Source organism: Anastrepha ludens, chromosome 3 (assembly GCF_028408465.1).
Source record: "Anastrepha ludens isolate Willacy chromosome 3, idAnaLude1.1, whole genome shotgun sequence".
Classification (NCBI taxonomy): Eukaryota; Metazoa; Arthropoda; class Insecta; order Diptera; family Tephritidae; genus Anastrepha; species Anastrepha ludens.
Window position 1 is genome coordinate 97514224 of NC_071499.1, and position 72089 is coordinate 97586312.

Below are 72089 nucleotides of genomic sequence, written 5' to 3' on the forward strand. Positions count from 1 at the left end.
GAACGTTTCGCATGAATTTCAAACCTCCTATCGAAAATTGCACTATTTTATTTTGCACAGAAAGGCTTGTTTGTTTGTATTTAGCTCCATTTTAAATTCACCAAAAAAAAAATAGTGGTTTTCGGAATGCGGCACCTTCTAAATTATATATTGTACATCGTGAGTATTTTCGCAGCATTCGTGCAGTGAACATCGAGTTGAATGTAGTTATTTACGTATTTTTTCTACCTTGACCTATAAGAACTTTTCTACCTTTTTCCTATGACGTCTGAAAACGTGGACACCGCTAACTTGAAGTCCTACCCGCTGCTACTATTGTCTATTTGCCACTTTTACGACAATGCTAATAACAAAAACACAAAAACGCAACTTGAGTTCTTTGCATTAATGATCTAACTAAATTCATTTGTATATGTATATGTATTGTATATAATACATATTTTTATATATAATTGGCGCGTACACCCTTTTTGGGTGTTTGGCCGAGCTCCTCCTCCTATTTGTGGTGTGCGTCTTGATGTTGTTCCACAAATGGAGCCGACTCCAAACGGCAGATATTTTTATGAGGAGCTTTTTTTATGGCAGAAATACACTCGGAGGTTTGCCATTGCCTTAAGCTCGCTCAGAGTTCATTGAGATACGATGCAAATATCTGTGCAACGTACTCATTTTGACAACGCACTAATTTTTACTACGTTACTTATTATGGTAATATAATTTTTTTGCAAAATGGATAGAGATTCCGGCACATGTTTGAATTGTTCTGATGTTGAAATTTAAGAGGTTTTTAGAGTTTAGCATCATCGATACTGGGTTGTTGGAATCCAGCTTCTAGATTTGATAAAGCTAAAAATTATGAAAGAACACGGCATTTTATGAAGATTTTTGGTAGTTGGTTATATGAAAAAAATTTACTTAATCCGTTAAGAAACTAAATTTTTCGCATACTACAATTGAGGTGTAAGATTAAGGATTTGATTTGTTTTAGTTCTTGTGTTTAAGGTTCAAAATATCTTTACTTTCAAGAACAAATTTTTCCAATATTTATAAGTTTTGCTTTATTTGTGGTTACTATGAATGGTTCCATATGTAGAAGTCCACGCAAGTGGGGAAAGTTACTGATCGCCTTCACTTGGGAGTGGCCACAACGATTCTTCTACATATGGTTCAAGCAGCTCTCAACTTCCGAGATTAGCCCAAGTATCCTCTAGGTAACTTCCGAACACCCGTTCGAGAGCAAGCCAACGTGGTTGTGCGCTGGGTTTGGAGCCCGCAAATTAAAAATCCCCCCCAATGGAAAGATATACAAAGCATCGAATGAAAACTACCTTACTGATGACGACCCCTGCAAACGAAATAAGGAATATGATTTGAGGGCATGTACCTGGAATGTCCGGTCCATTAATGGGAAAGGTGCCTCTGTACGACTGGTTGATGTCTTCGAGAGAGTAAAGGCTGACATCACTGCCATTCAAGAGATGGGATGGACGGGAAAAGGTAGGAAAACTTAGGACCTTGCGACGTTTACCACTGCTGCTATGTAAAGGAGCGCAAATTCGGTAATGGGATTGTTGTGGGAGAGAGACTTCGTCACCAAGTACTGTGGTTCACTCCTGGGGACGAGCGTCGCACAATAAACCGGATCAAAGTCCGATGTTTTTAACATCTCGCTCATTTACGCCCACCCCCGATGGAAGAGAAGGACGATGCGACCAAAGATTCCTTCTATGAGCGCCTGGAACGTTCCTATGAGCGCTGCCCCCGCCACGACACAAAAATCGTGTTTAGCGATTTCAACGCCAGGGCGGGCAAGGAGTGAGTTTTTGGTCCCACAGTCGGAAAATTCAGCCTGCACAACGAAACATCCGGTAAGGCACAGAGGCTGATCGACCTCTCCGGGGCCCGAAAGTTAGTAGTAGTAGCACCAGATTCCAGCATAAGAAGATACACCAAGCTACCTGGCTGTCTCCTGATCGAAAATCGCGAAATCAAATCGATCATTCTGTGATAGATGGAATACACACTTCTAGTGTATTAGATGTACGTACGATCCGAAGACCCAACATCGACTCGGATCATTACCTCGTTGCAGCCAAACTGCGCACACGCCTCTATGCAGCAAAAAACGTACATCTACCTACGCAAAGATGTTCAACTTCGAAAAGCTGCACACGACTCTCACTCCTGCTCTCAGAGAGTACTGCCCAACAAACCGGCATGCATGAACAATGGAACAACATTTCTCGTTCTCTACGTACCGCCGCCGAAGAAGAAATCGGATTCCGGCGACCCCGAAAAAACAATTGGTACGACGAGGAATGTCATGCTGCCGCAGAAAGAAAGGATGCCGCCTATAGAGCCACACTGCGATCGGGCGCAACGCCAGCCATATGGGATTGCTACCGAGAGCTAAGAAAGGAAGAGACACATATTATCAGAAAGAAGAAACGAGAGGCCGAAATACCTGAGTGCGAGAATCTCGAGATGCTGGCCAATAGGAACAACGCTCGAAAACTCTACCAGAAAGTTCGGCAGCTTACAGAAGGTTTTAAGACTGGTGCGTTTTCTTGTAAGAACAAAGACGGCGATCTGGTGAATGACATCCAGAGCATACTTAAATTATGGAGGGAATACTTCTTGCACCTACTAAATAGTGATAGCTGTGCATGTCACAGAGAATGTGAAGATCCCGATACCCCATTTATTTGACGACGGAATTGTCGTTCCGCTACCCGACCATGACGAGGTGACCTTTAGACCTGGAAAGTCCACCATCGACCAGATATTCACAATGCGCCAAGTCTTGGAAAAGACCGATGAAAGGAGAATCGGCATGCACTATCTTTTCGTCGACTTCAAAGTTGCATTCGAGTTTCCTATATGCCGCGATGTCTGAATTTGGTATCCCCACAAAACTAGTACGGTTTTGCATGATGACGTTGCTCAACACCAACAGCGCCGTCAGAATTGGGAAGGACCTCTCCGTGGCGTTTGATACCAAACGAGGTTTCAGACGGGGGACTCGCTGTCGCGTGACTTCTTTAACCTGATGTTGGAAAGGTTCGTACAAGCCGCAGAACTAATCGATCAGGCACAATATTTTATAAGAGCGTACAATTGTTGGCGTATGCCGACGGCCTTAACAACCGCTATGTTAGTTCTCCCTTCTCCAAACTGAATAAAGAGGCAAAGCGAATGGGTCTAGTGGTGAACGAAGACAAAACGAAGTACTTCCTGTCATGAAACAAATAGTCGGCGCACAGTCGTATCGGCACCCACATCACAGTTGACAGTTCTTAATGTCAGCGTGGACATCCAACGTAGCTTATGTCGCACGAAAGGATACAAACGCTCCGGCTCTAAAAGTATTCGATGCGGTGGTAGCAAAGGGAGAGGAAGATCTCCTCTGGGTTGCAAAGATCAGGTGGAATAGAACTTGACTTCACTTGGTGTATCCAACTGGCGCCGGTTAGCACGAGAAAAAAACGACCGGCACGCTTTGTTAAACTCGGCCAAAATCGCGTAAGTCGGCTAAATTCGCGTCAACGATGGTATTTACTTGGTGTTGGATCAAATATTCGAGCACAATTTGGGCTCGGTGCGATGGCGCGTCATGCAAAATCCAAGAATTGTTTGCCCACATTTTCGGCCGTTTGCGACGTACAGCATCTCTCAAACGCTTCAAAACGGATAAATAATCTCGCCTGGTAATCGAAGAAAACAGTCAACCCGGTATCTTTTGATCGTAGGATATTTAAAATGATTTACGGAAAAGATTCAGAGCAAAATAGAATGTTTTAGATTAAAACAATTAAATAAAAAAACATACACAAGCTGTGAATAAAATGAAATCTGAGATTAGGTAAAACGTGTTTTTGGAAAACGTGTTTTATTACTTTTCGGAAAAAAATCTCAATAATCGTTTTTCATTTATTTAATCTGTTTATACTCGTCAACATTAAAATGTGACTCTTACGTACAAGGTATATTAAAAAATCGTAATCAAATAATTCCGCATGTCAGTTATTCCAAAATACCAAAATGTCGCGAAAAACGGCTTCAAATTTTTCGATTTACTATACCTCCCTAGTAAAAGTAAAGAACATTTTCACGTAATGAGATACTCTGTTAATTGACATCGTCATGAATTTTTTGCTCAGAATTAAAAAAAAATGGTACTCTTTTCTGCATGCTTCTCCAACATTTTTTTCCATTATGTCACTTGCAGCAAATACAGGGTGCGCCATCTTTTATGTCGGTATGAAAATATTGAATAACTTTAAAAAAAGAGTCAACTCTGACAAAACCGAGTTGATGCTATTCACCAGGAAATACAAGCCTCTACCCTTTAAGCTTCCAAGACTAAACAACCAGTGCCTTACACTTGGATCGGAAGTCAGATATCTTGGTGTAATACTTGACCCCAAGCTCCACTAGAAGCTGTACCTAGAAAATCGAGTTAAGAAGGCCAGTAAAGCCTCCTACGCCTGTAAATCTATGTTCGGCAAAAAATGGGGTCTCAAGCCACGTGTCGTACTTTGGATGTACAACTTAGTGGGTTTGGTGGGTAACTCTTCAGAAGCGCTACAACACCACTAAACTAGAGAGAGTGCAAGGAACTGCATGTGTGGGCATCACTGGTGCTTGTAGAACATGTCCCTCTGCTGCGCTCAACGTTGTTATGCACTTACTTCCTGTGGCTCTGCAAGTTAAATCCATTGCTGCTTAGAGCGCTATTAGGTTGAAGGAGATTGCCCCTGGAGACAATTTCCTGTAGAACATGGTAGCATCCTGAAGCAGATTTCCCCTTCCTTCTCTGTTCTTCGCACTGATCTCTCCATCCGCAAACTGGGATTTGAGGGTTGTGCTAGGGCTATCTTTCCGAGTAGGCAAGACTGGATGCAAGGGAGAGTCGGTACGGATATAGGTACCTCTGTTTTCACTGACGGGTCCAAGAAGGAATTTGGAGTGGGAGTGGGGGTTTTCTCTAAATCAGCCAGTATCTCGGTCTCCTCTAATCTGCACGAAACGAGCAGCGTTTTTCAAGCAGAGGTCTTCGCGATCCTGCAGGCATGCAAAATGCTTCGGGATCGCTGTTGGGAGGGAGACATTAATATTTTTTCCGATAGCCAAGCTACGATCGGCCCTGTCGACGCCGCTCTCTTCTGGTGAACTCCTGTAAGGAGGAACTCAAACATCTCGATCGCGCAGGAAACATCTCTTTTATCTGGGTTCCTGGGTACAGGAATATAGAGGGAAATGAAATTGCCAAGCTCGTCGGCAGGGGTCGACAGAACCGGGTTCAGCTGTCCCCCTCTCAGACATCGGTGTCCCTTTGTCCGTTTTTAAAGGGAGACTACACAATTTCTTTCTAAAAAAAAACGCAAGGCAGATGGAGGTCTGTCTCATCGTGTGCTATGGCCCCAATACGATAGAAAGAGAACGCTTAAGGTGATGGCAATCCCCCGCCATTCAATTTCCAAACTCATTGCGGTGTTCACTGGTCACTGGGCGATCGGTATTCATGCGGAGAAGCTTGGAATTCCGTACAACCCCTATTGCAGAAGCTGTGGAGATCCTGCAGAGAAAGAGACTGTTGAACACTTTCTCTGCAAATCTACGGCTCTGGCGGCTAGGCGCTAGAGATTCCTTAGCGTACCCTTTGAGGATGACTTGAAGAAATTCTCCAGCCTATATCCCTTTTCTCTCCTCCACTACATCAACAGCACTGTATGACTGTAGAAGCTTTTCTCCTCCCAAAAATGTTTCTTTGCACAGGTAGTGGTCCACATTATGGTACCAAAACGGCACGTAAGTGCTACTTGAAGTGTGCCTGTGGTACTCTTGCCATTTTACCTACCTACCTACCTTGAAAAAAAATCAACTCATTTGTATAAGTTAAATATTTTTATTTCGTTTGGTTATTTACAATTTATTAAAACTATTTTTTTAATACAATATCAATCAAGTGGCCACCTTATTAGCAATCACAAACTTCGATCTTTTTTCTGCGTTTGTCATCCATCACCTTGTCAAGCATTTCGGATTTTATAGCGTCGATTTCGGCACGAATGTTTGCCTTAAGCTGGTCAATAGTCTGTGGCTTGTTGGCGTAAACCTCGGGGGCATAAGTCAGGTGATCTGGAGGGCCAGTCAATGCCGCCTCTTTTTCACACTAGAAGTCTCGGGAATTTTCGTTGCAGAAATTCAATTGTTGCATTCGCAGTGCGGCATGGCGCACCGACTTGTTGAAGCCAATAACCGTCTAAACCTTTCTCACGCATTTTCGGGCAGACATGATGAGCCAACATCCATCAATATCGGTTTCCATCTTCCGTTTCGTTTTCTTGTTTCTTGGCGCAAATGCCGACCCAAACAGTTACTTTCCGGTCATGCAATGGCGTTTCATGGATCTCGTGTGGATTCTCAGTTCTCCAAATGCGGCAATTTTGTTTATTCACACTTCCAGAGAGGTTAAAATGTGAATCGTCAGTCATTAAAATTTCCAAAATTGGGTTCAGTGTCAATCATTCGAGCGACTGTTTGGCCGTATTCCAAGCGACGTGAATGGTCTCTCGGCAATATTCCTTGTGTCAATTGCACTTTATACCGAAACTAATTTAAATCATCCCTTAAAATGCGCCGCATTGTGGTTTCACTGACGCCAAAATGCTGAGCGCGACGACGATACGTCACTGTTGGCTCCTGGGCAACGCACTCCCTCACTGCTTCAACAGGTTCATTGGATCGTCTTGGTCGTTGATGAACGGCGTGTTGACGAACTACTACTGTCCCGTGCTCAAAAAAATTCGACACCAAACGACGAATAGTATTGTCAGACGGTACCTGTTTGCCGCGATACTTTTTGAGCGTTGAGTTAGAACAATAGAACAACTATTTTCGATGTACGAGTATAGCATAAAAAATGGCGCGCCCTGTATGTGCTTGTATATGTCAGAGTCACGCTACTGCACTACTCCAACGAACGTCCTAGAAACATTCATCATAAAATGGAAAAAGGTTGGAAACAGCAAAAAAGTGAACTGAATTTCAGACAGCCGTTGAATAACACACGCAACCTCACCTTAATAAGAAGGGAAAACATGTTACAAAGAAAATGGCTAAAGATTTTCCACTTGATCTGCACTTGAACTACTTTTTCAACGTCAGCTCATTCATGAGTTCATTTGCAAACTCTGCCGGGCTTGTGTTTTATTTACGATAGAAGATGAGGTTGCTTTGAAATGTTAGTAGCACCTGTGTCAACTTTTTTGCGACAATTTAGTTGGAAACATTTACTAACTGAGATTCTTTAGTTTTTTTCTTCTACTTTTCGTTTTCTGTATTTCTTCCATTTCTTTCTCGAGTTTCATTTCTTAGTCGCACTCACTTCCTAACACTTCTTCTCATATTTGTTCTTCGTAAACTGTATTCGGCTGACTATTGTTACGGTGGTAATTCTCATTCTTGTTGCTATTATTATTATAGTTGCTATTGTTGTCACTTCTCGTTCTTTGTATGTGCTTGCAGAATTCTCACAGTTTTTTTGATGCTTTCCATATTTGGGGCAAGTACTATGTCACCCCTACTTTCTTCTAGAAACAAAATGCTTGACAATTTGAGTTAAGATTTCACTTTAATGTAAGCGAAAAAGCGTACAAACAAACAACTAAAATAGAACAAAACTACTATAGCAGTTTTGAGCGTACTTAATTTTTGAAAAAAGTGAATAGAGAGTGGGAACAAAAGCAAAATATGTATGAAAAAATGTCACTGCATGATAAATGGAAAGTGAAACATGAGAAGAGCTCCCATATACTTCTAATAAATTAGCTTACATACATATGATAACTGAGAGTTTTGCCTTCCTCCTTGGCACATCACTTTCCTTCGCCACTCCGCAATTCGCAATTTTCCACCATACACCTGCGCTTTGAAAAAAGAAAAATAAGAAGGGATTGAAGTGATTCTGCATTTTTTAAATCTGAAAACTCCATTTTCCGGGCGTTTTTAGTTTTTAAGTAATTTTAAATTTTCATAAATTCACCAAATTTGTTCAAAGCAAATTGTTCGAAATGACCTCCAAACATAAACGTATTTATTAAAAGAGAAATGTTAATAACAAATATATACAAATGTAAAAGTCGCTATTTTCAGCCGGTACTAAAAAGCGTTGATAGAAAAAAAGGAAGCTTATAAGCCATCCAAGGTATTTTTGTGTATAAGTACTTTTTCACTTTTCACTAACTCTGTTGGCCGTTCCATAAGAGCTTAATCACATCGGACCGGCTGTGGCAATGCCATCCAAAGAATGTTTGGGTATAGCTCCACAACGCTGCACAACACTGCGCATACAGGAATGAACACTGAAATCCCATTACTTGCGCAGCGGTCTATTACAGTACCTGGTAGGCTTTTTTTTTTTTTTGTGTAAGTATTTTATTTGCAATCTATCTTAATATAATGATATTCAGCAAATTAGGTCTTATAATCTAATAGCAGCGGTAGTATTTGCACAAATGCAAAACTACTTATAAAATTACGATATTTGTTCTAATATTTGATCTTAAATGTATTAAATTTCAATTGTACTAATGAGTTGCTTATCTTCATATAGGAACTTATGTATTTTGTTTTTTATTTAGTGTTGAATAAATAATTTAATTCAGCAAAATTAGAGAAATGGCAAGTCTAAGATATGATTACGCTTCAGTCGTATTGTTTCATTACTTGAGTCTAATAAGCATATAGCATTCGTATTTACATGGTTTGACAGCCGTGCAAGATATCTGTTAGAAAAGTTTGGAATTTCACTCTTTACAAATGGGATATCTAAGTCCTTGTGTATTGCTTCATTTGTGACAAACCAAGGGGCGTTAACAAGTGCACGCAAAGTTTTTGATTGGTAGCGTAGCAAAATCTCCACATTGGACTTACTACCAGTTCCCCAAAGCTGTATACCGTAGGTCCATTTAGGCTTCAATATAGCTTTATGCAATCTAACCTTGTTTTCTAGACTAAATTGCCACCAAGTAGCCAGTACATTCTTTTGGTTTTATTTTTAAGCTGCTCTTGTTTGGCCTTAATATGGGATTTCCAAGTAAGGCGTCGATCTAAATGCATTCCTAAATATGTCACCTTGGTATTCATTGGTATTACAGCATTATTTAAAAATATTCTAGGGCAGTTATCTTTTCTTAACGTAAAGGTGACATGGGTAGACTTGTCGGAGTTAACTTTGATCCTCCATTTATCAAGCCAAATTTCTAATATATTTAATTGGTTTTGCAGCAAAGAGGATGCTGTTGCAGGTGAATCGCTAGAAGCTATGAAGGCTGTATCGTCAGCGTAAGTAGCCACTTCCACTTCTTCTGTTATTGGCATGTCGGAAGTAAATATTGTGAATAGGACGGGGCCCAACACACTACCCTGGGGCACACCAGCGCTAATATTATATATTTCTGAAGACGCATCTCGGTGTCTAACATAAAAGTGCCTTTCACTCAGATAGGATTTAAGGATCAAATAGAAATGTGCTGGCAGGAGTTTTTTAATTTTGTATAGAAGTCCCACATGCCATACTCTGTCGAATGCCTGTTGAACATCTAAAAAAGCTGCAGAACAGTATTGCTTCCTTTCTAGTGCATCCCTAATTACATTTACAACCCTGTGGCATTGTTCTGGTGTGCCATGTCTTGCCCTGAACCCAAACTGATGTTCGGGAATGATGTTGTGGTCCCCAACTACTGGTAACATTCTCTTCAAAAATATTCGTTCGAATATTTTCGAGAACGTTACAAGCAAACTAATGGGGCGGTAAGACTTAAGAAAGTTTTCGGGTTTATTTGGTTTTGGCACCATAACAACAACAGCACATTTCCATTGAGTTGGGTAGTGATTTACATTGAGAATGGCATTGTAGATTATTGTAAGGAATTCAATAGCTTTCTCAGGTAGAGCTTTAACTACTTTACTATCAATGCAGTCATATCCAGGAGCCTTGCAGTTATTTAGTCTAAGTATTTCTTCAGATACTTCACTATTTGATATTCGGCTGATCGGAAAATCCATTTGACATGGGGATTCAAGGAAATTTGTGAGCTCCGCATCGTCATTGGCGGCAATTGGAAGATTTGGCTGAAAAATTTGATAGAGATGTTTGGCAAAAGCCTCTGTTTTACTTTCATCGCTTCTGCACCATACCCCATTAGAATCCCTAATGCTGACATTACGCTTGATCGGCCGCTTTAAATATTTAGTAGCCCTCCAGATTTTGTGTTCATCGTTTTTTGTAGGTTCAAGTGTTTTGATGAAGAATTAAACGATTGATTTCTGAGATCAGATAGTTTTGTTTTGAGTTCTTTAGTAGCTTTATTCAGTGCTCTTTTATTGTTTTCCTGCCAGATTTTTCGTAATCTTCTTTTTTTATTAATTAGAAGTAGTATTTCAGGAGGGACTTGTACATGGTCATTAGAAAGGGAGTTTCTCTCTCAAGGGGCTGGACAGATACGCTGCCTCATGAATAACATTAGTGAATGCTTCTATTGCTGCATCGAGTTCGACTCCTGTTTCTATTGACATATTTAAATCTATATGTTTATCTATCCAATATTGAACAGATTTTAGGTCAGTTTTTGGGGTAAGGATCTTATACATCTTAGAAACATTGTGGACATTGTCATTGTACGTTACAATTAGAGGCGAGTGGTCGGAACTAAGCTCGTTACTATGCTGTATGCTCAGCCTTCGGCTGGGTATACCAGAGTATACGACAAAATCTAGGAGATCCGGAACTTTTCTTGGATCGCTTGGCCAATATGTCGGTGTGCCAGTTGACAAAATTGTATAGTTTTTTTGGGAGATGCACCTTTGCAGCTCTTTTCCTTTCGGGTTAATGAGCCTAGAGCCCCACCATGGGTGTTTTGCATTGTAGTCTCCGCCTACAAAAAATTTAGAACCGAAACGTTTAAAAATTTCAACGTATTGGTCAGTTTTTATACTAAAACGTGGAGGAAAATATACTGCGTAAATTCGTAGATATTGATCGTCACATTTTACTTTAACCCCAGCAGCTTGTAAATATTGCTCTCTGACTTCTTCTAAACCTTCGTACTTAAGACCGGACTTAATCAAAATTGCAGATCCCCCATGGGCTTTGTTGTCTGGATGGTTAGCACAAATGAGATCGTAACCGATAATTTTAAAATAAGTTTTGTTAGTAAAATGGGTTTCTGACACCAATAAAATATCAATTTGATTTAAATTAAGGAACATTTTTACTTCCTCGGTGTGGTTATTGAGTCCATTGGCGTTCCAAATAGCTATACGAAGATTTATTTGCATAATTTTTCTAATAAAGTGGACATTATATTAAACAAACTTTGAGTAAGCTCAAGTTGTTTGGCAAGTAATGTTTCAATTTTTTGAAGTACATTGTTTTCTTGGCCTGCATTACTATGAACGCGTTGTGCATAAGTAACATTTGGATTGACAAATTGGTTTTCAAAAACTGGAGTATTATTTAGTTGAGGAAAGTTTTGAGGAGTATAAGAGTATGTGGGAACTGTGTGTCTTTTGTTTGGCATATTTGGTTTTTTCACAAGGTTTTGGTACACTTTACATCCCTTATAGTTCGCTGGGTGATTTTGCAAACAATTAAAACATCTCGCAGGTGTGTCTTTGCTTTTTACGCATTCAGGCTAAGCATTTTTATTATAACTCCAACTCCGAACGGAAAAGGGGTTTTATGAGGAGCTTCTTCATGAGGAGCATTGCCTTCCGAGGGGGCGACCGAAAAACGTTTTCTATTAGTTGAAGAGCACCAACCATTCGGCTACGACGGCCGCCTAGTACCTTCCTTTTTTTGTCACTATTTGAGGATGTGATTGGTGAGTCGGGCAAGAATGGAAAATTGCTGAACCATAAAAAAATTAGCTGTTGAGATCAAACTAAAATTTTAACTTTACGACACAAAAACTTCGTAAAACTTCGCCTAAATTAGTGCTGAAAATTAATTTAGTAAGATTATAATTTTACCTCAAAATAAGTTCAACTTCCAGACTGCAAAAATATTTATAGACATTTTTTTTGATATCTTATATTAAATTAGTTAAGGCATATGCATATAAGTCCATTCTCACGGTTAATTTCGACATTTCCACACAAATTGTGTGCATTTTGAGTCTCCAGATTTCAGCATCCGCAGAAATACACTCATATAGTACACTGGGAGGTTTGTCATTGCCGAACAGTGCCCGCTATTTCAAACAACTTTTTTTCATCTACTGCTTAATTTCTACTGTGAGCTTCGAACCCCGGCAAACTGAATAGTAATCATGCACAAAGCCCTTCTTCACTTAATGAATAACAAGAATTTTCACAAACATGATAAATGAATAGTCATTCACTGAAGGCAGGGTGCGGAAAATTAAACGAGCGATATGAGCACTTACACAAGTACTTGTATATGATATGAGTATGTACATATGTATTGGCAATTGCAGTGAATGAGGTGTCTAATGTACCACTCGCTTTAAAGGTACTCCAGTCATAGATGCTGTTGCTTCTTTGCTGTTGTTGCTGTTGCTTCTTGAAGTTTTCTTGTATTATTAATGTATTCATCACGGTTTCAGTACATATCGATTTCCATTGGGCCGCTTGATCAGCGTTGTCTTCATTTAAGTCGTTAAAATATTTGTGGCCTCTTCACTCGATCCCCATCTTTTTCTTTTTTTTTTTTGTTTCACAATTTTTCGAATATGGAACTGAATTTCGTTTCTCATACGACTTGTATATTAGTTTATTAACATATGTTATTCTTAACATATGTTGATATTTTGTTATTCTTTAAATACATATGTATGTATGTTTGTATTTGTTCAGCCCTGCATGATTATGCTTAGAATTTACTAAACTATTTTTATTTATTATTTGTTAATGAAATCATTCTTTAACTCTCCCTTTCCTAAATTAAATCGTCCCGATTTATACCGAATTAATGTTTGTTCCGGCCGCCGTAGCCGAATGGGTTGGTGCGTGACTACCATTCGGAATGCAGAGAGAGAACGTAGGTTCGAATCTCAGTGAAACACCAAAATTAAGAAAAATATTTTTCTAATAACGGTCGCCCCTCGGCAGGCAATGGCAAACCTCCGAGTGTATTTCTGCCATGAAAAACCTCCTCATAAAAAATATCTGCCGTTCGGAGTCGGCTTAAAACTGTAGGTCCCTCCATTTGTGGAACAACATCAAGACGCACACCACAAATAGCAGGAAGAGTTCGGTCAAACACCCAAAAAGGGTGTACGCGTCAATTATATATATGTATATATTTTCACAATTGAAGGACTACAGTGAGCCAAAATAGACTTTTTTTGAGACAGGTATGTATTACGTTATTAATTAAAAAAATAATAATAATGATTATAAATAATGAACAGCAAACGAATCGAATCGTACATTTTCACTTGAGTTTGCAATATATTATCTGTCTTTAACTATCCTACAATATTATTTATAATTATAATATACTAGCTTTAAATATCATAGAAAATATTTTTTTATTAATAATCATAATATTTCAATACCCGGCATCCGTTGCCTCGTTGAATGAAATCAAAACAACTAATAAGAAAAATATAAAGGAAAATGATTTTTATTAATTTTCTATCTCAAACCGTTTTTGAACTTTGCATTTGGGTCATAGTTAAACAGCTTATGCGGATTATGAAGTCTAGAGTGTGCTATAAATAGTGGGAAATAGGAAAAACTAAGATTTTTTAGATCAAATTTAAGCAAATATTTGATTATTAGTGACGAATGAGAGTGGTGGCGCGGCCTGGGGGCTGTGGGAAGGGATTTCCATCATAAAAACATGCCCATAACCTTCATTTGGTGCTGTCGTTTCGTAGTGATGCGCGGACAACGTACAGACATTCACCTTTATAGCATAGATTTCATATAAATAAATAAATATCTCCATTTAACTTTGTCCGGCGTATAAAACATCTAAGGCTGTAACTTTAAGCAAATTCAATATTATGTGTAAAACTCATACATATAACAAACAGTTGCACCAACTTTTTCCCACAACAAACTTGTTAATGAACACGGTCCGACAGTAACCGATAGTCTTGTAGATAGACGAGGTTTATATACATATAACTATATTTATAATTGGCCCGTACACCCTTTTTGGGTGTTTGGCCCAGCTTGTCCTCCTATTTGTGGTGTGTGTCTTGATGCTGTTCCACAAATGGAAGAATGGATGGTGTTCTACAGTTTCAAGCCAACTCCGAACGGCAGATATTTTTATGAGGAGAATTTTCACCGTAGAAATACACCCGGAGGTTTGCCATTGCCTGCTATTAGTAGAAACGTTTTCTTCGTTTTGGTGTTTTATCGAGATTTGAACCTACGTTCTCTCTGAATTCCGAATGATAGTCAAGCACCAACCCATTCGGCTACGGCGGCCACCGAGGACGAGGTTTACTTTCTGGTAAATAAACTCATGCCCTATTTTCTCTATCAACAAAATTAAAATATGCCTACACATTTATATTACCGTAAGTATAATATATGTATGTTTGTCTTATGTCCCTTCTCCTCAATAAAATAAAAAAATTAATTGCTCAATTACATTTTACCGAGGTAAATTACATGCCCCCAATTGGCAAGCACACTTTTTAAACATCAAAAGCCCAAAAGGCACCACTCAGCTAAATAACAGTATTGTAAGTTTCATCTTTCGCAAGATGTTCCTCCTTTTCACCAAAGCATTTCATCCCCTGCCACTAGTTACTATGTACTTTCGTTGGTGAGCGTATCGTTAATCGGACGTAGCCTCACTGACAGCGAAGTTTTCAGTTGAGAAAATCTTTACGGTTGGATAACTGCTATATAAAGCAAAACTTTAAGAATATTAACAGCAGAAAAGTGATTATGTCGCTAATTATAACTCATACACAATGTTTGACGCTCACTCAAAATATTTAAGTGGCTTTTAAATGTCTTTTCGAGTATTTATTTTTTAGTCATTGTAATTTACCTTCTTTTCTTTCAGCAATGGACGCTAAATTGGATTCACGTCAAGGACAGTTTCCCGCTTCTTTTCCGGACACTTTTAAGGATTTCTTTGCAATGATGAGCGAAGACGAAGACCATCCTGATTTATTATCGACTGTATTGGAAGATAAAGTAATTTCAAAACTATTTTTTGAGGCAATTTTTTCAAAAATATAATTACGCTGAACAAGTCGCATTTAATTAGTTATACAAAATTGTTATTCACATTCACTACCCATTTTAAAGCAATTATTAGAAGGGGTAATTATAGTTATAGGCGGCCGCCGTAGGCGAATGGGTTGGTGCGCGACTACCATTCGGAATTCACAGAGAGAACGTCGATTCGAATCTCGGTGAAAACACCAAAATTAAGAAAAACATTTTTCTAATAACGGTCGCCTCTCGGCAGGCAATGGCAAACCTCCGAGTGTATTGCTGCCATGAAAAAGCTCCTCATGAAAATATCTGCCGTTCGGAGTCGGCTTAAAACTGTAGGTCCCTCCATTTGTTGAACAACATCAAGACACACACCACAAATACGAGGAGGAGCTCGGCCAAACACCCAAAAAGAGTGCACGCGCCAATTATATATGTATGTATTGGGTTTTTCAATAAGGGCGGGTAGATGTTGAAATGGAATAAAATGGTGTTTGCTGTGTGGCACGTAGCGCCGTCCTGCTGGAACCACATGTCGTCTAGGTCCGTATGGTTCAATATGGGCCATAAGAAATTGGAAGGGCCACCACGTCTACCGAAAAATGGGCGCAATGCACGCAACGTTTGCGTTAATGAACACTCATTTTGATAATAAAGTTTTATCATTTGAACGTGCTGTTCAATCGTGTAACTTGCCATGATGATTTGGCATAAGCAACTGAATAATAAACAAAAGATTTGACAGATGTCACCAAAACAAAATGGCTGCCACAGGGCGCCAAAATCGACCCGCGCCGATTGAAAAACAGAACGATTATTTTCATAAAAAAATTGCACGATTTGCAATCGTTGCTCAAGTGTGTAGCGTTCCATGATGAAATCTATACTAATGAAGTTTACAAATGACAAGCGAAAAATAAAAAATATTGCGTCGTTCGCCCTCCCTATCGGAAAAAAGTTGAAGCGCACCTATTAAAAACCCCTATATATATAATATACAATTATAATTAGAGTGGTAAAGAAAACCTATGGCTAAAAGAAATTACCAATCTGGACTTTAATTCTTGTTATAACTTTATTAGGCTTTCATTATTCAGAAGCAACTAGATTTAAAAGTTGAGGTTTGATTTTATATTGCCATTGCTTAAGAAACCAAAGTAAACCAACAATAGGGGTATTCAAGATTTGTTGGGCATGTCCTTGTATATTTGTTTTTTTATGGTTATTGGATTAAATGCAGTACAATTCAAAGAGAACATACATTCACTTTTGAAATGCAACTCCATTGTGTTCGTGGTTTTTGCCTCGTATTCTTTGTGCCGATGTTAACAAATATTTGGCTGGCTCGCTACTGTACATAAATAAAACGATTAGAAGCAAATAAATCAGTTGTTCGAGTGCGTCTAACCTATATTTTTTGTAGAAATAGTTATACAAATGTAATAAAGTCATCAGCTGATACAACATTGAATACTTTCTAATGGGTACTCATACTCGCAAATAAATATTCACATGAATTCTCTGCTCATGCAACATATGTATGTATTATTCGCCGCCATTAACACGAAAAAGTTCATTGGTTTTGCAATGAGTTTTTTTTCTCGAACAAGGGGCACAAGAGACATCGAGAGGTTCATGATATTATAATAGGCTTATAAAGCGTTGTTTTTGATAATCTTGACGGCAGACTTTTATTAATAATTTCCTGTTATTATGTTCTGCTATTTAGAAAATAATTTGAAACAACATTGAGCTCAAGTTAAGAGAATATTCATTCGCAGAAAACTTTCAACATGCCATCATATGACAACTGTTTTTTATTACATCAAAAATTCGTTAATCAAAGTTATCACGAGTCCCATACAAAATCTCTTTATATTTCGAATTATGTCCATACATTTTTATGCGCTTGGTAATTCGAACAAAAAAATCATTGCTACGACGCGGTAATTCGAAGTCATATGGTCAAGCACTCGACAATTCAAATTTGCAAAGTTTCTTGGTGTGTTAGTAAGAACTTTGAATTTCTGACTCTCCTGAAAATAGCTTTACTGTGCGCGATTGCGTGTTACGCATAAAACATAGGCACATACAATTCGCCAATAATTATGGATGATAAAGAGACATCAATGGTACCAGTAGTTGACATCAGCGGTGTGAGTTTTTCTGACTATGTTCAAGTGGATGAAGATGATGCTATCTCAGGACTAACCGATGGCGAAATTTTATCTGCGTCAGATACGAATGAAAAGGGCAACGATGAAGATGAAGACGATACATCAGAACCTTTGACAGCGGTGTTAGTTAAGGTAGCAAGAGCCTCATTCGATAACTTACAAAGCTTTTATCTACAAAACAAAACTGATGAAACAGCATATCAGGCACTTCTTCTCATTAAAAAAATTATTGAAAACTCTGAGCAGCTGCAATGTGCTTCGAATCAAACCCTTATACGGGTATGAGTTCTTTTCAAAGATTAATAAATTCTCATTATGAATCTATAAAACATTAGGAGTTAAATAATAACACTTGATAATTCGAAGTTTTATTTATTTTCTTTCAAAAATTTCGAACCATTTAATATTTCAAACACTCAATAATTCGTAATAGTTTAAGAGTCCCCTCGAATTTCGAATTAACGAGAGTCGACTGTATCTGTTAGTAAAGCATTTTATAAAAAAAATGTGAGCAACTGAATTCTTGGAGATGGTATTAAAATTTGGACTCGAACAGTTTTCTTAAACACTAAAACTTATTGCCGATATGACGAAATTTTGACTACTCAAGGGGAAACCTATAATTATTCAATAGTACAGTGTGATCTACAACCAAAGACGAACATTTTTAAGCTAGGAGAATCTACACTTTTCACCAACATCAATACATAACCCCGCACGTAGTGACAGCTTCATACTTTAACCATAAACGTTATGGTTTCACTACAGTTTCATCCTTGTTGTTAATTGGGAAGACAACACTTATATTCCGATCATCGTGCAATTGCCTTCCCTTCAGATAGCGACATGTTTTGAATTTTGAAGTTGTATACTAATATTCAGGTTTCTCAGTTCAATTCTTCAAAACAGAAGGAAAATTACATAACTCGACTTTTTGTTTTTGCAAATTACCCACATAGCTTAATAACACTATTTACACTTCAAATTAAAAGAAATTAAGTTTATTTTGCAGATTTCGCTAGAATTTAAAACCAAACGCGTTTATTGTTAATATTACCATATTTTATTTCACATAAAAACACATATTCTTACATTTAGCAGTCAGTATCAAATCCTAAAATCACCGCATGCCATCTCTCTATCTGCGACTTTTGGTCTTTATTTTTCAATACTATGCACATAGGTAATACCGCATCACAAAAACATCGGACACAATACGTCAAGCAACACAAACAGTATCATACAACGCCGTCATGGTGGTAGCCTCCGTTGCCCTACACACTCAAATAGTGTTGGTGGAGAAGGTGCAAACCTCTCTGTCGGTCGGTCCAGTTCGTTTCGCGTGAACCGACCGCGCAATCCAGCCGCCACATACGGAAGTGGTGCTGGTAACAAAGGTACGAGTAACGGTAGCGAAGCTAGTGTTGGAAACAGCATTTGCAGTAGCATTATCGCATTAAACAGGGTAGGACAGAATGCCGGCTCTAGCGGAGTTTATAGCAATGGAGACCATACTGGTAATGGCAGTAATAGTGAAAGTGGGGGCAGTGGTAGTGGCAATGGCAATTTGTTTTGCAAACACATCAAATATTGTTGTCTGCATCAACAATATCCACCAACAGTACCGGGAACAGCATCCCCACCACACCAGCAATCGCAACCAAAGCAACAACAGCCAACACAACCGAAATCACCTCATAAGCACCGCTCGCCAAAACAATCAACTCAAATGCAGTTGTTGAGCTCAGTAACAGTGCCGCCGGCGGTAGGAGCAATGGGCCATTACCTGCAACATGCACATCACTATCAATCGACGGGAGGACCACATGCAACGGATTACAAAAATGATATTAATGGTAGTATACGCTTAGGACCCGACGGTGAAGACAACAGTGGCGGTGATGGCAGCAAGGATCGGCAACAGTTTTTGCATTCAGGACAACAACTACAACAGCAACACCCCCACCATCAGCAACAACAACAACAACTTCCGGCAGTCCTACCGAAAAGGCACTCGGTAATATTGGAACGTGCGTTCGATTTTGGTGAGTGGGGTTTTATTACTTTGATTTCATTTAATTTAAGTAAATTTTACAAAGAAAATTAAAATTTGTGTTTATTAAACAAATTTGACATTTGCTATTTTTCAATTTATATTCTTGTAGTTGCTAAACACACCAGTTGTACTGAACACGCAAATATATGATGATGAAAGCAAAAAGAAAACTGTTGAATATTTTGCAAGATATTAAATTTCAAGTATACGTAAATTTTTATTAGTTTCCTCAGGAGTACAGATGGAGAAACAATATTTTTTCTGCAAGTAATATTTAGAGGTATTTAGCACAAGTATGGTACCATAGAATTTTATATTTTTAAAATTGAGGAGGGCACGTCTCCTGTGCGCTAGCGGACGTTTCAATATTAGCTCCTTGCATGCATCTGTATCCACTTTCTAGAGGACTCGGATAACGGCGGTGATAAATCCTCTGATGGGGGGATTTTGCGCACTCCTGTAGATGCCCAATAATTCCGTGATGTCGTTGAGTCTTAACCGTTATGCCTTATGAGTGTATCTGGGGTAAAAGTTGCACCTTTCCACTAGGAGTTGCTATTGTAATGCAGCTGAACGGTATTTTAATTAAGTATTCTTTATGTTTTTCATCAATCAACCAATTGACAACACCTAACCAACGAAATGAAGACAATGGAAAGTAGGATAAAATAGAATGTTCCCTTGGAAAGAAGCGATAACTGTGAATACATTATTTTTTCTGAATACGCATAGTTTGTCCGATTATCGAGTCAGTCGTTGGTTTTGAGTGTGTGGCAACAAGTAGTTGCGAAGAGTGCCAGATAGGCCTCATATTGTAATGTTAAGAAATGTAAATGTTATATTAGAAAACAAAAATTAAGACAATCGTCCATTTTTTCGGGCTCACAAGGTATATAACCCCTTAAAAAACCAGTAAAGTTACAAATAAAATCAACTCAACAGATTGGTAATATTACAATTTGAAACAGTTAATTTTCTTTGGTACATGGCAAACGGAAAACAGGGAAATATTCTTTTTTTTATTTTCCTGGAATATCAGAAAGTGGCAAAGAAGCGGGAAGAACTTCGGGTCAGCAACTTCAAGGGTTTCTACTTTGTAATGACCTCCAGACTTGTGGGGTCGGACTATAATCGATATAAGACTATAGGTCGGGTATTTAGATATCTTCGCAATTGTTGGAAACGTTGGGAGAAAATTCACGTGCCGGTTACCTTGCTTGGTCGTTGGCGATGACGATGTGGTTGGATGTGCGTTCGTGATTAATGCATTATTCTGACAGCTTTCACAGCTCCAGCTTTCGTCAGCCACATTGCTATGTCCTCCAATGCAGTTAAAGTGGTACCAGGCGTCGCAGGTGTCACACTGGACCATACTCTCGTTATTGACCATTATAGCAAATATTAAAATTAAGTTAAATCACGAATTTAACTTCGCGGCAAAAAAGTATTAAAGAATTACGACAAACAAGTTTTAAATAACTGTTGCGCCTATTTTTCAAGCACGGCAGTCGTATTACTTTAAATTAAAAAAAAAATTTCTAACAGCATCCGTCCGCTTTAAAACTTTTTGTATGTCTGTTCTTATTTTTTACGACTACTCCGATTTACACCAAGTGACACATATTTATAGCTAGTCAGAGTGGCCTGATATTACAGTTAGATTTAGTAAATATGTAATAAATAGCAATAGAATATATGTTACTGTAATTATGCTTACTGTATGTATATATGCGGCCGCCGTAGCCGAATGGGTTGGTGCGTGACTACCATTCGGAATTCAGAGAGAGAACGTCGGTTCGAATCTCGGTGAAACACCAAATTTAAGAAAAACATTTTTCTAATAGCGGGCGCCCCTCGGCAGGCAATGGTAAACCTCCGAGTGTGTTTCTGCCATGAAAAAGCTCCTCATAAAAATATCTGCCGTTCGGAGTCGGCTTGAAACTGTAGGTCCCTCCGTTTGTGGAACAACATCAAGACGCACACCACAAATAGGAGGAGGAGCTCGGTCAAACACCCAAAACGGGTGTAAACGCCAATTATATATATGTATATATGCATATATGCAAATAATGAGAGATGCTCATAACATAATAGAAATAAAGTGGAAGTGGCAACATACTGAAATAAGAGAATGAATGATATTTACTGTTCGGCTGTAATTTTCGGCGGTAATAATGCCGTTGTGAAAACAAAGCTAATCTAGAGCTGGCGGAGCAAAAACTGAGCTGGTCCTTATCAGTAAAAGTAGGCGGAGTGAAAGCGTGACTATTTTGATTGGAGGGCATGGAATCGCATCCCAAGCATATTGGAGTCACACCGATGAGAAGCTAACATTCAATATAAAAATAACCAGTTATAAGGCAATGAGAATAAATAATGTATATGCTACTAAACGTTGGAGGACTTCAAGAAGGTAGAAGAAAGATGCTTTCAACTGTTACTGACTCTATTCTCCTATACGCCGTTCCAGTATAATCAGAAGGACGAACGAGACGTTCAAAAGAGGTACTGCAAGCTTACAGACTTAGCGCACTCAAAGTAGCATGTGCTTACAGAACAGTATCTGTAACTGTAAAGTTCCCTTTGATATGCGAGTAGAGGAACAGTATCACTCTCGTGGACACAAGCCGATACCTGAAGACTAGATAACCGAGCGTGAACGTACGATAGCAAAGTAGCAAAATAGATGGGATCACTCCTCCAAAGGTCCATGGACATATAAGTAGATCCCCAAACTAGATGAATGGATAAACAGAAAGTACTACGAAACAGATTACTATCTAACCCAAATTCCCAGCGGACATGGTGGCTTTCTTGCAAATACTGAACTCAAAAGAGAAGTGGGAAGCAGTAAAAATGTTTGCATCAGGGATAGTAATAAAACTCCGAAACTTAGAAGGGAGCGCAAAACGACGACAAGTCGATATCGCTAACGAAAAGAGAGAAAGAGCGCATTTGTTGTTTCCGAGAATACCGATGGTACCAACCAATTTGGGGTTTCAGTTTAAACGTGCCAAGTTCCCGGCTCGCCCAGCATTCGCAATAACGATTAATAAATCGCAACGTATGTGGAGTAATCGTTAAAAGTGTGTGGAATAATGCTAAAGATGCCCTGATACACGTGGTGTTCTCGAGAGTCTGTAAACCATCGGCTTTGTTGTTTACGGTACAGTTTATCATCAAACCTTACGATGAAAGAATTAGAAACGCCAATAAATGATTTTTATGATATTTAATAATTGAAAATCGCACTGAAATTATCGCAAATTTAAGGAAATATTACTAGTATATATGTACACATAAGTTTTTATATAAAGTTCCCTAATTTGATTTAGCTTTACTTTCGAAACATGATTAAAATTAGATTAAATCACAATAAAATTAACATTAATTGAATACTTTTGAATTTTTTTTTTAACATCTCGCTAATTTGCGCCCACGCCCCGACGGAAAGAAGGGCGATGCGACCAAACATTCCTTCTATGAGCGCCTGGAACGTTCTTATGAGCGCTGCCCCCGCCACGACATAAAAGTCGTATTTGGCGACTTCAACGCCAGGGTGGGCAAGGAGGAAATTTATGGTCCCACAGTCGGAAAATTCAGCCTGCACAACGAAACATCCAGTAACGGAGGCTGATCGACTTCGGCGGGGCCCGAAACATGGTAGTCTGCAGCACCAGATTCCAGCATAAAAAGATCCACCTAGCTACCTGGCTGTCTCCTGATCGAAAAACGCGAATCCAGATCGATCATGTTGTAATAGATGGAAGACTCGCTTCTAGTGTATTAGATGTACGTACGATCCGAAGACCCAACATCGACTTGGATCATTATCTTGTTGCAGCCAAACTGCGCACACGCCTCTGTGTAGCAAAAAACGTACATCTACCTACGCAAAGATGTTCAACTTCGAAAAGCTTGCAATCACAACAGACAGCCAAAAGATTTGCCACTCTACTCTCACTCCTGTTCTCAGAGAGCACTGCCCAACAAACCGGCATGCACGAGCAATGGAGCAACATTTCTCGATCCCTACGTACCGCCGCCGAAGAAGAAATCGGATTCCGGCGAGCCCGAAAAAACACTTGGTACGACGAGGAATGTCATGCTGCCGCAGAAACAAAGGAGGCCGAATATAGAGCCACGTTACGATCGGGCGCAACGCTAGCCATGTGGGATCGCTGCAGAGAGCTAAAAAAGGAAGAGAGACGTATTATTCGACAGAAGAAACAAGAGGCCGAAACACGTGAGTGCGAGAAGCTTGAGATGCTGGCCAACAGGAACAACGCCCAAAAATTCTACCAGAAAGTTCGGTGGCTTACGGAAAGTTTTAAGACCGGGGCGTTTTCCTGTAATAACAAAGACGCCGAACTGGTGACTGACATCCAGAGCAATCCAGATTCGCCCCAGATGTAGGTGAGGACGGCACTCGTACTTTGACTTAAGAACCTTGAGGGACCCAAGATCGATACCCAGTTCCAGATGGGAGCCCGCTTCCGAAGTGGTAACGGATTTCTGCCTGGTGCACGAGTATATTCTCCAGAGAGTCGTGCCAAGATCTTTGTTCTGAACACGGATGCGTGTGAGGAGTTCTGCTGAACTACAGGAAGGACGCGGAATCCAGACACTCGCTCGTACCAGCCTTTCTTTGCTACCCTCAACAAGAATGAACTTGCTGTTTTCGCAGGCTGGAATTTTCCCTATCACTTTTTCCAGCCATTCTCGGGAAAAAGCATTGGAACAGTGCACCTTTACTATGCCGTCCACCACGCGTTTACCCTCGAAAGTCGGCGCGTCTTTCGACTTACCGATAGCTTTCCAAATATAGCTGTCAAGATAGTCTTGTTGCCCATAGGGTATTAGACCGTCTTGTTTGTCGGTATGTATCTCCACCGTCATTGCCTTTGCTGCCATTCTCGCGAATGATTCGCCAGACCTTGACGGAAGAGTGTCATTCGACATTTGAGGTCCGTTAGCCTTTGCCTTGTCAAGTAAAGGTTCATCTTCCTTGGATTGGGTCGAGGATGCAGGCATTTCCGACTTCCGTCTCTCGTCCTCTTCTTTGGCTTTCTTTCTTCCCGGTCGTTGGCACAGACCCCGTTTCGTTTCCGGAAGAGTGCAACGTTACAGAGGAATCCTCTGTTCTGCCACGCTTTCCCGTTTCCATTACAGGTGTCGAAGTTGACGAAGCTTGAGTACTTACCTTAGCTGATGCTTCCGCTTTCTTCGCCTTCAGTTTTCTTCGTTTGATCTGTCTTGCGGATAGACCAACACCTGCTTTCATATCTTCAATAACTTCAGTCTTTTTACGGGTACTTACCTGATTCGCACCAGTTTAACCCCGTTGTCAAAGACTTACTCGGTACCAGAGGTCCATCTGAGTCTACTGAGAGATTGTCCACCATCTCCACATCCTCCACAACTTGTTCAGTTGCTTCGGATCGTTTCGGCGACGGTGTATCGCTCACACTCACTCGGCTCTCCATTGGCATAGCCAATGTGCCCTGTTTCACCACTAGTAGTGTGCTTTCTCCGGAGCTCTGGGTGTCAGTTCCGGTCATAGGGGGGTGTGGGGTTCGGGCCTGCACATCCGATGCCCGAGCCGTCGATTGCTCGACGGGAGGATTTCCCGAAAGTGGGTTACCTCGTGCAGAGAGATCCTTGTTTAGCCTCCACATTGCAAGAAAGAAATGCATTTTATACCTCCTGCCAGGTTATCGGTACGGTAATCTCCACATAATACTTGGGTGGCCACCAATTCCGGCGTTCCGCGGATGGCTGAATACCCAATTCCTATGTGGAGCTGCCCTCTTAGTTCGTGGTAAGTTAATCTCCATAACATGGGGTTAAATCACCACTTAAGCCTTATCCCCGCGGCAAGGAGACCGACATGACACGGGGAGGGATTATAAGTGTACAGAAAGGTTATTGTATTTACAACATTTTTGTTTCAAATTGGTAAATTAATTCATTTTCCCTTATTTAGTTCTATACATGATTTGTAAAAATGAGTAATTCTGGTAAAACCAAATCAACAACTAAAATATAAAACCGTATACCATGTGGCATATTTGAGCCACATTTTCAATTAGTCGTTTAATCCATATTATTATCTTCTTCGCCTTTCAGATGCCAGTTGTGAGGAAAGTGATACAATAAGCTCCACTTCCTCCACATCAACACCTGCTGAATTAGCTTTGCCACCACCTCAGCAACCGTTAAGAAACACAACTACTGTACTGAAGCCTATTCTAAAGAAACCAACAGCAGCTGCTCCACAATACACACAACAACCACTTCTACCACTACACCAACAACAGTATCAGCAGCAAGTGCAAATGAAGACACTAAAATCTACAGGACCAACGACAGCTAAGACTCAACCAGTGCCATGCAGCAAGGATCAAATGGCGCTGCATCGTACTCTGCCACAGCCTCCCAAAGGACTGGGCTTTGGGGCATACCACACAAAAGAGGCGGTGCTGCAGCGCGTACAACAACAAAGTGGCCTAGCTTTTGGCAGTCGCACAAATCTAAACACTCTAAGTAGCATGTTAGGATCAGCGATAAATCTCGCCGGAATCGGAGGCGGTCTATGTGCAAGCGCTACCAAGAGTGTTAGCAATAACTCAGCTGTTAGTGCGTGTGTTGAAATGTTGGGCGGAAGTGCAAGTGATTCCGTTAGTAATGAACTGCACTACAGCAGTAGTAATTACAACTTTGACACACCAGCAAAAACTGTCACGACAACAGCAGAACAATCCGTAATTGTTGAAACAGGAAACATGGTCCCGGAGCAAAGCACGACGCTTGCAGTGACTCCTGCTTGCTGTGCTGCTGCAACTACAACTGGTAACTCCACTATTAACGTTACCAACAACATATCGTACATAGACTTAAATTCTCCTACCGCGCCCCTGCCTCAGCCAAAAGCATCAGCATCAGTAAATAAATTCAGTGATCTATTAAAATCTGCAAGCGCGAATTTTGCCAACTCTGCAGTTGCTCCGGATATTAGCGCAAGCATTAATAATAACAATCATAATGGCACTGCAGCTACTGCTATTACATTGTGCGCAACCGGTCGTAGTAATGCCTGCGTAAGTATCACAGGCCCAGTTAACTGTGAATTTTATAGGACTTTTAGAGCATCATAAATATGTATACCATATATCCAATATATTTGTATTCATTCGTTGAGTTAAACCAAAAGAGTATTTAAATCGAAATATATTCGCATGGCTTCTTTAAATTAATTGCAAGCGAAGGAGGTCAGCGTTAAAAAGAATTTTACGTATAAACCTAGAACTGGTTATACTTATCGTATACATACATATATCCATTTTTTATTTACAAAAGAATTTGGTCATATGTGCGTAAAATTTTTACTAATCGAGTTGTAGTAGATTATAGTGCAGTATTTCCCGGATATAAGCACCATCTGAAATGCACGAGCTTCGATGCTTATAAGCGGGAAGTGCTTTATGAAAATCCCTCTTACAAGTGCTGACAGTGCATAACATATATTCAAGTCCTCGTTTATAATTGAACACAACGAACGACTACTTCTATTAAATTAAAAAATTCCATTCAATCCAAAAACAAATTCGAATTTCACTTAATTAAAATAAATATAAAATGATGAACAGCAATATGCATTCATCCCTTGTTTCTGTTGGTTTCAAAGAAATGTATTGAAAAATGTGTTGATACAGTTTTATTTGAAACCCATTTCTAATCACAAAAACTAAAAAAAATAATTCTTTAACATAAAATAACAAATTTATAAGTCTACAAACAGTACATACAGTGCAACATCAGACGTACGAACTAAAACTTAGTTTTAACATATAAAAAGTGGTCGTAGTTTTGAGCTCAGTAATATTTATTTCGGATCTAAATGAGGTGGGAAAATTTATACCTGGACCATTTTTGGGCGTGCGAAGCAGCACCTATTTTTAAAAATTTCATTTGCGTCGTAATCCCTTTTTTTACAACATACATATGTTCATATGCATGTATATATCTATATTTACCTTGGTTATTTTATGCTGTATATATGTGAACAAATTTATAAAGCCTTGACCACAAGAACTTGCGGGTATAACCATGTGGCATTAATGGCAGAAAAATGTGGGTCCCTCATTCGTAGGACAACCATGAAGATATATACCACAAATTTCAGGAAAACCTCTAACAAACTCTTAGTAAAGGGAGCTAAATATATTTATATACCTAAACTCATTCTACGTCGAAACTTTCTACAGATTAAATCAACTTCCCTTTACATATTTTTTTTTCAGACCAAGCGTGTCGAAAAGTCTCCATTGCTCACTCGGCGACGCTCGTCATCTATAGTGACGAACTTGTTGGCTTCTGATATTAGTTATAAACATGGTGAGGGAACTACTCTAGCGGATATTACGAATTTGCGAAATAATCATACTACAACAACAAGCGGGAATACAACAACTTTAACTCGCAGTGGTACACGGTAAGCGAAATTAAAAGGAAAAAAATGTTTTCATATATACAAAAATAAAAAAGTGTAAGGCACATTGAATGTCCCTTTCCTCCTCTTTCACCATCCGCCAAATAGGATTGTTACTTTATTTCATTTTCATCTAAATACATACCAGAGAAAGACATATTTACAGGGTGGACCATGTAAAATTTGCTTTTTTAATCAATATTTTTCAAACTTTTATTTTTTTTTATTTTGAAGATTGAACATTGTCCTTTATGAATGAAAAATAACATCGTTGAAATGACTGCCACGACTGGCTTTTCAGTAGGCCATTCGATCAACCCAATTTTTAAGCACATTTTCGATTGTTTGGACTCCAATTTCATGAATGGCAACTTCGATTTCGTGTTTTAAAGCACCAATCGTCTCTGGATGGTTCGCATAGCATTTGTCCTTAACGGCTCCCCACAAAAAATAGTCCAACGGGCTTAAATCACAGCTCCGAGGCCGCCCATTTATATCGGAATTTCGGCTGATTATTCGGTTTTCAAAAACGGTAGCCAAAAGTTCGAGTGTAACTTTGGCAGTGTGACAAGTTGCACCGTTCTGTTGAAACCAAATGTCGTCCATGTCATCCTCTTCAATTTTTGGAAACAACTCGTTGAGCATGTCACGGTAACGCTCGCCATTTACTGTAACCGCGGCTCCTCGCTCATTTTCGAAAAAAAATGGCCCGATGATGCCGCCAGACCAAAAACCGCACCAAACAGTGACTCGTTCTGGATGCATTTGCTTCTCTAACGTGTGGATTTTCTGAGCCCCAGATCCGACAATTTGCTTATTGACGTAGCCATCGATGTGAAAATGAGCTTCATCAGAAAAGAATAAGAAGACTCACCATTTTGGAAATAGGTTTTCAATATTTCCCAATTTTGTTAAGCGTATACCGTCCCATTTCGTAAATGCCAAACCTTTAAGTAAATTATGAACACATTTGGCATGTCATTTGTGTTACCATTCTCAAAAAAATAGGTGGTACAAAAAGCAAACGCTATATGGCCCACCCTGTACATACATATATTTATGCATACATATGTATGTACAGAGCCGCGGCCATTCGACTTGATAAAAATTCAAGATTTACCAAATATTGGCAAATAATTCTACGCGAAATATTCCAATATTGACTATTTTCGAATGGTTGAGAAAATTGGCATATGGCGGCTCGTTTTATAAATGAAAGTACTCGAATTTATCAATGAATTTTTTGATGATGAGTTTTTGTTGAAACTGTTCGGCGCCGCCATGACTATTTTAGGCTGTTCAGCACCATGGCAACTAGAATGATGGCCGCTACGCCTGCGCCTATGAATGCATTTTGTTCTTGTTGTTGCTAGGCATAGAATTTTAGCTTGAAACCACCAATGGGAAAAGAATTAGGCGCGGCTACTGCCGCAAAACGCTTCAATTACAGGAACACTTTCAAATGAGGGCCCTTACTTTATAGTTCGACTCTAAATTACGTTGTTCTATGCGAAAGCCCAATATGATTCGAATGTGCATGTTTACATCATCGAAAAAAGTGAGCAACACTATTCACTGTACGTGATGCTCAAAGCAACAAAGCAACAAATGGAACCGAAACTTGTATTGTAAAAGCGTACTATGGAAACATCTAACATATACTCGTAAATGTACATATGTATAAGTATATAAAAATTAATCGCTGTTTTATATGTGAGCGCATCGTCCACGAGCGGCTCAAAAGATTTCTTTATTTATTTTTTATTTTGCTTCTTTCTGGCTATGAAAGTTTACATGAAATGAGTTATTTCTCCAAGAATTTCTTAAAATATTCAATGCAAAAGTTATTCATAGTTTACATGAAATGAGTTATTTCTCCAAGAATTTCTTAAAATATTCAATGCAAAAGTTATTATATTAAAAAGTTCCGAAAAGTATATTTCAATTTATTAACGCATACAATAGAGCAGTACTGCTATCAAATGTAACGTGTTTAAAAAAATATACATACATATATACCTACCATATTTTTATGTAAGGTTGCTTCCTATCAAATAAACTAATAACAACCAAATACAAATTAATGACAGTAAACTTTACGAATTTATAAGTTGCTTAACAAATAGTTCGTTATCCGGGCGAAAATTTTGAGTCTGCATACTGAGGCTTTTTTTCATGCAAATTAAAATAGTTTTTTTACTGATGGCAAGCCAAGCTTATTTGCTTTTATTATATTAATTGCACAACCTTTAAAGCGCAAACTTTCATTTGAAATTAAAGAAATTTTCGATTTTGGTTTGTTTTGTACCCACTTGCTTGTTCAGTACCACGCTGTTTCTGAGCCTATGCAGCGTCATAATATCGTTTAAGCAAGCACTGTTTTGCTATGAGCAATCAAAGAATATATTTAATGCTTATTCCGTATTTAGCATCACGTCGTCCAACAATCGATTTCAGATTGGGAGACTTGCTGCAATGGTTATACTTTTCAAAGCAAAGTTGCAATCAATTGCATACTGGATGTTTCATCAATTAGTATATGTAATGGCAAATCCGTAAGAACAATGATATCGTCCTAATCCCAGCATGACACTTTTTCAAAAAGTCTTTGGAACGATGACTGAATTGAAGTTGCAATAAGAGTGAAGTTCCAAGCGATAACTAAAAAGCATTTTGCATTTTTCAGGTCGATATTTCGCAGTGACTCATCGATAGCTTCTCCAGAACCAACAATATGACTTAAGAGGGATTTTTTGTAACTCAATTTAGTAAGCCTCCTAACATTTTTAATTCCTTTGTAGACAACAGGCATATCAATTAATGAACGCAGACTTTCCGATTTCGAAACAATAATTATTTTTACTTTATGATTTTCATCAGCATTTGTACAAGCAAGGAACGTTATTCTCTCCTTACTGATCTTATGCCCCAGAGCCGAACTTTCTTTTAGCCAGTGTTCGGCACTAAATTGCACTATCACTAATTTGTAGCTTATTGCACTATGCCCAACCCTTTTTTGGGCACACACACAAGTTTTACCGGATAAGAGCTTTTAAAATAAGGCATTTTATATCTGCTCTTTTGTTAAATTTGCCCCAAAATTGGCTGAAGGAGTCACTCCTTTTTGGTAATTTTTCCTAAAATTTTTAGCCAGCATATTCCATGACGCTTTTTAAAGATTGCATCCCAACCATTGCTAAAGTGGAAGCCTCCAGGCTTTTCCTGAATTTTGGCATGTAATAACTTGGAAGCTCAGAAATCTTCCTTTTACCTGGTTCGCAATGGCACTAACGGTACTTCCCCAAGCTTTATTCCCAAAAATATAACGTAAAATGAGCAAAAGAGAAAGACAAAACAAAAAATGTTGCAAGTATCGAGGTAAAAAATTTCTAATGAAAAAATAATTGTGTCGCATGCATCGAGGTGTGAATTCGATCGAGGCTTTGTGCTTGATGATGTCCGATACGAATTAGGACAGCCCAATAAAAATGATTTTTTTTTAATTTTAACGGAAGCAAGAGCATAATGTCTATCAATACGAACAGTTATACTTGCGAATCACCACCAGAAAATCATGTAGCAGTGTACGACTATGAAATAATCTCCTTCCTCTATACACCTAGCGGAACTCGAAAACGAACCTAACTTTTTTAATTTTAAGTTTCATTCTCATAGAAAGTTAAATAGCGCTGATCGTAGAATCATCAATCTTGCAATATTGTTATAAGGCGTACAAACAGCTCTTTCCTTTCTCAGACTGGACTGATAAACATACATATGTATGTGCATGCAACGTTGGCAAAAAATAATCAGTGGCGAAAATACAAAAATTATCATAGCAAAATAATCATTTGGAATGAGTGTATGATGGTCCACAAACTAACATTGGAGGTACTCTATCGAACGATCAAAGATTTTCTCAATGATCAGAACATCTTCAATGGTACAATCATTCTGTTGGCCACCGGTTTTCGACAAACGTGTTACAAAATGACCAATAGACATACGTGGTTTTCAAAAAATTATGAGGCATTAGGTGAGGAAAGTGGTACTGAAACGGGCATGTCTCATTTTGATGCGAATTTCAAAAAACATGTTCGATCGAACCCACCAAAACTATGCAATGGAAGAAGATTTCCTGATAAGAACTTGATGTTGAACGCTTGCAAGAGGCCAGCCTCTTATAAAATACTCCGGAAAATCCTAATTGCTAGTTTTACGAAACATATGTATGTATTTTATGTATTTTCAAGTTGTAGTTCAAGTAAGCTCTAAGATTTTTTTATAATATATTACAATATAAGTTTGATGGGAGGAGATAAAGAGTTATGAGCCGGATTTTATTTTTGAATTATAACTTCCTTACCAGTTGATTTTTTTTTTTTACCGCATTAATGACTTATTTTGATAAATAGTCTTTAGCGACCTGGAAAAAATTAAATAAAAGGCACAGGTGTAATATTCAAACTACAAGTTGGCGCTATAAGTAGGCAGCTCGATTGCAAAAAGTGGTGTGGTTCCAAAAGGATATAAGCCTGCGGAAGATCCTACAGGCTACCGCCCCCTTTGCATTCTCGACACCGCAGGCAAAATTCTGGAACGGTTGATCGCTAATCGTCTTGAGGCTGCCATTAATGACGCAGGCGGTCTATCATCCTCACAGTTCGGATTCCGCAAGGCTCGCTCAACTACAAATCCTGTAGCTGCGGTTAAAACCATTGCACAGAAGGCAATCGAAGGAACTCGGTGGTTATACGGTAGCAAGGAGTACTGCCTAAGGCAACACTAGACGTAAATAATTCCTTCAATACCGAGAACTGGAACCAGATCCTGATGGCGCTTGATTGCTAACAGGTTCCAACGTATATACTCAAGATTATCGTCAGTTATTTCACTGACAGAACCCTTCGATATAATACCGATGCGGGTGTTAGGGAATACAAAACAACTGGTGGACTGCCACAAGGCTCAGTCCTAGGCCCTTTGCTGTGGAATATTATGTATGACGGAGTCTTACGTCTCAGTTTACCCCCAGAGTCAAAAATTATAGGGTCAGAAGAACATTGGTATGTAATACGGCAAAAATAGTAACCTCCAAACTGCGTCGCGCTAAACAACAGCGCAGATCTTCATGAAGAGACAATAGGCCGCTCCCCTCCCCCGCGGTGGGAGGGAAACGGAGCTGGGGAGGGTTTTTAGTGGGTGAGTCAAAAAAAAAAGTCAAAAAAAAAAAAAAAATACGATGTATGAACACCCGCTCCATCTTTTTATACATGCATCTGGTCTTGATGGCTGAGGTTTCGTCCACTGTTTCTGTACAACAGTGCGCATTGGAACTGCTCATCAGCTGTTGTCTCTAGGAAAACAATTTAAATCTAAACGAAAAATTTATTATGTCCAAGCAAACAACTATTTTATAAAAGTTCCAAACTGTTTCAGCAGACAATGGCAAACCTCCGAGAGTAACATCAAGACGCTCACCAGAATGTTTACATTCTAGTTTGGCTTTCCCCTGCAGGGTAGTCATACCCTTATATCCTCGTTTACGAGAATGTCTACACATTAGTAAATCTAGAGCCCAAGCTGCAATTCATGATACGGACTCTTAAGCCAATTCGGTTAGATGTAGAAATACACAAGAAGGCATTGACTGCGAACGCCAGCGAGAGATATAATGAAAGGGCAGTAAAAAGAACTACCACACCAGGAATAAAGAAAACGTTAGGCGGCGGAAATGTGTAGAAAAGTAGTATTCTGAAAAGAAATATAACTCGAATGCAATGAAGGAAGAGTGCATAAGTATGTGTGAGAATTTTTTGTACACACTCCGCATGTAATCTGAATAACAAAAAAAAACAATTTTACATGTTATTAAAATCATATTCATTTTGAATCTAACATATGGAAGAAACGATAAAGTAATTCTTGCATGAGATTTTTTTTAAGCTACTATGGTATATCTAAGCTAATCAAATCTTTTGTGAGTTATTTGTAAAAAGTTAGAAAATAAAATATTTATTATATTTTAATATGTGTTGGCGGTTAAGAAAGCCTTGTAACAGCTTTTTTATTCTAACGATATATTTGATTAAATAAATCTTCCTATTATTACTAAGGGAACCTATGAGAGCCTGTGGTGGCCACATTCTAGTAATTTATATCGTCATTTAAAGTACAAAGCCGCAAAACCGCGTATGTGTTAAATTTAGAGAGTAAAAACTATCTTATTTCAAACCGTTATCTCCTTTCTAAAACAAGCCCATTTCAGGCTAGTTTTACAAATACTTGTTATGAACGAATGGAAAAGACTTTATGCCGTTGAGCAAACTCATTTTTATCACAAATCGCATATATGATGTTTTGCGAAACCACCATGCGCGGCTTCGCACTTTAAACGACGATATGATCCCACTGTACAAAATATAGTGACGAAGTCCTTAACTAGCACATATTTTATACAGCTACAAGGTGGGTCATATAGCATTTGCTTTTTGAACCACCTATTTTTTGAAAATGGTAACACAAATGACATGTCAAATGTGTTCATAATTTACTTAAAGGTTTGACATTTACGAAATGGGACGCTATACGCTTGAACAAAATTGGGAAATATTGAAAACCTATTTCCAAAGTGGAGAGTCTTCTTCTTCTTCCGCGGTTACAGTATATGGCGAGCGTTACCGTGACATGCTCAACGAGTTTTTGTTTCCAAAAATTTATGAGGATGAGATGGACAACATTTGGTTTCAAGAGGACAGTGCAACTTGTCACACTGCCAAAGTTACACTCGAACTTTTGGCTACCGTTTTTGAAAACCGAATAATCAGCCGAAATTCCGATATCAATTGGCCGCCTCGGAGCTGTGATTTAAGCCCGTTGGACTATTTTTCGTGGGAAGCCGTTAAGGACAAATGCTATGCGAACCATCCAGAGACAATTGATGCTTTAAAATACGAAATCGAAGTTGCCATTCATGAAATTGGAGCCCAAACAATCGAAAATGTGCTTAAAAATTGGGTTGATCGAATGGCGTACTGTAAAGCCAATCTTCAAAATAAAAAAAAAGTTTGAAAAAATATTGATTAGTTTTTTTGTTTTTTATAGCCGATTCAAAAAGCAAATTTTACATGGCCCACCCTATATAACACCTCAGCGTCAAAAAAATTTATAAAATCAATGGTATTTTCAAACATCCACTTTGTAATACTTTGTTTACTGAAATTCAACAGACTATAAAGGTGCATACCCAGAAAAATTCTGAATAACAAGTTGAAAGTTTTGTTGAAAGTTTGGAAAATGTGGTCAAATTTTTAAACTTTGCGTTGTATGGTTTTTGTTGTAGTATGAACTACATTTTTCTAAAAAATTAATGCCGGGTTTGTGATTTTGGACCGGGGTAAATATGAGAAGAAATCGTAGGGGTACGCATTAATAGTGGCTAAAGCAAGTATATATATCCGACCTTCGCCGGAGTATTTTAAGAGGTACACGTCTAACCGCAGAAGAACAGCAAAATAGTAGTTTAAAAGCATTCATTAATTTTATAATTTGGATATATGTATTTCGTCTCTAAACAGCCACATACTCGTACATACCTACATTTCCTATTTTCGTAATCTTCCGAAATAGAAAAACCAAACCACAAACATAATATTGCCAATGCCAATAGTCATAAAGTTATTTAATTGAATTTTACCAACCCTAAACTAAAGTTTTTATCATCAATCCAACAATTAATTTTGTACATTTGCAGTGACCGCATTACGTTAGCCAAATCGCCAGTGAGCGGCAAACCGTCACGTCTACCCTCTCTGCAATCTATGGTCATTGAAAATACCGGAAGTTTCAGCGGCGGTGGCGGTGTGCTCACTTTTCAACAGGTTATATCTGGAGCTGTCTCGCCACAGTATTCCTCCATCCCAGCGCCACTCTTTGGTAGTGAGGGTGGTGGAGGTGTTGGTGGCAGTATAGCATCAAATATAGATTTGTTGGGTGTCTCATCGTCGGGGCTCGCCTTCGTACTGGAGGACACAGGAACAAGTGTGAAGGAAACGGTCAGTGATACACTGCAAGCAGGTGACTCGCCCACCATGAGCCATCCGCCTATCAACAACAGCGACAACAACGGCTTGAATGATAATCACTATGAGTTAGATATAATTCAAAGCGAAGGCGGTGTCGCAGGCGTAAGTGTGGACACTGAATGTGTGCATACTACTACATCCAATATATTGCACAGCAGCTCTTCAACCATTGCACATTTGCAGAGCAGTCGACACCGACAACGGATGCGCACCTCCAGTATGCCAGCAGAAAGTAGAAAGGTAAGCATAAACTCTCCATAAACTTGATCATTTAGGTATTGCTCAAAGGAGTAGACTGCGTAAAGAAATATAGGTGTATATATGAAAGTGCATATAGTTATATGTACGTATATATATATTGTATATATATATATATATATATATATATATGGGGCGTTCCACGTCAACCGGACCAAAACTCTGTCCAAAATTCTATGGGATGAAAATAATCATATAATATGTCAAAATACTCGTAAACTCATGCCCTTTCAATTGCAAAGTGGCAAATTTGAAAATTCAAAATGGCGTCATTACTGTGTCACCTCAAAGACACTAAATTCCAAAATTTGCCAATATATCTATCAATTACTTTTAAAAATAGGTTCAAAAATGATGACTCATGATATATTTGAATGTTTTTGGGGTCGCTGATTACGAATCTGAAATCAGATTTTCAAAATTCAAAATGGCGGATCCAATATGGCGGACATTTTTCGAAAATTTTTTTGGATTCGCTTGAAACTCATCACTTGGGGGTTTTCGGGGTCGCTGATTACGAATCTGGAATCAGATTTTCAAAATTCAAAATGGCGGATCCAATATGGCGGACATTTTTCGAAAATTTTTTTGGATTCGCTTGAAACTCATCACTTGGGGGTTTTCGGGATCGCTGATGACGAATCCGATGTCAGTTTTTCAAAATTCAAAATGGCGGATCCAATATGGCGGATATTTTCGAAATTTTTTTTAATTTCCTTAAAATTTGTTACTCGGGGGTTTTCGAGGTCGCTAATGACGAATCCGATATCAGTTTTTCAAATTCAAAATGGCGGATCCAATATGTCAAATCAATGTTGTTTTATAGCCCTAAAAAGGGCTGATTGATGATTTATTTTTTGGTGTTTTATCTACTTTATTAGCCCTGAAAGGGGCTGATTAAAGGTTTATTTTTTGGTGTTTTAATTAATTTATTAGCTCTGAAAAGGGCTGATTGATAGTAACTCTCTTTAAATGGTTTTATATATTATTTCAAAACGGCTGATTAATATTGGACAATGGCGAGCGGTTCATGGTCATTCGAGTACCTATAAACGTTGAGTTTATTATGTGGTGTAACTATAAAACAATGTGCTGATTGGATTTTTGTTACAGAAGGTGCCGCGGAAAATCTCTTGTTTAGCGAACGTTTCATTTTTTCATGTTGCTGTTTTGAATAAATAAAAAATTTAATCGATTTAATGTGCTCTTTTGCCCAATCAAAAAGAGCTTTGGCATTCAAAATGGCGTCTTGAGGTTTACGTTGTAAACTGGCACGCGTTGCTTCTCTTTTTAAAACTGCTCCAACGCCATCGCATGCTCCTTTCCCATGAGCAGTTGCATGGAAATGCCACTCAGCCTTTACATTAAAATCTTTTTCGTGGTTTATTAAATTTATTATTTGGTACCGATTTTTGTAGTGCTGTTTAGCCCCGTCAGTAAAATAGTATATTTTTTTGACATTTGGGCATACTTTCTTTATTTCCGGTATTACTGTCTGCTGTAATATGTAAACTGCTGCAGTATCATGCGTCGTACAGTCTGACAGTAATACAATACTGCGGTGCTTCATTTCATTCCCTTCCTTGTAATAGAAAACTGCAGGATGTACTGTGCATTGATCATTATTATAATGAAATCCTTGCACAGCATCCTGCGCAACATAAGCATAGTTTTCAGAAAAATCACACTGCAATATTACTTCGCCGTCTTGAAGATTATTTTTTTTTTTCCTGAAAGTACTCAGACTGCCTCTTAGCAATAAAATGATGCGGTAAAAGTTTCTTAAACTGAGTGGACATTTCTCCTATAAAATCTTCTGAGGAAAAGAACATTTTCTTCAGAGTACACCTATCAGTCGATTGCCAAGATCTACAAATAATTTCACTAATTTCATTAACTTCTAAAGCAGTTGACACTTTATTTAAAAAGGTTTCAATTCCAGGACATGAGGTGCATTCTAAAATAAAACAAGAGGGCTGAGGAATTTTACATAAAACAAAATTAAAACAATCCTTATAATTTTTAATTAAAAGCCCTGAATCAGGTGCCAGTTTTTCAAAATTCAACTCATCAATCATTAATTTAAAATTTTGATGAATTAAGTAGACGCAAACGCTATGAGTGCCAGCCGATCCCGCACAAACACAATTTTTTGGCCTCAAAGCAGCAAACTTTGACATGCCAATCGGCAAATCAGGATATTTTTCCTTAAATTCTGCATGCATTACTTTAATATCGGTAAGCAAGAGTCTTTTTTGTAATAATCGTTTTTCTCCATTGACTTTAGCGGATACAGTGTCTTTTCTTCCCGGCATTAAACGGCTATTTTGATCACACTCATAAAACTCCAGAACTTTATTAATCGTTTCCTCAGGTAATGTTTTTCCTTGTTTTAATTCAGGTTTGGCAAAAATTCCGCCAACATTTTTCAAATGTTTAGCTTGTCTAGCTTGTCTCTCGGAAGTGCCAAACTCTGAAGCAATTTGTCTTACTGTCCAACAGTCAGGAGCTATGGTTAGGATAGATATGCGAAGTGGATCATTTTTCGGTAAAGAAGTAAATTTTTCTTTTAGGCCGTTTAACACTTCAGTGTTCGTGCAAAAACAAATGAAGTCGAAGCAACCTTCACACATTAAGGTCTTAGACGTAAACACAGAAAAATGTGTAAAGAAAATCTATCACATCAATGTTACTACAAAAACAAATGAATACGAAACAAGCTTCACACATATAGGACTTAAACGCAAACAAATTAAATATGAAGAAAGAGAATCTAACAGTTGAATGTTATTTCAAAAACAAATGAAAACGAAGCATACTTAACACATTAAAGTCTCAAACGCAACAAATTGAATATTTCGAAAGAAATTCAACCCCTTCAATGTTACTACAAAAACAAATGCACACGAAACAAGCTTCACCCACTAAGGTTTTAGACGAAAACAAATGAAATATGACGAAAGAGAATCTAACAGTTGAATGTTAAGTACAAAAACAAATGAAGATGAACCATACTTAACATGTTGAAGTCTTAGACGCAACAAATGGAATATTTTGAAAGAAAATTAACTTCTTTGGCTAACAAGTTAAGATCTTAGACTCTATTAAATGATAAATAATAAAATAAAATCCAACACTTTAGTGTTAGTACAAAAACAAATAAAGGGGAAGAAATTCTAACATGATGAGATCGTTACGTAAACAACTGACTAGTGTTAAATGAATAGTCAACACTTATTGAATTTTTAGAATACTGAAGTCAGAATTGCGATCAGCTACCTAAGAACTTACAAACTTTCAAATAATTCAATACGTTTCTTAAAAATTATCTTTTACATTGAATCCACTATTTAAAATTTTTTAAATTCTAACATCATACTCGTGATCTGCGACCTCAAATACCTCCGAGTAACATAGTTCATGTAAATTCAATTATTCTTTTAAAATTTCAGCCGCCATATTGGATCCGCCATTTTGAATTTTGAAAATCTGATTTCAGATTCGTAATCAGCGACTCCGAAAACCCCCAAGTGATGAGTTTCAAGCGAATCCAAAAAAATTTTCGAAAAATGTCCGCCATATTGGATCCGCCATTTTGAATTTTGAAAATCTGATTTCAGATTCGTAATCAGCGACCCCAAAAACATTCAAATATATCATGAGTCATCATTTTTGAACCTATTTTTAAAAGTAATTGATAGATATATTGGCAAATTTTGGAATTTAGTGTCTTTGAGGTGACACAGTAATGACGCCATTTTGAATTTTCAAATTTGCCACTTTGCAATTGAAAGGGCATGAGTTTACGAGTATTTTGACATATTATATGATTATTTTCATCCCATAGAATTTTGGACAGAGCTTTGGTCCGGTTGACGTGGAACGCCCCATATATATATATATATATATATATGTAAGTATATGTATGCATGCAAGCTTAATTAGGAAGATGGAATAACACGCAACCTCATAGGGAATTTAGCTAACCTTTCGTTTTAAATGCACTACCTTTCAATTACTTTCCACTTGAACCTCACTTATGTTACTTGCAAGAATGTCAACAGCGATAAGTTCATACATATGTAAAAGTATATCTGTCTGCTTTTAAGTTTTATGTTATATACATACATATGTGAATATGGGTCAGCGAACCTCCGGTATCTTTTAAATAAAAATTTTACACTTCTCTGGGCAAACTATTTACAAGCACAAGATGCATATGCTTGGGCGCATATGAAAACAAATTTGCTTTTAAAAACTATAACCGATACTGTTTTGGAGCCTGAAGTATTTTACTGACAACTCTGAACAAAACAATCCTGGGAAGCATAGCACTATAATGAATTTCGGGCCTCCTTATTTTTAATTTTAGTTATTAATCTCCAAAATTTTTTTATTTATTTGTTTGTACGAGAACTTCATTTCTTATTCATTTTCGGTGTTTATTCTCAAAACTCTCACCACAAAGCGTAAAATTGCAAAGTTAATTCAGTTTGACTTATTTTAAAAGATGTACATCGATTTTCCCCTCTAAATAAAAACACTATTTATTTTAACAATTTTTCCAAATTAAAAAAAATATATATAACGGGTAATTAGATTGGAGGTACTTTTTCCAACAGGATTTTACTTTTGATAGATCACGCGTGACTTCTGCTAAAATAAATACATAATTTTTTTCAATATTCATTGATATTTCATCATGGAAAGTCTTACGTGTCAACAACGTTTACAAATCGTACAATTGTATTACTAAAATCGATGCTCTGTGAATAGCGTTCATCGCGCGCTCAGGGCCCGAATTTATAATAGTTTAGCGATGACGCCCATTTTTGACTTAATGGCTACGTCAATAAGCGAAATTTCCATATTTGGCCTGAAGAGCAACCGAAGCCATTAAAAAACAGCCATTACAACCATTGAAAACAAGAGTTTGGTGCGGCCTATGGGTAGGAGAAATCATCTGCCCATATTTCTTCAAAGACGAGACTAGCGCCAATGTAACAGTGAATGGCGAACGCTATCTCACCATGATAAATTACATTTTGATGCCGAAAATTTAAGCCCGTGACCTCCACAAAATTTGGATCCAACAAGGCATCACTACTTGCCATAGAGTCCTCGAAACAATGGATTTACTACGTCATCGTTTCGGTGAGCAACGTCCATCAGTGGATTGGTCAACCAAGTGAAGCGTTTTCTATAGAGGATTATGATTCAGACAGACATAAAATACATATGTATATAATTTTGGATGATTTGGAAAAATTCAAATATATAGGTCATATTAAAAATCCTAATACCTAACTTCTGCTAAATTTACATAATTCAGCCCCTTACTGTTAACTTTTGGTGAAAAATGTATCTGTGTTGATTAGTCTTCGCGAGACGAGTACCCCTCGAAATTCGATACGTTCCTGTCATTGAGACTTCTCTATACATTAACGTTCTCTGTTTCCTACAAGAATATTAGGCATTGGAGTGCCCATCAAATATATAGGATGTGCAAAAGCATTTCTTTTTAAATAAGTCCTGCATAAAAAACATCCTTTTCTCTATAGAAAAATAATCACGCTGGATTAATTTAAAAGCCCAAAAACGGTCTGAAAGAGACCCAGACCTAAAATTGTTTTTATATAAATGTTAGTATATTTATTTAGAATTAAGTGAAGAATATTTTCTTCTTACAGTTTTTGACGTCCGAATGAGTTTAGAAATTTTCGAAAATTATTTTGTAAAAATACCCTAGAGTGATTCTCAGGTGGTTTTAAAATACCGATAAGAATATTCTCAACACATCACTGGTTAGAGTATATATGTAGATAAAAAATTTCGAAAATATGAATTTTGAGCAAGTACAGTATTTTACATATTTACTTTAGTCCAAGTTCGCAAGTTTAAGAAGAAAGAGGAAGAAAAAGAAGAACCTATAGACCCATATAAGTGTTTACCGTTAAGAGCAGGGTAGGAAAGAAACGAGAGGTATAATATTTGAGTATTGTGCAATACTTTCATTTCGCGGGCAAACTACTCCAATGGTCCCCTGTCTAGCTAGCTCATCCGCCCGGATAACATCGAGAAAAAAATTAGGCAGTCCCGGATTAAATTAGAGTGCACCAAAAACGAGCCCAAGGCCCTAACTGGCGTTTGAATGTCTGAGTAAATGTTTACTCCCTGACGGTAGTTACACATATAACAACATATATTTTGATGTTGTAGTAGTCTGAATTTAAATTTGATGCGAGACACCCGCCAAAGTCCTCTTCCACCAATCTTTTCATCCAACTTCGAGCTATCCGTGAAGATGTTTAGCATGTACTGTCTCCAAATACTACTTCCCGCCCACAATTCCTGTCAGGGAATATTCAAGGAAAAAGTCCCGCTCGGGCCCAGCGAGAGTATTCAGCGATCAGGCACTATGAGGTGAATTCAAAGTATTTAAGGATACTGGAGTGTCCATAGCTTAAGTCTAGCTTGTTACCCGAACACCTCAATCTGATTGCAGGATGTGCGATGAGACTTTTGCATATGAAAAAGTGCTGTGGCAAATTACAAGTTCATGTTTGCCGATCAGGGTTATTTTCACGAGGGTCGTTCAATAAGTACCCGTGTTTGATGGCAGAGGGCGTTCCTGAGAGAAGTTCGTATTAGCATCGTCTGCTGCCATCTATCAAGCGACGGCAAAACAAATTTCAGACTGATTGATAGGTCAGTTTGGATTTGGCAGCTATTCGAGTAAAACGTGTTTCGTGATTTTCGCTAAGATTGATAAAGAGCAGTATCGTTCGGTAATTCGCCTTTTGTTTTTGGATGGGAAAAAATGCGAGTAGAAAAAAGCAAAGTTAGACGCTTGTGCGCGGCGGGTCGATTTACAAATCGCTCATTGCTCTCTGAAAATCGTATTGTAGGGATCAAAATAAGAAACTTTGCCGAAGAAACCATACCTCTAAAACGAATTCTGATGTCCCCCAATTTGGGTCGAACGAAAAATCCCACTTTGACCCATTTAGAGTGCTCCAATCGAGTCCAAATGTATGACCGACCCCCACTAACTTTGGACGGCCGATTAACCCATGCCAGTGGCACACCCCCTGGAACTCCCCTGGGGGGTTCCCCATACAATCATTTCAAAATATCACCATTTTTGGCCTTTACATGAGAAAAGAAACTAAAAAGTTCGGCCCAAATTGGGGGACATCAGAATTCGTTTTAGAGGTATGGTTCCTTCGGCAAAGTTTCTTATTTTGATCCCTAGAATATGATTTTCACAGAGCAATGGGCGATTTTTTTGCCTCCCCACAAAAGACACTAAAAGTTCGACCCAAATAGGGGGGCATCAGAATTCGTTTTAGAGGTATGGTTCCTTCGGCAAAGTTTCTTATTTTGATCCCTAGAATATGATTTTCACAGAGCAATGGGCGATTTTTTTGCCTCCCCACAAATCGACCCGGCCTAATGACCACAGTTAGATATTGGTTCAATAAATTTAAACATGAGCGAACATCCGTTTTTGATGAGGAGGGATCAGGACGCCCGGCAGACGTGGTTACCAAGAAAATCACTCCAAATGTCCACGACATAATTCTCGCTGAATGACAAACGAAAGTGAGCGAAATAACAGAGGCCATAGGTGTGTCGACCGGAACGACAATTAACATTTTGTATAATAAGTTGGCGATGAAAAAATTGTCGACCCGATGGTTGCAGCGATTACTCAAAGGAATTTTTACGTCGATTTGTCACCGTTGATGAAACCTGGTTCATTGTTACACACTAGAAACTAAGTAACAATCAAAACCACCGATTTCTGCTGGTGAATCTGCTCCAAAGAATGCAAAGAACGCCCCATCGGCCAGAAAGGTCATGGCGATGATTTTTTTGGATATGCGATCGGCGTCATCGTCATGGATTTTTTAGAAAACGATCACTGGACAATTATTATTATTAGAAGGCCATTACGCACTGCGACCAGAGCTGATCTATTGTGAAAGGCCTATTTTGTAACCCTAGAGTTTTAGGCTTTTTAGAAATTTTAGCACAGTTTTAGGTTTGTTGTTCCAAAGATTGCATGGAGATACTACGATACCTCCAAGGTGGTGAAGTCTTTGTCTGCCCAACGCAGGACATTCACAAAGCATATGTTCTGAGCTTTCTATGTCCATTTCGCAAAAGCGGCAGACATTGGTCTCGGATAGACCAATATTGTTTAGATGGTACCTCAGGCTGCAGTGACCTGTAAGGTATCCGGTTAAAAGACGCAGATCTACTCTGTTTAGTGAGAGAAGTTTGTCAGATATTCCTTTGTTGGGACTTAGGAATAGTTTGGCTTGACGCTGACCGGCACAGTTTAGCCAGTGTGCGGCAAGTTTTCTTTCCTCCCATTTCCTAAGGAATTCATTAATGTGGCCTTTTGTCAATCCACAGAAAGGCTCAGGACCAGTAAGTTGCATATTTGCTCCTTGTTTTGCAAGGTCGTCAGCCATTTCATTTCATTTCAATTCATTAATGTGGCCTTTTGTCAATCCACAGAAAGGCTCAGGACCAGTAAGTTGCATATTTGCTCCTTGTTTTGCAAGGTCGTCAGCCATTTCATTTCCCTCATGTCCTTCACGTCCCGGAATCCAACATAGTGTTACTGTGTTGAGGTTTCCTAACGTGTTTAGGAGGTTTATTCAATCTGGACAATGTTACAGTAAGTTATTGGACCGCTTTCACAAAAAAATTAGAAGACACAGCCGCATTTGGCGAAAAAGAAGGCTCTGTTTCACCACGATAACGCGCCAGCACATTCATCCAGAGTTGTCGTCGCCTAACTGCATGAATTGCGTTTTAAATTGCTGCCTTATCCCCGTATTCACCCGATCTGACTCCCTGCGACTTTTTCTTGTTCCCTAACATGAAGAAATGGCTCGCGGGACAAAACGTAGTTCAAACGGAGAAGTTATCGCCGAGACAGAGGCTTATTTTGGAGAGTTCGATAAATCCTATTTTTTGGAGGTGTTAAAAAATGGCCGGAGCGTTGGGAGAAGTAAATAAATACCAAATTGCAAATAAATAAATACCAAAATACCGGTAATGGTGTTCGTTTAACATATTTTAATACTAAATACGATTGTTTAACATACTTTAATGCTAATATAAAAATAATAATAATTACCTTGCCTAATAAATTGAATTCAATTTTGATCGAAAACAGTTAATGTTTTAAACACGCATTTTCCCTACTCAATTTTTGTTCGTCCAAACTAAATATGCAACATAACTTATTGTGATATTACTATCAATTGTGTGCGCTTATTTTCCCTGTATGTTTATTTATTTGTAGCCACGTCTCGCCGACACGCGACGTGCAGCAATACACTGTGCCGACCTCGATTTGGAATATTATCGCCTGCGGAGTTTTAGCATCACGTCGCATGGTGTGTGCAATTTAGGTGATTCCCTGCGGTAAGTAAACAATCAGCTACATCAATAGATACGTTAGAAGTAGAAAATGATGAGGACAGTGAAGAGACTGAGGAAGAAGAATATAAGGCAGACGAGACTTGCAACTTAACAACACATCAATTCACAAAAACTCATACATACAGCAAAAATATGGTACGAGTGCTTTTGAAGTAGACGCGACCAGACTAAACTACATGCAGTTGGCACTTAGGCTACAAGTGCCATTTAAAATTAAATATATGTATATAATTTGAACAATAAATGCTTAATATATATCTTAAATTAAATTGAATTTCATAATTATCGGATTAGTTGTCCGGTAATTTAATTAAAAAATATTCGTTTAATAAAACATTTTGTGTTGAATTAGACAGTATACCTAATTATACATGTCTGTATTTAATTATTTATTTATTTAATTATTATGATTAGGTACAGTAATACAATTATTATACCATACTTAATAACTAACAGGAGTGCTAGCAGCCAAGGCCTTCGACTCTCTTTTAAAATTGCGTTTTTTTTAATCCTGTAAAATATACATATACATATATTGTGTTTAATATCTAAGTACAAAGTTTAAAATTATTTAGATTTTATGTAGTATATTACAAGCTTTAAGATAGTTTATGAATTTAGACATGTTTTCAAGGTTTATGGTAGTTAGAAGTGTGCTGGCTGAAATAGTTCCGAAAAATTTTAGTCGAAAGACATTTAGTTGACTGCAGTCGTTTAAAATATGCTCTGTGGACAGTGTGCTGTTGCAAAAGGGGCACGCTGTACGTTGTGAATTTTGTAATAAGTATTCATGTGTGAGGTGAGTATGGCCAATACGAAGGTGAATGAATGTTTGTGTTTGCTGTCGAGTAGATGTGCTTGGGAAAATAGCTTTTTCTCCATGTTTATTAATCAATGTGTACTTATTATTATAATTAAGCCATTTAATTTAATTATATATTACAATCTATATTAACGTAATATATTTTACGTTCCCATTATCCAGTGATGCAATACCATACTCCTAACTCACAGAAAATCTTCTGAAATTTTGAGCTCAATCGTAGTGTGATTCGCTAATTTTAGATATACTGCATCTCTATATATACATACATATGTGTATATTTTAGACATATAATACAATCACATGTGTACATATATGTAAAAAACCTTGAACACAGGTGTAGGTATACAAGTATATGTCAAAATTATGTTCACTTTTTCATCCAATCTTGTTAAAAGTTGACTTGCTTTTCATTTATCTTTTTATTTTCCCCGTCCATCCATCACCGTCACTTGCTGCTGTCATCCTCATCTGCTTACACCTGCTATTCGCTCAAAAGCCGGCGATCACGTTCAATAAACTCGGTCACATCGACGGGCACTTCAAATAGCGGCAAGGACCGAAACAACAGGTGCGTTTACCGCTGTAATATTGCTGTTAACTCAATAAGGTTTTATACTAAAGCGTGTAGTACAAAATATTATATATCCTCCAATGTATTTATTTGTTTAATGGTGAAGTGTGCAAATTTAATTTTATCTAAATATTTTACCACACTCGTTTCTTTTGCATAGCAATGCATCGCATACATCCGGTGACAACATTTTAGAGTCAACAGAGAAACAGGATGCGAATAAAGTACCGATACCCGCCTATAAAATTGCTATGCTCGGAACTTCTGGTGTTGGTAAAACAACATTAACCTATCAATTCACAACATCCGATTATATTTGCGCCTACGACTTGAGTCTGGGTAAGTGAAGCGTTTGAGACAGCGAATTACACCCATTACTATAAACATCACGTTTTAACTGAGCTGCCCTTATATTTTTTTTCACCTGTAAGTATGCTCGAAGTTTTTCTTTTTGTTTATGACTTCAATCGGCTAGCAAATCTTTGCTTCGGTAAAATGGTATGCGAAATGATAAATTCACTGTGTGCACACTAAATAAAATAAGGTTAAAAAAATTACTAAAATTATTTAACTGCACCACAAGCGCATAATATAATTTGCCGTAAAAATGGTTTGTAAAGAAAATATCAAACTACTCGTAGTTGATTTGGAACACATGTAAAATGGTTGGGTTAAGATATTAAGTCTAGATGAGTGTGCACATATGCGTGAGTGTGAATTCAGAAAATTTATTGATAATGGATTTATAAGAAAGTGTATAGATATGCATACGCATATAATGGTGCGGTTTCGACTTTAAAATGTTAGGTTCGAAGAAAAATTTTTCCGAGTTCACATTGTCACTTCTACCGCTCATTACGAGCGACCGTGCGTTAGAGAGAAAAAACAATGTGCATACGCAAGTACGTATGTATAACTAAAAATGTATGAGTTAAAAATAGTAAATAACAAAAAAAAACAAATAATAATTCATAAATAAAATAATGAAATCTTAGAAACGCAACTAAAAGCAAATGTGACAAGAAAAAACTGTGCTTGTGTAGAAATTTCTACAGTGCTAAATCTTGCTGGACAAAGCATGCGTAACAGAGTTTATCCCAAGATGACGCCAAATGGGAAGCAATTAATGGGAGCAGGCGGCTGCCGTAGCCGAATGGGTTTTTGCGTGACTACTATTCGGAATTCGAAGTACGTTGGTTCGAATCTCCGTGAAACACCAAAATGAAGAAAAAGTTGTTTCCAATAGCACGCCACAAATAGGAGGAGGAGCACGGCCAAACACCCAAAAAGGGTGTAAGCGCCAATTATAGAGAACAAGCGATCAATGACAGGAATGATAAAATACTCTTACGAATACGAATATGTATTCTCTATATCGTGATAGCAGTCTTGATGCAGGCACCTCTTGCTTCAATGCACCAGTATATGAAAACATAATACGCCCTGCGAAAAGACTGCATATTTCATGTGAGAAAAGAACAACAACATGAATTCAATAAAAAATATACCTATTTATTGTATAACACATACATTTATAAATATATGTAATTATATATTGAACTTAATAAAATTTAAGGTTTAGCTTAGCTTGTTTTGACGAACTTGTGTACATAGCTAAATTAAAAATTAAAATGCCACTCATTTTGAGAACAGACCAGGTGATCCTTTGAATATTCTGAGAAAAAAAACACGAAAATTTTGCAGCCCTCTCACAGAGCAGAATATATACAACTTTATTACGAAGAAAGAAAAAACGAAGATGAAGCGAATTTTCGTTCTCAGCTCAATTTTTGTATTCTTATTTATTGAGCTCAAGGTCGGATTAAAAATAAAGCAGTAAATTGAATTATTGCTTTTATTTATTTGCTTAACTTCAGTTCAACTACACCAAACGCGCTTGGGGAAAAGTAAATTGAAAGTGAACCTACATACACTTATATATTATAACATAAATTAAAAATAAATAGCTAGTAAATTAAAGTTAAACTTTTGGATTTTAAAAACTGTCATCAAAATTTTAATCATCAACCTCAAAAACTCTCGTGTTCTAATTTATAGAACGTATCGAAATGTAATTAAAAACAATTTTTTTTTTCAAATATTAAACGATTTCTTTACTGAAGAACAACTCCTTCTAATTCCTATATAAAAACGATCGCTTAGGATTAAAGAAAAAAGGAGGTCATAAAAAATTCTAGTATCCCGTGACCGATGAAAATAAGTGGTATTTTAAGATAATTTAAGATAACTAAATTTGCTATTTTTCGTTCCGGCCTAATATTTCATTAAAATTTAAAGTTTTCAATATATTTTCAATATTATTAGAAATAATTTTTTGGGTGGGGATATAGGCCGTCCAGTAACTTGCCTGGGTTGGGCTGGTCCAGTAACTTGCCTGTACTGTGTCTGCCCAGTTACTTGCCTGGGTTTCCCATCAGGAGGAACTTCTATCATAACTGGTATGATAGATGCAGGAACCGTTTTGGCTGACGGATCGCTACCCTCTTCTGTAACCATTTGTTCCGGCTGGGCTTCCTTATTTCCGGCAGCCTTCTGCCTCCATGGTCTCATGATAACTGAGCTGAACCGGTAATTCAGTCGGTAGCCCATTCTTTTTACGGTTACGTACGAGTCCTCCTCAATGCTCAAAATGCGCTGCTCAAAATGCGCCACGCTTCGGTTTTCAAGCCGCCGTTCTGAGATTTCAGAAGCCTTACTGCAAATTCCGCAGACTTGTAATATTGTGCATAGGGGGTATATCGTCCTCCCTTTTCTTGTCAAGCTACGGACCTTTCCATGCCGCGAGCAAACCACTCCGTGGACTTCTCCTCCTAGCAGTCCACAAGTAGTAAACCCGCCCTGAAGTAAACCCCATAAAAGGGTCAGCGGGTGAGTCCATCATTTAAAGGCCTCATCCATTATAGCCTCCTGAAGCACAATTAATTATTCCTGCCCTGCCAAGCGAATGCATTTGAGAGCAGCCCAATAGCTAGTCCGCTGTCCATATCATCCAGCGGTGCTGCCGGGGGAGGAATACCCTGCCGCTCCCTGGGCCGAACTGAAGGAGGCAGTGCATGTGCTCGCTGCCTCTTAGTCTCTTTGGGGTCATCCAACGCGCCGGGTTGTCCAGATGGTGAAGAGTCGGGCATATGCCCTTTCCCTTTCCCCTACTTGAGTCAGACGACTACCCGGGCTCTGAGTGCCAAAGAGGTTTGTGGATCCTGCTTGCTGGAGATGTCTGCCGATCTCGCTGCTGGGACAACTCCGGTTGATTACTATCCCGACCGGTATCCAGCCTTGTGCTAGGTGGCAACGACAACGGTGTTGGTTAGCCAAAACCAACAGTTGCTTCTCTTCGAGAGTCTCCTAGCTTTACTGTTTCAGATGCTAAGTCTGTGGTGACTGGCCCACTCGCTATCTCAGCATCTAGGGCTGGCTCGTGGTATAACCCACGGCCGCCTCTGAAAGCCCCGCGAGAGTCTGTTTGCCCAGCTTCTTCCTGCCCTTTTTGTTATAGTTGTTCGTATTGTTTTTGTCTGTTTTTTATATTTGGTTTTTCAGTTTTGTAAATTTTGTTCGTACAATTGCCTGTTTGACAAGGCAAGCTCGGCAGTATTCAAATTTTTTGGGGACCTCAAAGGTCCGCCGCGCCAGCGCCACTTACCGCGGTAAGGCCACAATTACTCCTCAATTCGGCCCGGTGTTGAGGAAACGCGGTTAAAATACAGCCGAATTTACCTCCTAGCTGCCCAACAACTCATCCAATGGGCAAGGTGACACATATCACCCTGGATTAGGAGATGGCAGCTCTTGGTCATCGTTTTCAAGCGGTACCAGACATCAGGGTGAGTTACCGTTTGCACGACAATTCCTCCTGATGTTTGGATCCGTCTTGAGATCCGAGTAAATTCCTGCACCGAGTCAATGTGCCTGCCGTAGCAGGTACCAAAGCAGGAGTGGGCCAATTAAGGTAATCGATAATTTAACGACAAATGTTAGTAATTGTTAAAAACAAATTTATAAAAAACGGTATTAAGGTCATTGCAGAAACATTCATATGATTACAGTAATTAAATTGTGAATGTATGTTTTTAAAATGAAACCATTGCAAACAAAGACTCCAAACACGCAAACTCTCTCCGATGATGCCTGTTTGTTTATATGTATGGATATAATGTAATGTTTTAGGAATACCTAAAAACGAAATGATGTATGTATTTTTATCTAAAAACATTGCGACTAGGCCTTGTGGATCACCTTTCAATTTATACCATTTTTGAACTTCCAAACTTTAGACATCTAAGATTATTCACTTTGTAACTCACTTTTACTTATTTGTTTATATCGGTCTCCCTCCTTACAGACGACGATTACGGCCAAAAAACGGTATCAGTACTTGTTGACGGAATCGAGACGGACTTGGAAATCATCGATCATCCTGCATGTGAAATGTCGGTAAGTAACTCAACAAACAAACCGTTTGCCGTCTACTGTTCTTTAAGGTAGTAGTCTGGTCAAATTCTCATTTTTTATATGTAGATATTTTTTAGGAATTTTTGAAGTGAAAACTTCTTTAGAATCGTTGGGAGTGATTTGAGAATGCTTGTGTGTATGTTAGTACATCTGTGTAATATACGCGTTACGACGCTCATAATAGTAACCGCGTGTGCTGTATTGCGTCCGTATTTTTATATTCGTAAATATTTTCATTTTTAAATATTTACCGCAATTATGCCGAAAAATAATGCAGAAAAGTGTCGTGAATATCGACAGAAAAAAAAACAAAAAGAAAATAAGACTAAAAAAACCGCAAAGACTTCAACAGAACGTGTACGTGAATTTCATGCACGCCGAAAAACATTACGAAATGCTTTTGTATCATATTTTAGCTATCATAAGCCACTCGTATCATTTGTGGAAATTGAAAACATTGAGGATGAATAATAATAAAATGAAGAAAATAAAATATGAACTTTATAGCAATATTATAATGAACCTATAATTATCCCGCTCCTAATGCTGCTTTCGTCTCATTCTCTCGCAGTTTGTTTTACGGAAGGTTTCACTTCTATCGCGTCTAACCGTTAGACTGGTATTTTTTTTTATAGTATGTTATTATTGACATCAAATAGTATACAAAAACATTTTTTTTTTTTTACATATTTTTTTGTAGTAGTGTGGCACCAAAGTAAGCGTCTTAAAAAAAATAGGTTGCTTGTCAACAGGATTTTGGCTCTTCAGGATATCTGAAACGAAAAAGTTAAGCTGATTATTATTCTGTAGGCTTGTCACTCTGGCAAGTGCTACAATGGGAAAATATTTTTGAAAAATAATAAAATGGCAGAGTTTTTGGAAAAAAAGGTATGTTTATTCGGGTGGAAATCAAACTGTAGTATGGAAATTTCGGGCTGAAAAAAACGAAGGTAGCACCTGCCAGAATGACAAGCCTACAGAATAATAATCAGTTTAACTTTTTTGTTTCAGATGGGCTGAAGAGCCGAAATCCTGTAGGCAAGCCACCTATCTTTTGACGTGATAACGTCTTATAATTCGATTTAGCCGGCTGCACGCACGAAAAAATGTGTCGTTATCTTGCTCATTCGTCGTTATCTTGCCCAATCGTCGATATCTTGCTCATGCGTCGTTACCTTGCTTGAACTGCAAGCGAGAGCTCGGAACGAACGACAAAGAGCACAATCGGCCCCCGCATTCGGCAACGTTCGACATCTGGCTCTCTCCTACTTGAGTGAGCATATATATATTGTATGTATGTATAAGCGCATATGTATATAAATTCAGATATTTGTATTTGCATATGCCTTCTTCCTGTGTGCATGGTAATGAACCATTTCTCTGTTGAGAATAGGACGATGACAGGAAAAGTAGGAAATGAAAGGGAGTGTTTCGAGTGTAATGAGTCTTGAAAAAGTCGAATCGATGATGGTGCCTCTTAGTGTTGTTGACTTATTAACGTCTGATGCACAATCGAAATTCAACATATCTTTCATGAATTTTATAAATGTTTCGTCATTTTTCACGTTTGTGTAAATGTATCTTGATCAATTCAATTGCGATTCCATTTACCTCCTTCTCTATATCCATACAAAATATCTATCAAACAAATAAAATTAAAATTTTGTTTTGAAAATTGCATCCATTACATCAGTATTTTCTTATGACGTTGTCACGTTAAACTATCGTCAGTAAACCGACTTCACAGACAACCTCTTTTTTTTTAAGACGCTTACTTTGGTGCCACACTACTACAGAAAAATATTGTATGTAAAAAACAAAAATTGTTTTGTATACTATTTGATATCAATAAAAACATACTATAAAATTAAAACGATCGCCTTTTATTTTCTTAAAAAAAAAATTCCTACAAAATATCTATAAAAAAGGAGTATTTGACCAGACTATTACCTCAATGTCAGCATCGCATTATCGAGTTACAGCTCTGTGCCATACAGGCATATGCAGAGATCTTTTACTATACAATACGAGGTGTGTTAAAAAAATAAGGTGAATTTAAAAATTTCGCGAGCTACGTAAATGCGACTTTCGATTATTATTCGATTATTATTATTTTTTATGTTGGTACACTCGTCTCGAAGATATGTTGACGGTTTTAGCAATATAGCATATTTAGTTTGTTTGTGAGAGCCATAAATAAGAAAAGTGTTAAGGGAGTTCGGCGATTTTCTGCTATCGATTGTTGGCTCTCCTGGACTCTTCGTCATAACCATATACTCATGATTCGTCACCAGATATGGCCCTTTTAAGCAACCTTATTTTTTGAACACACCTCGTATACTTATACATATGTACGTTCTCTGCACATTACATTCATATACTGAAAGCACTAGTACCTTCTCATAGAGCGCATGCATGAGCATGTGCTACTGCTCTCAGCTAATTAAAATAAACTGCCATTAGCACATTGAGGCATTTTGTGGTTGTTGCTGAAGGTGTACAATTTTTCTGGCATTACTTAATAACAATACGATTTTTCAATTAACCATTGCCTTTCCCGTTGGAACATTCTTGTTATCAAATTCGATTTTCTCTTTCGACTTGATTTTTATATTGTGCAGACGGAAGCCTTTTGTTCGACTTACAACATTGACTTATTTGTCGTTGTATATTCAGTGGTGGATCGAAATTCCTTCAAGGCGGCAGAGAAGGTTTTACAGTATTTGAAGGAACATGAAATGTTGCTGACACGTGGCGCTATTTTGGTGGGAAACAAAACAGATCTGGAGCGACATCGGGAAGTGAATCGGCAAAGTAAGTACTGAGTAAAAGGAGCTAATTTTATAATATGGGAGAATAATTTAATGATTTTGTAATCGGTGTAGACTTGGAAAAGGGTATTCGAAATCAACAGCTAAAACAGTTTGATAGTGAAGGGTTCTTACCTAAAGCTAAAGCGTTGCTAAATGTGCGATTTATCATTCTAACTAAATGTAACAAATACATATATAAAAAGTGGCAACACGCTCAGCTTTGCCACATATCAGCAGTACAGTCAATGCTAGTTAGGGGATTCGCAAGGTTGCGTATAACCATCGAAAATTTTACTACATACAATGACAATAGGACAGTTACAACACCTTGTAAACCACCTAACTGTCTTTCGCTAAACTTCGGAGCGGAGAACACATACAGCGATAAACAAAAGTCTGCATACACCCTCTATTACAATTTATTTGAAAGTTCAAAAAGTTTATTTATAAATTTGTTTTATTTTAAACCTTTTTCTAATTACAGTCCATTATTAACAAACCCATTACTTTGCACAAAATAACAAAGTTATGGGAGGAAGACGCAAAAATTACGTTGACAATAGTCTACATAGAGTACAATTATAACTTACTTTATTGTGAAAACTTTAATTAATCCCCGATATTGTTGCTTTTGCATGTTTAGTTGGTCCACTTTTAGCCTGCAACTAATTAATATAATAATAATAACTGTGTTTTCGAATGTTATCTTGCTGAAAGATCCGCCCTACATCAAACTCCAAACTATGCACCGACGGTTTCAAATTATTGTATGTTGCAGTAAAGATTTGTATACGATTCATGCTACCTTCAATAAATGCTATTCTTCCAACGCCAGTTGCCGAAACCATGCTTGACAGTTGATACTAAATTCTTCAGATTTAGTGTAGTCTTTTTTCAAGACTAGTTATCCCCTTCCCTAGTTGACTTTGACTCATATGCTTCTTACGACTTATGTTACAAGAAAACCTCAGCAATATTAGTTCCTGGTTGTAAACCTAGCGTATAAAAGCTAGCGAAACCAAATCTCATGCCCTGCCGAATCTCTAAAGAATACCAAATATTTAGGTATTCTGCTATACAGGCATCTCACGTGGCGGTCGCATATATTTTTAAAGCGAAAAATACTTGGGATGAGACTCCGTTCACTTAACTGATATATATATATACAATTGACACGTATACCCTTTTTGGGTGTTTGGCCGAGCTCCTTCTCCTATTTGTGGTGTGCGTCTTGACATTATTCCACAAAATGGAGGGACCTACAGTTTCAAGCCGACTCCGAACGGCAGATATTTTTTATGAGGAGCTTTTTCATGGCAGAAATACACTCGGAGGTTTGCCATTGCCTGCCGAGGGGCGACCGCTATTAGAAAAAACTTTTTTCTAAATTTTTTGATCTTTCACCGAGATTCGAACCGACGTTCTCTCTCTAAATTCCGAATGGTAGTCACGCACCAACCTATTCGGCCACGGACGATTATTCGGCACAAAATCAGACATTTTTACAAAACCAAAAGTATATGATACAAAAAAAAAAAACAAAATGTGTCGAAGCAGTTTGTTTACCATATGTCTAAGCTTCGTTTATGTCGTTTAGGTTATGTTAGTAATCGACTAGTACACACTGCTGGTGGCATCTATTAACAAACAGCGGAAACTTAGTTGCGCACCTAATATATATGCCGAGAATTTCATGAGAATCGGTCTATCCGTTTGTCCTGTAACCTGTCCTTAGATGGATATAAAAATGTAACTATTTGAATATTACTTCTTCATATTTCTCTTATTTCTAGTTGGTCGGAAACTGGCCAAAGAAATATGCTGCAAGTTCATTGAAACCTCTTCCGGCCTAGATCACAACGTCAACGAATTACTTGTCGGAATTGTTGCACAGGCGAAACTAAATCCACAGCGCATACGCAACCTCAGCGAACGTGATCGTCAACGTCTCAGTCTACAAAGCGCAATACAGAAACATCGTCAAATGCATATTGCACCACGTCGCATGGTGCGTCAAGTGTCTATGTATCACCCTGACGATGATGCAACAGAGAATGTAAACAAAGGCTTCAGTGAAATTAAGGCGGGGAATAATTGCAAAAGCGGCGACATCATCAATGAAAATCATCAACCAACTACCAATGAGAGTACCGGCCCAAGTAGTGAGCATACCGTCAGCAAAAGTGTCTGTTCAATAGGGATAGGAACAAAGCCAACTTCCACGACAAATTATATACATCAACGCTCCAATAAACGTGCTCTCAATCTGGAAAGTATTCTCAAGATGGGTGAGAGTGAGTTAGAAGATGAAGAAGAGTCACAGCGGCATCCAACATTATTCAAGCAACAGCAGCAAGCACACCCTTTAAGTAAATTTGATTTACTTATATCGGGCGGCAAAAATAGTTTAAATTCATCGCCGAAGAGTCGCCGCTTTTATGGTGGTGGCGCTGTAAGTGGTGCTATCAGTGCTTTAACGAGGGGAAGGCGTTATGTTAGCGATGATGCAAGCCATGCAAATTATGCGGAAAGTAATGATCACTTGCTAGATGAAGGAAATCGCAAAACTGTATCCAAATTAACGAATCGAACAAAAGTTTTCCTCTCATCGGTGTTGAAGTTCAAAAAGGCGGTAAATATGCGACGTCGGAACTCCTCAAGTTGTAGTGACCTTTTCGTTATATAAAAGTAAAGGAAAGAAGCAATCAATGAAAATATAGCAGAGAAATTAATTTGAATTGAATTGTAATATAAGTCAGAACAGTGACATGTAGAATCTCTAAGCTAAAAACCAACTCCGGAGTTTGGTCCTTGAGTGATAGAACTCTCACTGGAGTTCTGAAATCTTTACTACACCTAGATTTTCCACCACATTTTTACACCTAAAACTGTACTAGACGAATGTAAGCTGTTTCCGATTCGCTGATGAGAAAGCAATAACAAATTCAACTACTTCTTAAGCGTTGGTTCATAGCTAGTTAGCTCGTAAGTAACTTTCTTAGATCAGTTCTCTCAAGGAGGGAAATAAGCCAATTATTTCCGAAGATTTCTTTTTATTTTTTGTATTCTCTTTTACATTTAAAACTTTAAATCACTTTTTTTTCATAAAAGCGAAATTGCTATCCGAAGCTAATATAATATATTAGATGGACTAAAGTTGAGAAACAGAAGTTTCTATGTACAACGTTCACATAACCATTAGTTTGTCTGCCGTCTTAAGAGGCACTCATGCATAATATAATTTAATATAAAGAGTTTTTTAAAAGACGCAAGTAGGTTTTATTTTAAAATAAAACATGTAAAAATTCGAATTCTTTCAGATTTCACTATTTCTATTCAAAATACGGTTTTTACCAACTATATGTGAAAAATAACATCGTTTAAATGTCCACCATGGGGACGTCTACAAGCTGTCACACGATAATTAGAATTTTCAAGGACTCGCTCACACATTATCGCTTTGAGCTCAGCAATCTGAATCCGAAAGGTGTGTTCAAGCTCTGTTCACGACTTTAGTTTTCAAAAAACCCCACAAAACATGTTAATTGAACTTTGGCAGGATGTATATTAAAAAAGAATCCTAATTGTTGAGAACGTCGAGGTATCGATGTTGGAGGTTGTTCAGCAACATTTTGCGCAATATTCTCAACAGAACGTCCAGTGTAAGTATTAAAACTGGCATAAATAAAGCTACCGTCTAGGAATTATTCACTGCTAACATCTACGCGTTACTTTTGAGAGACCATTTTTTAATTGCACCGGTTAAAGCCAAACCCACCACAGTATGCCCATCTAAGTCATTGAAGTTTTCTCTTTGCTCAATTTAAAAGAGTCCCAAAGATTTTGTTACTTAATAATTCTGTGCTACTATCTACTTAACTCGCTTATATCATTAGAACTCGTCATATAAAATTTGATTCCAGATTGATTAAAGCATAATCAGATAATTCCTTGGCTTTCGTATAGGTATGTATGTTGAAATGTAAACTTCAAAACTATGGAATCAACGGAGTACTCGTACATTAAAGGCAGGAGATTTAAAACTACTTATTTGAAATCGTCGTGAAAAGGAGAGACCCCATTTGTGAAGTATTACTTTCCTTTTCAACGACAGCAAATTGAAGTTCGAAACATGCAATATGAAATGACACTGAGCTTATGTCATAACACATACAGACTTTTACTCACGTTATCATTTTTGAAAATTTTTCCTTCAGAATACTTTGCATCTGAGAATAATTAGAAAAATTTTGTAATATTTTGATAGTTTCTAACGAGTTCTGGGCGAGGTGGCTTGAAGGCCAAACTAAAACTATGTGATCCATAAAACTCGATGTATACGTTTTACTTTGCTTGCAAGAATCAATTATGGTTGAGAGAAAAATGCTATATTTACGTATAAATGAAAATTCTCAAATTACTGTATCCGCTCCTGCCGCAGAATAAACAGAGAGTTACAGACGTTATTGTTCTCCAAAATTTATTGTTGGATCATCTTAGTTAATATCAATACCAGTAATAATCAAAACGTAACTAATATATTTTATCTGTTTTGGTAATATTACGCCGACTTAAGGAAATTTTACTGTAATGACACGAATTTAAATCATCTAGTAATACTAACAAAAAAATTGATTAATAGAAACTCCAAAACTGCAAACGAATATTAATAAAACTACTGTATACAGTAAAACCTATAAAGTTGGATACCATTATAATGTACCTCACTTAATTTGTACACTATCTATTTACCACGAGATTCTTCTTAATTTGTATCATACAACACTAGATTTAAAATCCCTTTTTGTGTTGGACAATACTATACATGAATTTTAAAATAATTGCGGCCGCCGTAAACGAATGGTTTGATGCATGAAGGTTACAATATCCGTGCACGAAGCATCAAATGATAGAAAAAAAATGTTTTCTAATAGCGCAGTAGATCCCTCCATTTGTGGAAAAACATCAAGACGCACACCACAAATATATCACACACATAGTACATACATATGCATGCGTTGAATTTCATGGATTTGCAAGCCATCTAATAAAAGCCTGTCTATAACAAAATTGTCAGAAAAACGATGAAGTTTCCAAATCAACAATCGCAAATATTAAAAATAAAAAGGAACATGTTTGTAAAGCATTGGAAAACAATCCCGATGTGGAACTCAAAATAATAAACTTATTTTGAATAAATGATGGCGTGAAAATATTTTTTTTTTTTTCGGAAAAATGCAGGTCTAAGAATACTCCTGCCACTGGCCCAATAAAGCAAACAATTGGTGGTTAGAGGCCTTGAGTAGTGAAGGAGCTAATGTAGATCTGGAACTGTTTCATGTTATAAAGAAATCATGCAAACATTTTCAAAATATTATTTACTGGAGGATCAGTGGAATATTTATTTTCAATTGCCAAATCGAAGTGTCGTTACGAAACTGGCAGCTTCTAACGGAGGCAAACTGACAAAAGAAAGACTGAGAAAAGTTAATGCTAAAATCATAGGTGAAGCAGCAAAGCCACGGGGATTTCGCGAAAATAAAATCGTAAACCCGACACGAGTATTATTTTTCGTAATTGGCTCAGCTCCATTTAATTAATGAATATTCAAACGTGTTTGTAAAATTCCTGCCGCCGAACCTTACTACAGAAATGTAACTGCTCGACCATGGAGTTATTCAGAATGTAGAACAAAATGTAGATAAAAAATCTCTGATAGCACATCTCGATGAATGCTATACAGCGAGTGAATTATCGAAAAAAAATGGTATTCTGGACGCTTTTCGATGGGTGGTGTCCCTCTGAACTAGACCCAATTGTGTTAAGAATTTGCTTTCGGCATGCTGATTATAGTTTACCGGAAGTTCAATCGCAAGAAGATTTGAATTATGAAAGTTTGGTAAATCGCAACTATCTGAAGAAATTCGAAATAAATTAACATATGTAGTTGTGGAAAATATGGAAAAGTCGATAGATATGCGTGAGAGTAATTACCCACTACCAAGAAACTTTATTTAAAAACGTGGTAGAGGAATCAAAACACATATTATACTGCAACTATAATCTTCCTAATGCAAGAGAAGCATTGTAAAACTTCAATGAAGTCATTTTTTATATATCAGCACATCAATCAACTTTATTTTTGGAAACTTTAAGGCTAAAACAAAATTATAGCAAAAAATAACCATATTCAAATTAAAACAAAGTGAACTAGACACTACTTTAATAGAACATAAGTACAGATGTTAATTTTTATGTTTTTTTTTAACTATGAAATTCAGTATACATTTTTTTAGTTAGTTTTTTAAAATAAAGTGAATAAAGTATGGAAAATGCTACATCGCAGGTGTCCAACTTAGGCAGGTTTTACTGTTTTACCACTATTTTAACGAACCGTAGCATACATATAAAAAAAATTATTCATACAAATACAGGAATGTGTTTACTTACGGTACCTAGTCACAATAGAATTGAGTTTTGAAACCAAAAAAAAAAAAAAAAATGAAACTAGCATTTCTTATGAATGAAAATTTAAACTCCTAATCAATACATATGTATGAATAAACAAAGTTTTGTCAAAATATTTGATGTACATATATGAAATCAAATTATGAGAAGAAATAAGCAAAAGGAATTTGAAAATACTAAATTGGCATACAATCGAATTAAACGTATACAAATATAATACTTAATATGCATTTATACATATACAGTACACTTAGCGACCCATAAGCACATACACATGTATATAATACTATTTGTATAAAGAATTTGTACATTTCGATCTTAACTAAACCTTTGATAAAAAATTTAATACTATACAAGAGAATTATAAATTATCATAACAATTTAAAAACACTGACTGAATTTTTATCAAAAATTTAAACAATAAGGTGCGATTATGGAATTCATCAAGCTATAATTTAAAACTAGAAACAAGAATAAATAATAAAAAGAAAATACGCAAATATAAATATAAAATCAATACTAAATACTAGTACATACTATATAACACTTATGTAAGATATGAAAATGAAACATAAAATGAAAATACACAAACATAAATCAATAGTTTTCTTGAAATTCGCACAGAATGATCAACCAGGCAGGTTCTGTAAATTTAAAAGAGATTTTAATCTTTATGCAACTTTGTTGTTTTTATATGGGAGATGTCTAGTGGACTCTACTGAAAATGTGTGAAGTTTGGTTGCATCAGCATTTTGTCCCGATGATAACGTAATCAAAATAACCCTTCATCTTTCATTGAATTTTTTGTCCATCTAAATAAATCCAAATAATAAATCTAGTCTAAAATAAATTACCAAATTCTCAGTCAGAAATTAATATTTTATTTATGGTCGAAATAACAAAAACGTAATATTTTGGCCAGCTTTCATTACTTTTATGTTGTGTGTTAAGGCACACAGTTACCTCCTTTATGACTAAGACTTCTGCCTGGTAGACGCTACAGTAGGCTTGAAGTCGGACATTTAATTCTAATTCTAATTCTTTTGACAAAATTCCATAGCTTACTTTATTTTCTAGCTTTGATCCATCCATGTAAAAATGTATTTCCCCTCTTGTCCATGGTCTTTGAGTTTGCCACCCTGTTCTCAATATTAGATTTCTACGTAATTGTCCCGTCTAATATGAGTCCTTAGTATTCAACATTCTCTTTCAAAGGAGTCTCCACACTTGAAAATTAGCGGGAAGACTGTGAGCAGTCTATGTTTCCTTGTAAACAGAATTAGTTCAGTTTTATCGGGGTATTCCGAGTTTCCTACTCACGGTCCAGTTACTAAGCGTGCCCATACTAGAGCGCAGAATATCCATGAGCGTGTTCGGATGATTCAAATCAACATTTAACTACACCCAATCCCTTTTTTATACGATTTTTCCTTGGTGGAAAACCAAGAAAACACAGATGCGACGCATGGTAAATTAACAGATAGGGTATATTCAGAAACGCATTATAAATGCGCAGTAATTGCAGCGCTGGCAACACTGCCAATGTGACAAGTGATGCAATTGATAGATTTGTTAACGATTTGTAAAAAGATTTGTTGCATTTATGAACGCGTTTTACACTAAAATGGAAGTATTATTGAGTTTATTTGTTGACGATATATTTATTTGAAGTAAAAAGTGATAGTTTTTTGCTAAATTTAAGAAAAAAAAAGACGTGTAAAGCTAAAAAGAAGATCACATATAGTAAGATGTTCATTAAAACGAAAAATTCCCAAAAATAAATCTTTTTTCCTAGTCGCTAATGCTTTTTAATTTATTGTGATTGTAATTCATTACTTTTCCAATTTTCAAAAAAAAAAATCTTTTTTTGAAACAATTAGAAAATTTTCGCTGCGCGATTTGCCCGTCTATTTTCAAATCTTTATTCACTTTTTTTATTTCTTCCGCCACCTTATTCCACAAAACACTCTTTTTCCTCCTCCCTGAAGCAAATTCACTTTCCATGCTCAGTCGGACTCTGAGAAGAAACTTTACTTCCGATGTACTTAGATAATCGCTAAAATCAAGAAAAATGTAATAAAATATTGTTTTAATAACGTATATTTAATATATCTTTGCATTAAAAGCTAAAAAAATTAGTTTTATACTCACTTTTCATCAGACATCATATTAGCGTAATCAGCGGCAGTATTAAAATTTTTCCTGCAAATAATGCGTGACGTTTGATACAAAAATGGCGTTTTGAAACGCGATGCATTTGCAGTACTGCCATATTTGCATTTCTGAACGCATTGCCAACACTGCAAAAGTACGTTGCGCATTATAATGCGTTTCTAAATATACCCATATGTTACACAACTTTTAAAAATCGTGTAATGTCATTTCATCTAGTGAAATATTTTCTCAATAACTCGCGCATAAGTAATAACCCCATCCATGTTACTAATTTATAAAATTAAACCAAATACTTTTTATTAAAAAAATTATTTGTGTTAACTTTACAGTTTAAATTGAAATTAAGAATACAAGGAATAAGTTGTGCAACTATTCGTCGCTACTTCATGGCAAGCGTGCACGCATACTGGATTAAAAATGATCAGTAGATGCATCAGATGCAATATCACATACATATGTACATGGGTCCAGCCCTTCTGTCGGGTTTAATTCTAATAAGTAGTTTCGTTCCTTATTAACGAGTTCTGTTGGTTTTCATTAATAAAGTTTGTTATTATCGACTGTTTCTAGCTTCTCAAGTTGCTTACAAATTTCTTGACATCCAGCTATACAAGCTGTTATGCTGAAATTTTAACTCAGACTCATGTCAAGACTATGAGTAATAAAATTAGTTCCACTCTGAACTAAACTGTACTTATCACATGATCTCAAGGAAAATACTTGTATAATATCCAATTATAATAAAAATATTTACTTCATAAGCATTCCTTTATTAATTATGTTTTGCTTAGAATAACATTTTTTTATTGGGACTCGTACCAGAACGAAAATTCCGTGTAAAAAATAGTTGGATGTACAGGTTTGATTGAAAAGTAATGAGCCCTCTCGCTCGGAGCGTCTGCCAAGCGCTCAACCGAATCGGCTGGGGGACCTCGTTGGACCTTCCCCTTCCGCTAGAAACCGGTCCCAGTTCGTTGGCAACAGCGGTGCAGTCAACATCGCTCCGCGCGTGAAAGCTGTTTTAAAAGTGTGTTAGGATTTTGCAGTTGCGAAAATGCAGCGATCGTTGGAGCAACGTTACTCGATCAAATTTTGCGTAAAGCTTAACAAAACGAGTACCGAAACCATTGGGCTACTCAAGGAGACTTATGGGGACCAATCTCTGTCCAGAGCCCAGGTAAAACGGTGGTACAAGTCGTTCAAGGAAGGCCGGGAGGGGCTTGTCGAAATCCAAGGTCAAAACTATGCTGATCATCTTTCTCGACTCTCGAGGCATCGTCCACAAGGAGTTTGTACCTCCAGGAAGCACTGTAAACGCGGCATTTTACAAAGAAGTGTTCCTTCGGCTGAAAAGCCGTGTCGCCCGGGTTCGGCCCGACCTCGGCAACAATTGGACCCTTCATCACAACAATGCGCCGGCGCACACCGCCTTTCTCTGCATTGGCCAAGATGGGGGTCCGGTGCTTCCCCACCGTCCCTACAGCCCAGACCTGTCCCCTCCGGACTTCTTCTTGTTCCCGCGCCTGAAAAGAAAGCTGAAGCGGAGGCGTTCCGACTCCATCGAGGCGGTCCGAAAAACGGTGACAGCCAAATTTGACGCGTTTCCGGCGGATGAGTTTGAAAAATGTTTTCTGCAGTGGAAGGACCGCTACCAGCGGTGTATTGATGCTCAAGGGTCCTATTTTGAAGAATATTAGTTGTATAAGCCAAAAGGTTTAATAAAACTGCTTAAAAAATAAGGCTTATTACTTTTCAATCAAACCATGTACAGATGGTTTTTAATTACTTATATATGGAGCACTCACTGTCTTCGTTTCATTGATCCGATGAATAGAATTTGCGTTCAATGGGCATGTCCAACCATAATCTAAGGATAATTGGTGAACTTTCGCAAACAATCAAAGCGTTTCTTAATTTAAAACAAAATTTAGTAAAAACGACTTTATTAACGTTCGCTGTTTGAAAACATCTATAAAGCGTATACCTTCTAATAATAACAATTATAGGGTTGTAGTAATTCATACAGAAAAGCACCCTGCCGATGAGCATTTTGGCCACTATATAGCCCCGACCACCAATGAGGTAGCAGTACATTACAGTCACGCGAAAATACTCTTCGAGTATCGGAACTTCATCGCTCTTATAATCATCACTCCAAATCCATAACTTGCGCTAGTTACGTTATGATGCCAGAAATTGTACATATGCTGATATTACCATTAGAAAAAATGCATAAGGTAACTTCTAAGCTTTAACTAAACATATGCAAAGAGATTTTTTCAAAATTTTTTATTTTAATAATATTTTATCATAAACAAATGGTATGAAACGTGTACCGTGCAGTAGTTTCATAATAAACGGGCCGGACACGAACGACTATCGACATGTGATTAGAGTTAACAATGCTATTTGTCAAAGAATCTCAACAATCGAGTGATCGAACTCGGAGGAATTACAGAGATACGTTTGGCTTTTCTTCAGACTTCATATTGCAAATTATTCTATTAATATTATTCTTTCCAAACATCTAATTTATCTGAACTTCCTCAAAATTATCGAGAAAAAGTGTTAGAAAACCAAAAAGTATATCATTATGTTTTAAAAATCTATCTTTTAAATTGCCATCAAACGAGTCTACGAATGGTACAGTCCGCCGCTATCACGCACTGGAGTCCGTAGTTTTGGTACAGAGAGAGTACAGGCGGATGTTTGGCGGCGATCCCCCGAGCAGATGGACCATAATGAGACTGGTGAATAATTTTGTTGAGCAAGGAACAGTCGCAAGAAGGCCTTATCATCGAAACCCACCAGTTCGGACGGAGGAAACGATCGCTGCTGTAGCTGCTGTAGCTGCAGCTATACAAAGCAATCCAAGGGTTTCAACAAGAAGCTTATCTGCTCAACTTGGTGTCAGCCGACAGTCTTTGCAAACAATAATGCACAAAGATTTAGACTTATTTCCCTACAAAATTCAAATGGTTAACAAACTGAATGCAGCAGACTTGCCGATTCGCTTGGAATTTTGCCAGAAGATCCTGCAAATGGTGGAAGAAGACCAAAACATGTCAAACTGCCTTTTCATGTCTGATGAGGCCCATTTCGATTTAAACGGCAATGTGAACAAACAAAATTGTCGAATATGGAGTACTTCTAACTCACAGATACTCCACGAGACGGAATTGCATCCTCTTCGCGTGACAGTGTGGTGTGCGGTTTCTTCACGCTGTATTGTCGGGCCTTATTTTTTTGAAAAAAATGGTCACACCGTTACGGTTACTGGAGACCGTTATTTGAAAATGCTGAAAGAATTTTTCTATCCAGAACTACGCCGAAAGAGAATTCCTTTCAACTCTGTGTGGTTTCAACAAGATGGGGCAACGTCTCACATAGCCCAGACTGTTATGACAGAGTTGCGACGAAAATTTCCCAATAAACTGATTTCAAGAAACTCCGAATTTCGTTGGCCCCCCAAGGTCGCCTGACCTTACTGCACCTGAATTTTTCTTGTGGGGTTTATGTAAACAAGAAGTTTATAAAACAAAGCCAACAAATTTGGATGAACTAAAACAATCCATTCGGGCAACAATTGCGGCTATTCCTGTCGCAACTCTCAAAGCAGCAATGAACAACTTTTTACTAAGATGCCGCACTTGTTATGTGTTGAGTTTCTTAATGTAGCAAAATTCATCAGCCACCCTGTATATGCAGTGAATGGTACATGCCTGAATTTTTTTTTTTGATAATTTTTTTTACACTGTTGTAAAAATACAAAGGCAAACGGCACATGCTTCAAGTTTTGACCGGGACTATTATATACTATATGTATTTTTTAAAATATAGATTTTGACCAATATTGCTTAGATTTAGAGATCAACCTTTATTTAAGAAATTTCATCTTATTTATTACACCTGAGTACGATAAGAATAATATAATATATCCAACCAAGAATTTATATTAAAAGTGTTTTCTATGGATTGTATTCGTACTGCAGTCTCTCACACTCTTCCGCAACTTTATAGAATTCACCACAAAAATATTTCTCTGACTCCATGTAACTTGCTAGGTAACTTGGGGGCTGAACTTGACTGAGCATATCACTACCTACCACTGGTTTTAGGAAACGATCACGTATGTGTGTGTTTGCGGGCATTCAAAATGTGTCCATGTAGTTTGGCATCCCACATCCTTTGCAACAACGTATTCATTAGATATGCCATAAGCAGCTATAATCAATAGCAAATTAAAATTGAAAAAGAAAATCAAAGTTTGCGTATTGTACATACCTATACAATATACTTATATGTACACATGCATGTACATTCGGACATGTACACATGTGAATTACAATTTCTGTATTTCTTTACGATGTGATGGTATGAAGAGTTTTTAAATTTAAAACGATTTAGATGAAGTTCCCCTTGCTAAGATTTCCTATGTGCGTATAATTTAGTCAACATTTAAATAATTTATGTTAAGCAAATAATTAGTATAATTGTTGCAAAAACATAACCGATAAAAATATCGACAGGAAATATAAGAAAAAATTTCCTATAGCAGATTACAATAATATTAGATATATAGTCCGATAAATGCAATCAAAATTAATAACCATATTCAACTTAATAAATAATTAAACATACATATGTATGTATATGTACATATATTGAAAGAAGTAAAATGTAGGGTAAAACTATTTTCGAATTATTTTAACTATAAACTCAGATTACAGGTGCTTAAAAGAACTAAATTTGAACTTATTAAATTTTAAATGTGATAAGAGTCGGAAATAGTGTTATCGATGTTATAAATGTTATCCTTTTGAAATACATATTTAGTATGATTTTTGTCATTTAATATAAAAAATATAATATTTATTTTAATAGCTATAAGGATTCGTAAATAATTGTATTACAAAAGAAAGATAATAAGAATAAATAAAAATCTTTAAATATTGTAATATGTGTAGCGATAAAATAATTTTTAATTTTAACTCATACTGCAAAAACTGTAAATAAATTAATTATGTGAAATCCATACATGGTAGGCTTCAAGTTTTTTACTCAAATTCTAATAAACATTAAGTTGTAAAAGGTATTCAAAAAATTTTCAACCAAAAATAACTCAAAATGTACAGATAAATCACACCTAAAACGTAAATACATTCAAATAATATTGACATTAAAACTTTTTATAAATTTATTGCAAATTTTATTTTTGTAATATGTCAAATTGTTGAAAATATATATTTTTAACATCTTTTGCAGTTCCCTTTGCATTAAGAATATCTTCAAATTCACCTGTCCATCCGGCCTTAACCTGACAAAGTTGCATTGCAAAAAAAAAAGAGAATAGGTCGGAGAATCAGCTGTTCATATGTAGTTATATATGAAGGGTGATTTTTTAGCTATTATCTTTTTAAACAGTTTGTTTAAACAGCTGATGCACGTTTCGTGTTTTGTTTCACTGTCAAACATCTTCAGTTTGGTCTATAATTTAAACATGAGTCGTCTAACAAACGAACAACGCTTGCAAATCATTGAATTTTATTATAAAAATGCGTGTTCTGTTAAGAAAGTTTAAAGCCCAAAAATTGTGTTCAGCGACGAAGTTCATTTTTGGATTAATGGAATTGTCGATTTTGGAGTAGAGATCAGCCAGAAGAATTGCAGGAGCTACCAATGTATCCAGAAAAGGTCACAGTTTGGTGCGGTTTATGGGTTGGAGGTATCATTGGACCGTACTTCTTCAAAGATGCTACCGTGAAATGGCATCCAACTTTGTTTTGCCCAAAATGCAAGAGCTTGAATTGCATGACATGTGGTTTTAGCAAGACGGTGCCACATGTCGCACAGCAGGTGTAACAATGGACTTGTTGAGAGGCGATTTCGGCGAACATTTTATTTCACGTTCGGGACCTGTCAATTGGTCACCCAGATCGTGTGATATAACGCCTTTAGATTCGTTTTTGTGGGGCTATGCTACAGCTTATGTCTATTCAGACAAGCCTGCTTCAATTAACGCATTGGAAGACAACATTAAAGCATTTATATGTGAGATACCGGCCGAAACATTGGAAAGAGTATGCCAAAATTGGACTAAACGGATGGACCATTTCAAGCGCAGTCGCGGTCAACATTGGCATGAAATAATCTAGTAAAGTAATCAAACATTAAATTATATGGACTGTACTATCGATTTATAATAAAAATTTCATGCATTTTTCTGAATTTTACGTGTGTTTTTTTGAAAAACTTTCCTATAGCTCTTAAAAAATCACCCTTTACTTGTACATACATACATTATTATACTAAAAGTTAAGTGTGCTAAATTTCATAAAAGGTTTCAGTTCCAGAGAATAATTTCACCCAAACCAGAAAAACTGTTGAAAGGATATTTTAGCCCATTGGTTCGAAGATTTTCGTGTTTGGGCCATAGATTTCCGCATCGACTCGGGTTTGGTACTCGAACCGTCTGCAAACCATTCGAGACTTCTGGGATCGGTCCGAATTCCTTCGCATTCATCGCGGTCTGAGACTATGATTTCAAACCTACTATATTCTGACCCGGTATCTCTGTTATGATACTTGTATGACCAAAGTCAGGAAGATCTTCCCCAAGTAAGATTTGCATTTTTATTGCACTGGCTGCATATTTTTTAAGGAAAAGTGGGTATAGTTCTACTATCGCTTCTATAGCAACAGTGAGACAGATGTTCATGGCACCAGTTCTTGCCAAGTAGGCTTGTTTTTGAAAACTATCAAGTAGTGGTTTTGTGGTTACTTGTTTGGCTTACGGCCACCAAGCAAGGAAGGCATAGGTGATGATCGATCTAACCATCTTGATATACTTACATGCTAATATATGAATCATATATAGACGCCATGTTCTGCCAAAAATGCTTCGACAGACCCATATGGCTCTAGTGGCTTTTTCTATCACAATTTCTATGTGAGAGTTCCAATTTAGGCGATCTCCGAGATAACACCTACATATGTATCTTACTTCATTGGAGTAGTTTATAGTAGTTCCTTCTACAATTATTGTACCAAGGTCCAACTTTAATTTGTTTGTAAAAGGAACAATGATTACCTTGCTAGGATTAATAGATAATACTTCATCACGGCACCAGTCTGATATGAGTATCAGCGCTTGGTTCATGATGTTGGAAATTGTACTGCCGAATTTGCCTGACACAATAACCTTAAGATCGCCAGCATATCCAATGGCATCAAAGCTTGTCTCCTGTAGTTTTATTAGGAAATCATCAATGACTAAAAGCCACAGAAGTGGTGAGTTGAGCTAATTATTGTGCTGCCAAGCTAAGGTTTCCCACACCTTACAGTCGGTGTATCGATTTTTTTAGAGAAGAGCTCTTTCTATAGAGCAATAATCCGTGCTATCAAAGGCGCCTTCAATATCTAAGAAAGTATACAAAGCAAGAGCCACTAATTCTTCAAAAGTTTTCAGGAGAAAAAATGTAGAACTAATTGGTCTGTACGATTTGGGAAGTTCCTTGGGCCTCTTGGCCATTTTCGGAATAAATACCACATTGACCTTACACGAAAACTATACCTGAAAATTGCAACAAGTGGTTTTAGCAATATATCTAGCCCTCTTATTAAGAGAGCTGGAAACATATGATCCTCACCTGATAGCTTAAAAGATTGAGAAGACCTAATGGCCCAGATAACCTTATCGGGAGCAAACATTAATCCGAACAACCTCCAAGCTGTTTTATTCAGCCTAGTCATCTGTTATCGATGCTTCTAATGAACCAGAAAAGTTTACCCGAAGCAAGTATTCTATGTAGAGTATCTTTTCGGCTTTTTGCCTATGACCCATCTGCTTTTCTTAAAGTTGTAACACCATTTGAGTGTTCTTTGCACAAAGTTTTGTGAATTCTAGTGCTTCGACAATGCTTTCGCATTGTTTTTTCCAATATTTACGCTTAGATTTTCTTAATTTTTTATTGTAATTGATAAGAGCGATGTGTCCTTTTCAGATTGAAAATTTCTTTTCCTAAGTCCGATTTACCAAGCAAATTAAATCTTATGGGTGGGTGGTCTGATAGAGAAGCTTCATCAGACTTATCTAACTTCGGTAACAAAGGCAGGTTTGGCCCCTTCATTACTAATATTTACATCCTTACTTAAAAGATAATTCAGTAAAGACCTTTGCCCCTTAAAACTTCACCAGGACCGCTACAAGATCCTGGCTAATGAACTCTGAAAGGAGGATGTAAAAAGTGTTGGAATTCATAAATTGGAATCCCGTTGGAGCAAGTGTACTGATGTTCAGGGAAACTACACTGATTAATAAAGTGTATTTCAAACCATAAAATTGTGTTTTTCTTATCGAACCGCAAAACTTATTGAACAGCCTAGTATAATAACTGCAAACTGAAGAGTGAGCAACAGTGTTGATCAATTACAAAGCCGATTTTTTCTGTTTAAGCGAGAAAGCCTCCTGAATGCAGAACCTTTTATTATTGTATGTACATATACATATATGCAAATAATGAGAGATGTTCATAACATAACAGAAATAAAGTGCAAGTGAGAAAGAATGCGAATGTGACAATAATGGCAACATACAAAAATAAGAGAATGAATGATATAATATTTAGTGCTCGGCCGTACTTTTCGACGGTTACACTCTCTCGCCCGTAAACAAGTCCGAACTTGGCCGTCCTTCGCTTTTACCACATCTACAATTCTGCCCTTTGGCCAGCATTTCCTGAGCAGGTCTTGGTCTGCAATTACCACGACATCGCCAATACGTACTGGGCCCTGTTTTGTGAGCGAGTTGGTACATCTAGAGATGACCGGTATATAATGCTTTACCCATCGATGCCAAAAGCGGTCAGAGAATTGTTGGGTCAATTGCCAACGTTGCCGCAAATTAACGGTGTCGCTACATATTGGTTTGTAGCCATCCGATGACCCAATCAGTAAGTGGTTGGGAGTAAGAGCCTCGCCGTCACAATTTTCCAAAGAAACAAATGTCAGCGGG

The 72089-nt window shown here is 37.4% G+C and overlaps 1 protein-coding gene across 1 annotated transcript; it reads left to right on the forward strand.

Moving 5' to 3' along the window:
- The first annotated feature begins 17327 nt into the window (after positions 1-17327).
- On the forward strand, positions 17328-57531 carry LOC128857619 (uncharacterized). The gene is made up of 11 exons (XM_054093368.1): positions 17328-17675; positions 18580-19441; positions 25582-26552; positions 27756-27946; positions 35697-36267; positions 45611-45732; positions 47073-47144; positions 47308-47486; positions 51511-51602; positions 54242-54434; positions 56227-57531. Exons 1-11 carry the CDS (start codon positions 17328-17330, stop codon positions 57117-57119), a joined length of 4494 nt encoding a protein of 1497 aa, XP_053949343.1. The 3' UTR covers positions 57120-57531.
- The last annotated feature ends 14558 nt before the right edge of the window (positions 57532-72089 follow it).

Bases quoted from the DNA above. Each gene is read 5' to 3' on its own strand.
- LOC128857619 (XM_054093368.1), top strand. From the start codon at position 17,328: ATGGATGATAAAGAGACATCAATGGTACCAGTAGTTGACATCAGCGGT. The intron at 36,268-45,610 runs GTAAGCATAAAC...ATTTATTTGTAG, and splicing joins TGCCAGCAGAAAGTAGAAAG to CCACGTCTCGCCGACACGCG. The intron at 54,435-56,226 runs GTAAGTACTGAG...TCTTATTTCTAG, and splicing joins TCGGGAAGTGAATCGGCAAA to TTGGTCGGAAACTGGCCAAA.